This window comes from Oryctolagus cuniculus, chromosome X, assembly GCF_051225735.1.
Source record: "Oryctolagus cuniculus isolate XC-2025 breed Fujian yellow rabbit chromosome X, ASM5122573v1, whole genome shotgun sequence".
Lineage (NCBI taxonomy): Eukaryota > Metazoa > Chordata > Mammalia > Lagomorpha > Leporidae > Oryctolagus > Oryctolagus cuniculus.
The window spans coordinates 131962562-132027765 of NC_142888.1; the positions used below are offsets into that span (position 1 = coordinate 131962562).

Sequence of the window (65204 nt, forward strand, 5' to 3'; positions counted from 1 at the left end):
GGATGAGGGATTTCTGTCCGTCTCTGTCTCTCTTTCAGATGAGTGAAATAAATACGTTTCACCAATCAAAGCTTGTACTCAGGCGTTCAGAGTAGCCACAGCCTCTGAACAACGACCTAACAGCGGTCATGGTGCCTCCCCCATGCCACAGCTCAGCGCTCAATGGGAACAAAGTGCCGCGCATGGCACAGATAAACCTGCAAGGCGCCAAGGCAACCAGACGCCAAGTCCATCTCATTTATGTAAAACTCAAGAAAGGGCAAGTCTACAGTGATGGATCACTGGTTGCCAGGGCCAAGAGAGGTTGAGTGCAAAGAATCATGGGGGAACACTGTGGAACAATGCAAATGTCTGTTCTATATCATGATGTTGATGGGGGTTACACAACTGTAGACATTTGTGAAATCTTACCAAACTGCACAATTAAAATTAGTAAATTTTATTGTACGCTAGTCAGACCATAATAAAGCTGATTTTTATTTATTTCAAAGGTGGAGACAGAGACAGACAGACAGACAGAAATCTCCCATCTGCTAGAGCTAGGCCAGGCTGAAGCCAAGAGCCAGGAACTCAATGCAAGTCTCCCAAGCTAGCGGCAAGGAGCCAACTGCCTAAGCCTTCACCTGCTGTCTCTGCAGGTGCACCTTAGCAGAAAGCCGCAACCAGGAGGAGAACCAAGACTCGAACCTCGGTGCTCGGATCGGGGATGCAGAAGTCCCGATGCGACTGTAAGCCATGCACCTAAGACCCACCCCTACAATCACTGCCTATGTATGCCGCCGCCTGAGCTCAGGACCGAGGGAGGCAGCAGCAAGGACTAGAAGAGCTCCCGACAGGAACTGCCACCAGCTGTCCCTGTGCAGGGAAACGTCTCGCCAAAAGCACCCCTCCTCTCGGGCTGCCTGGCCCTCAAAGGATGACCTTGAGGCCATCTGGGGGCTCAGCCTTCAACTCTTCAACTGGCCCAAGGCAAAGACATTACTTAAAGAGAAACTTAGAGGGGCCAGTGTTGTAGCACAGCCGGTTAAAGCCCTGGCCTGCAGTGCCAGCATCCCCTAAGGGTGCCAGTTCAAGTCCTGGCTGCTCCACTTCCAATCCAGCTCTGGGAAAGCAGTGGAAGATGGTCCAAGTCCTTGGGCCCCTGCACCCGCATGAGAGACCCAGAGGAAGTTTGTGGCTCCTGGCTTCAGATCGGCCCAGCTCCAGCCGTTGCGGCCATCTGGGGAGTGAACCACCAGATGGAAGACCTTTCTGTCTGTAACTGTGCCTCTCAAATAAATAAAAATAAATCTTTAAAAAAAAACTTTAAAAAAAAAAGAACATTACAGATCCCGCGCTGTCATTTGGCGACTTCCTAGGCAGTATACCCTCCACTCATGTTAGCACCTGTTGGGGTGTGGCCTTGCCCCCTGCGCACCTGTCCCTCTTCTCCAAGCTTCTCCATCACTGCTTCTATGGAGTCCTTGGCTGGCTCCTCCCTCTCTCTTTCTCTCTCTCTCTCTCTGCCTCTCTCTCTCTCTCTCTCTCTCTCTCTCTCTCTCTAAGATTTATTTATTTATTTGAAAGGCAAAGTAGAGAGAGAGGAAGAGGAGATCATCCATCCGCTGGTTCACTCTCCAAATGGCTGCCAGGAGCCTGGAACTCCATCTGGGTCTCCCACGTGGGTGCAGGGGCCCAAGCACTTGGCCATCTCGCACTGCTTTCCCAGGCCACAGCAGGGAGCACTGAGATTCGAACCGGCGCCCATAAGGCATGCCGGCTTGGCAGGCAGCAGTCCAACCTGCTGTGCGATGGCACCGGCCCATCTTCTTTGTCCAGCACATGAAGGGAACACTTTTCAGGTATTGCCTGTGAACGCCCTAGGCAGCAGCAAGGCGAGGACTTGAGTCTTGCTTTGTCCTGCTCCCAGTCCAGGAGCCTTCTATGCCAACTAAGAGGTGTCATCGTGTGACAAGAAAATTGGTGTCCTTGATACCAGATCCCCAGAGGCCACACCAGGCCAGCACCCAAGGGAAGGAAGAAATGAAGTGCTAGGTAGGTGAGACATTTCCCCAGTGGCTTTTCCTGGAGCCCTGTGTCTGGGCTAGCTGCAGAGAGAACGCTGGGCTCCAGTGTGCAGGCTTGGGGTGCCAGCCTTCTGCAACCCACTCGCCAAGGGGGCTGCAGGAACCGTGCCCCGCGCACGCAGGTGCAGTGTGTGAGTGCGTTGTGTGGCACGTGCTTGCACCTCCAGCCTTGCAGCTCAACAGAGGACAAACAGGAAGGAAGGCGCCGGGTCTGGGCTTCAGGGGCTGAGGGGGAGGGGGGGTGGGAGGGGAGAAAGGGGGGAGGGTGGAAGGGCGGCCCCAAGGCCCTGGTCAGGAAACGTCCCTCTTGGTCCCGCCACACGGAACAGGCACAGGGAACACAGGGTGTGGGCATCCTAGCAGGAAGCGTTCATGTGCGCGCGTGCGCATGTGTGTGGGTGGATGGGTGTGCGCACGCCCGTAAGTGCACGTGTGTGTGAGAGAGAGAGAGCAAAGGAGTGCCCGAAGGTCGGAAGGCCTCTCCTCCTGGGGGAGATCCGGCCAGGGCAGCGCGCGGAGGAGGAAGAGGGTGTGGGTGTCTGGCATCATCCACACACCAGCCCCTGGGGAGGAAGCCGGCTTGCACAGGGGCGCTTTAAGCCTGGCCTGCCTCCCCCCACTCCCCCACCTCACTTCCTGCCCCTCATCTCCGCTGGGTCCTAATTGAGGAGGAGAAGGAGGGGCGTAGGAGGGGCTGTCCTCAGGGTGCTGGAACTGTCTGTCCTTTTACCCCTTCCTCACCGCCACCATAAGGGGGACCAAAGGCGCAGCTTCTCCAGGCCATGCCTGGCCTCAGTTTCCCCACTTATAAAGGAGAGATGTTCTAGGAAGGCAGGCCCCGAGGGCTGGGGGTGGCAGTCGCAGGGCACGAGGCCTGGATGCAGACCACAGAGGCCAGGGGCAGGAAGGCAGATGGAGGAGGCTGGGAACCTGCTGCCTGCGGAGAGAGGCCAGGGAGGGGTGTGGGGGAGGGGCAGGGGAGGAAGTCCTTGCCTGGGCAGGTCACTGGGAGGCTGGCTCGGGGCGGGGCGGCGATGGAGAGCAGATCGGAGCTGGAAGCACCTTCACGCCTCCGCCCAGCTGCCCGGGGAGCCCAAGAGCCCAGCCAGGTAAGGGGCTTCCAAGGGGCCTCGGGGGTCCGGCCAGCCCCTCCCGCCCAGTTCTCAGTCGTCAGAGCAGGGGTCTATGCGGCTGCCTCGGGTGCCTACCCCAAGTCTGGCTGGCTGGCCTGCTGGCCTGGGCACCTGTCTGTCTCACTGCCCCTCTACCCTCCCTGCGCACACGCCGGCCCAGCAAGCACTGCCCCGAGCCTCCCACCAGCTGCGGTCCAGAGCCCCGGCAGGCGGGGGGCTGGCCCCTGGGTGGAGGCTGAGCTGGCCCGTCTCCCGCAGGCACTCAGGACACCTGCCGCGGCCCATCGTGCTCATGGCGTCCACCGCTTCAGGTAGCGTTCCAGCCACTGGGCCCTGCTGACCCGGCTGTGCTGAGCCCGGTGGCTGAGTGGGTTTGATGGAGGGAAGCAGCCCTTGTTCTGAGACCTTCCTCACCCTCCTCCCCCCCGCCCCGGGGGGGCCTGGCAGACTCTACCCAGCACTCCCGGGCTGGGGCTGGGCTGAGGCTGCCCTGTCCTTCCCGGCCCCAGGAGCCTGGGGCACAGACGCGGCTTCCGTAGAGTAGGGGAGCGTGGGAAGGGGGAGGCACCGGGTGGGACCCTGCTTGGCCTTGAGTCCCAGTGCACAGCCGCTGCCTGATTCAGTGCTCCCCCCCCCAGCTGCACCCAGGCCCCTCTCTCCACCCAGCCCGCCCGGCAACGGCAGCCAGAAGGAGCCGGTGGGCGCCCGGAACCCGGTGCTAGTCCGCGCAGAACTGGCCCTGCTCTCCACCGTCTTCGTGGCCGTGGCCCTGAGCAACGGCCTGGTGCTGGGGGCCCTGGCACGGCGGGGCCGGCGGGGCCGCTGGGCGCCCATGCACGTCTTCATCGGCCACTTGTGCCTGGCTGACCTGGCCGTGGCACTGTTCCAAGTGCTGCCCCAGTTGGCCTGGGATGCTACCGACCGCTTCCACGGGCCCGATGCCTTATGTCGGGCCGTCAAGTACCTGCAGATGGTGGGCATGTATGCCTCCTCCTACATGATCCTGGCCATGACGCTGGACCGCCACCGTGCCATCTGCCGCCCCATGCTGGCATACCGCCATGGAGGGGGGGCACACTGGAACCGGCCAGTGCTGGTGGCCTGGGCCTTCTCCCTGCTCCTCAGCCTGCCCCAGCTCTTCATCTTCGCCCAGCGCGACGTGGGAGACGGCAGCGGGGTGTTTGACTGCTGGGCCCAGTTTGTGGAGCCCTGGGGCCTTCGTGCCTATGTTACCTGGATCGCCCTGATGGTGTTTGTGGCACCCGCCCTGGGTATCGCCGCCTGTCAGGTGCTCATCTTCCGAGAGATTCACGCCAGTCTGGTGCCAGGGCCATCCGAGAGGGCGGGGGGCCGCCGTGGAGGGCGCCGGACAGGTGGGCCCAGCGAGGGAGCCCGGGTGTCGGCAGCCGTGGCCAAGACCGTGAGGATGACGCTTGTGATTGTCATTGTCTACGTGTTGTGCTGGGCACCCTTCTTCCTTGTTCAGCTGTGGTCTGTGTGGGACCCGGAGGCGCCTCGGGAAGGTGGGTGCGGCTTTGGCCAGGGCCAAGGGGGGCGGTCCTCAGGCTTGGCGGCACACACACACACACACACACACACTCGCTCCTCCACTCCCTCCCCCAGCTGCGTGCTCACGCGGAGCGCCCCTCCCTCGCGGGCATTAGGAGCACAGCCCCGCCCGGCCACCCCGAGCCTCAGCCTGGCCTCCTGCACCCCGCAGGTCCCCCCTTCGTGCTGCTCATGTTGCTGGCCAGCCTCAACAGCTGCACCAACCCCTGGATCTACGCCTCCTTCAGCAGCAGTGTCTCGTCGGAGCTGCGCAGCTGGCTCTGCTGTGCTCGGAGGCACACTCTGCGCAGCCTGGGGCCCCAAGACGAGTCCTGCGCCACCGCCAACTCCTCGCTGGCCAGGGACACGGCGTCCTGAGCGCTCAGCCGCCCGCCTGCCCGGGCCGGCCCTGGGAACTGCTGGGGGAGAGGGGCCCGTGCAGCAGCGGCCAGAGCCTGCGGTTTGCTGTGCCACACCGTGAGGCCCTGGGCAAGCTCTGCCCCTCTGGGGCTCCCCGGCCCCCGTTGTCCAAGGACATCCTTGGGCTCCAAAACCGTGAGTGACCCCCGAGGCAGCTCCTCTGTGCCTGGCATGACGGGAGAGTGCAGTAGAGGGCCATGGTGTGTGTGTGGGGGGGGGCAGTAGGCAACCTTCCACCCGGGCAGGTGCTCCCCAGGGTGCTTCCTGTCTCTGCGTCTCTGACCTCTCCCTTCCCACTGGGTCGCCAGTAATAACTGCAGCTCATTTCCATGCAGCGAGGGTTCTCCTTGGAGAAGGAACTCTGTGGATGCGCAGGCATTGCACAGACCTCCACGGAGCTCCTCACGCCCACAGACACGTGCACGGCTCTGCAGCCCACGAGGCTGGCAGCCAAGCCTTTAAAGGCACAGGGGAGGGGCCCGTGTTGTGACACAGCGGGCTATGCCACCGCTTGCGATGCCGGCTTCCCATCAGGGCAGTGGCTCGAGTCCCGCTCCTCCGATGCTGAAGCAGCTCCCTGCCCATGCACCTGGGAAAGCAGCGGAGGATGCCCGGATGCGTGGCCCCTGCACCTGTGTCGGAAGCCTGGATGGACTTGCCGGCTCCTGGCCTCAGCCTGGCCCAGCCCTGGCTGTTGCAGCCATCTGGGGAGTGAACTTGCAGATGGAAGATTCCTCTCCCTCTCCCTCCCCCTCCTCTCCCTCTCGGTTTCAAATAAATATATTTAAAAAAAAACGTACAGGTTCCAATCAACGTAGCCCCTGGATAGACAGCTGCATGCTGGGGGATGCCCTCCAAGCCGCTGCAGGCATCCAACCTGCACCCGCCTGCCCAGCCCCCCGGGACAGAGCTGGCCCACACCAGGGAGTCCACGCACAGGTCTTTATGAATCACCGCCAATGTCCACCCGCAGCTGAGGGAGAGGCTGATGAGCGCCCCCACTCCACCCCCGGCAGAGCCACAGAGAGGCGGGCCCAGCCTCCTGGCTCAGCTGCCTCCCGCAGGCGCCTAAGCGAGGGCTGCCGGAAAGCCATGAGCCTGCGCAGGCTGGCCAGCTTCGCCAGTGGCCTTCTGGGACAGGGCGGGGCCTGTAAAGGAGCCTGGCCAGCAGCTCTGCCACAACAGCTCAGTGCGGCTTGAAGATGGAGTCCGGGCCCTGGGGATGGGACTCTGAGGAGGCCGTCGCAGCCCCGGGGCCACGGGAGAAGCCTTTGCTCCTGCCTAGGCGGCTGCAGGCCACTGGCTTTGGGCTGCGGGCGCCAGGGCCGGACAAGGTGGCCGCCGCCGTCTTTCCCAAGAGCTCCTGAAACACAGACTCCATGTGCTGTGCCACAGCCTGGTGGAGAAGAAAGATGGAGAGGGGCGTCCGGCCAGGGCCCCGCTGCGGCAGGCAGGAAGCCCCCACCCCCGTCCCTCCCCTGCGCACGCCTGCACCCAGGGCTTCCCGCCCTGAACCCCTGAACCCAAGTCCCTGCTGCCACAGCCTCCTGCAGGGACAGCAGTTCCCCTGAAGGAGGGGTCCCCAGGGCTGAGCCCCCAGCTCCTTCTCTCTCTCTCTCTCTCTCTCTCTCTCTCTCGCTGGCTCAGACTGCAAGTCTTCAACCTCTAGCTGTGGGAGCCGCCAGCACACTGGGAACTGCAAGGTCAGTGCCCCCTGGGGTTTCCCGGCTGCCCCCACCCCGCACACCTGGCCTCTGCCCCCGAATGTCCCCACCGTCTTCATGGCCTCCCTGTTCGGCGCGTCGTGTTCGCAGGACCCTCCGTGCAGGGCAGGGCGTGCGGCCTCGCCAGGCTGTGCCCCTTGCTGGGGCTGCCGGCAGCTCTGCTCCTGCGAGAGCTGCTGCCGCCCCACCCGGCTCCCCAGCCACCCCTTCCTGCCTCCTGCCTCCCTGCCATCTGTCCTCCTCCTCCTCCCTGGTGTGCCCAGCACCTGCCGCGTCACTGCCTGTCACCTAGCTCGGCTCTCGATGCCAGCCTTCAAGTCTGCCCAGAACCCGTTGTTCGCGACCGTCACGACAGCCTGGGCCCAACCCTGTGCCTCCCCCCGCCACAATGTGTGTGCCCCGCGTCCCAGCCAGGCCGAGGGCCTTGTGTTTCCTACCCCACCTCCACCACACGCGCGCGCGCACACACACACACACACACACACACACACACATACCCTGACCACCTCGCCCGCCTGCCCCCTTGTCTGGAGGACTACGAGGGTGGAGATGGGAACCTCAGAGGGGAGGAGTTAGGGTCACGAGGGGGAGCAGAGACCCTGACCCCGGGAGACGGCCTGCCACGTGCCACACAGCCTGTCCCAGCTCTCACCTTGTCCACCTCCACTGGCCGCTCCGGGGACGTGGGGAGCAAGCAGTGTCGTCTGCGCCCAGATGGGCCCACAGTCTCCGGTGGGGTGCCTGGTTCTGGCCTGCAGGGCACAGACAGTAAGCCTGGTGAGGGCCCAGGAAGTCCCCGAGCTAAACCAGCAGTGGCTTCTCCCATCCCGGGGTGGCCAAGGCAAAGAGGTGGGCCCCTGTGGGTTCCCCCACCCCCAGGCTCCTCTAGGGCCGCATTCGGCCCTGGCCCTTTTTCCATGTCCCTCATCTGAAAACGCCTCCCAGCCCCTTGCAGCTGATGCCTGAGCCCAGCCACTTCCGGCCTGGCTCTGTGGGGGCAGCCTTTGGCCCCCACGTCTGCTGCCTTTGGTGGTCAGAAATGGCGATTCTCGGGCTCTGCCTGGACCTCCAGAACCCCCGGCCAGGGGCACAGCTCACTCACCCCGCGGGCAGCGTGATGTACTTGTGTGGAATGAGGCCCCGCACGCCGCCCAGCTCACCCCGCCACCAGTCAGGCGAGGCCCGCGTGTGCAGCCGCAGCACGTCCCCGCGCTGGAACGTGAGCTCGTGTGCCGTGCGGCCCGTGTAGGCGAAGCAGGCCACAGCCTCCGTGACGGCCCCCGGGTCCGAGGGTGGCGCCAGGGAGGCCCCCGGGGCGGGGACGGAGGGGGGCGTGCCTGCCAGTCCCTCACCCTCCTCTGGCTCGTTCTCCCCTGCCAGGCCCTCCAGCTGCACGTCCCTAGGGTTGGGAGCAGAGGGAGGCAGGTGAGGCGGGCTCCCTGCCTCCGCTCCCCCACCCCCGCCACGGGCAGGGTCAAGGGCATACCCCAGGCAGCTGGCGGACGGCGGCGCCATGCACTTCTCGTACACGGGGCCCGGCAGCACGGTTGCGGGCGGGAACACCTTGGACGGCTGCACGATGAGGGTCTGCACCAGCTGGTTGAGGCGGCCCTGCAAGGCCACAGGGTCCTGGCCCGCAGGTACGGGCAGCAGCGTGGGCCCGAAGCACACGGCCAGGTTGTAGGGGTCCATCATGTTCTCGTCGCTGTACTGGGCCAGGCTGGGGCGGGGCGGGGGACACGTGGGTCACAGGCGAAGAGCTCCGGGCAGCGTCCCCTGCAGCCGCACCGGCAGCTCGCCTGGCCCCCAGGGACACTCACTGGTTGAGGAAGCTGAAGAGGTAGCGCAGCACCACGAGCACCGACGCCGGCAGCTTGGCCAGCAGGTGGCTCACGGACTCCACTCGCTCGGCCACGGCCTCCAGCTCTGCGAGCCAGGGACACACACACACCACCCCCGCCCCCCACCACCGAAGACAGCCACGTGAGTAGGGCCGCAGCCACTGGGGAGCAGCCCCCCACCCAGCCGGCCTCAGGCCCCGGCCTCACCTGCAGAAGCCAGAAGCTCGTGAAACAAGTCCAGAGGGAAGAGGGGGGGCTCCAGGCTCCGGAAGTAGAGCTTTAGCACCCCAGCCACGGAGTCCAGGTCGTGCATTGTGCAGCCTTCCACCAGCGGGTCCTCCCCTGCAGGCGGCCACTCTCGGCTGAGCCCAAGCACGCCTGCTCCGCCCCCGCCTCCACTCCCACCCAACCCGCCTGTCCCCACCTCTCTCGAAGGCATCACGGATCTCTGAGACCCGGGGCTGGGCACCCGACACCCGGAAGATGCCCTCGTGCTGCAGGCCTGCGGGAGGGGGAGGAGCTGGTGAGCGCCACCCAGTCCCCTCCCAACTGCCTCCAGGGTCGGCCCCGCCCCTGCACCAGGTGCCAGGTGTGAGGGGCAGGTGCCGGAGCAGCTGCTCTTACCGTTGAGGTTAATGAAGCGGATACAGCTCTCCACCACCAGGGGCACGGGCTGGCCTGAGCTCTGGGGACAGAGAGGGCATTGGCTTCACCACCGGCAAAGCGTGTCCAGCCCTGCAGTGTGTTAGAGCCCCTCCTAGGTGCCTGGTAGTGCTGATGCTATTTTGGGTAGTGACTTACAGTTTATTGGCAAATTGTTTGCTGCTGGAACACAAAATGCGATCAAACTCAGGGAAGGTTAGGAACACGGGATGCTGGACTCAGGCAGCCGCGCCCGCCACAGAGGTGGCCCAGGGCTGGAGAAAGAGCTGAAGGTGCAAGTCCCAGGCCAAGCCAGTACCTGGATAAACTTCTGCATGTCTCCCCCAAAGAGTCTGTGGTTATACTGGGAACTGGGGCGAGGCTGGCGGCTCTTCTGGAACTTTCTCTGCGTGTATTGGGTTCTGTAGTGGATGGAAGACGGACCGGAGGAGAGTGGGCACACAGAAGAGGATGCCCCACCTCCCAGCCCAGCCGAACAGCCCTGGACCTCTCTAGTGGTGTCCGAAGCCACTGGGCGAGTGGACACCTAGGCCGGGAGGAACAGGCAGCAGAGCCTGGGCCTCTGGAAGCACTCACCGAGACATCGCCTGCTCCTTGGCACCTGTGGGGAAGAGACAGCGGTCTGTAGAAGCCTGGGGCCTTAGGTGCACCCCAGAGAGACAGGCACGGCCTGAGGGCTTAGGGAAGAGCAGCGCCAAGGGCTGCAGAGGGGCCAGGAGGAGGGGGAGCAGGCGCACCTCGCTGGATGGCCTCCTGTAGCTTCTCATGCTTGGCCTGCAGCTTGGCGAGGACACTCCGCCCGCTCAGGTACTCCTGGAGTTTCTGGGAAGCCCGAGAAGTCACAGCTTTAGCCCCGCCCAGCACCTCGCGCACCGCCCCCGCCCCCACTCCGTCCTGCCCTCCCAGGCAGCCCCCCACCGCGATGTAGAAGCTCTCCGTCTCCTGCTGCTGGCCCCGCCTCCGGCCCAGCTGCCGAGCGCCGGGGTCGGAGCTGGTGGACTTGAGGGACTCGGTGGAGGGGCTGGCCTGGAAGGAGTCCAGCGTGTCCCCGTCATCTGACGCCACCACCTCCAGCAGTGCCTGCAGTGTCGCCTTCAACGTCTTGTTCACCTGGGGAGGCGACAGGAAGCCCGACTCAGCAGACGCGGGAAGAGGCGGCCCCGCAGCCGGCTGCCGCTCCCCGGCCCCTCCCTGAGCCAGGCCGCCGTACCTCCTCAGTCTCGACCGCCTGCCGGTCCAGGCGGTTCTGAATATTCTGGGCTCGGGGCAGAAGCTCGTCCCTCAGCTCCAGCTCCACCTGGATCTCAGCCACCTGCAGGGGGCAGTGTGCAGGGGGCTGAGGGCCGCGCCTGGGCTGGAGGGAACTGCCCTGCCCCATGGCTAGGTATCTCCCTAGGGAACTGAACACGCATGTCCGTACCAAGACTTGGCGGCAAACGTTCACGGCAGCGTTCCTCCTGACAGCCCACAGGTACGAACAAGCCACACAGCCCCCAACTGACGAATGCAGAAGCATGTGCAATGGGATCGCATTCGGCCATGCAAAGGAATGGGGCAGGGGCTGGCGATGTGGCGTGGCAGGTAAAGCTGCCACCTGAGGCGCCGGCAACCCATGTGGGCCCCAGTTCAAGTCCCGGCTGCTCCACTTCCGATCCAGCTCTCTGCTGTGGCCTGGGAAAGCAGTGGAAGATGGCCCAAGGCCTTGGGCCCCTGCACCCATGTGGGAGACCTGGAAGAAGCTCCTGGTACCTGGCTCCTGGCTTTGGATCGGCGCAGCTCTGGCCATTGCGGCCAACTGGGGAATGAACCAGGGGATGGAAGACCTCTCTCTCTCTCTCTTCCTCCCTCCCCCTCCTCTCCCTGTGTAACTCTGACTTTCAAATAAATTAATTAATCTTTAAAAAAAAAAAAAGAATGCAGCAGGCACGTGGCACACTAATGCTCAACCTGGGAACAGCAGGTGGTGGTTCAAGTGCTTGGGCCCCTGCCACACACTTGGGAGACCCTGATGCAGCTCCTGGCTCCTCGGCTCTGATCTGGCTCAGCTCTGGCTGTTGCAGGTATTTGGAGGGAACCACTAGATGGAAGATATTTATCTCTAGCGCTCCCTGTCTCTCTCTGCCTTTCAAGTACAGAGTGATTTATTATTTATAAGAGAGAGAGAGAGAGAGAGAGATCGCTCTTCCACTTCTGATCCAGCTCCCTGCTGATGCACCTGGGAGGCAGTAGGTGATGGCCCAAGTGCTTGGGTCCCTGCCACCCATGTGGGAGACCCGGATGGAATTTCAGCCTCTTGGCTTCAGTCTGGCTCACCCCAGCTATTGCAGCCATTTGGGGACTGAGCCAGCAGATAGAAGGGGTGTGTGTGTGTGTGTGTGTGTGTGTCCCTCTGTCTCTCCTTCTCTCCCTGTCACTGTGCCTTAAAAAAAAAAAATAAACCTTTTCAAAATAATAAAAGAATTTGCTGTAAAGGGAAGGCAGCACCGGTCCATGCGAAAACATGGACGGACCTTGAAAACATTATGCTCAGTGAACGGAGCCAGACACGAAAGGCCACACCGTGTACGCTGCCATTTACATGAGCAAACGTGCGGAGCAGACGCCGCAGAGGCGCGCACGCCAGGGGCCGGCGTGGGGGCGTGGCCGTGCTGGGATGCCGGCAGTGCCGCTGAATGCTCACGGCTGACCTGCCTGGCGTGGGAGCTCCATCTCAACAAAGCTGCTTCTGGAAAACAAAGACCGCTGAGGAGGGCTGGGCTGCGAGCCCCAGGAGCCCCAGGAGACCGCGCCCAGGCAGAGGAGAGGACACAGGGGACAGAGAGCAGCCTGCGCCTGGGCAGCGCTGACGGCGGGGAAGGCAGCGCTGCAGGCAGTGAGGAGCCCGCCGCTGCTGCCGCCGCCGCCGCCGCTGCTTTTTTCTGGTTTATAAAAACTATTAGTTAATTGATTGATTGATTTGAAGGCAGAGTGATGAGACATGAATCTTTCATCCACTGGTTCACTCCCCAGATGGCCACAACACCCAGGGCTGGGCCAGGCTGAAGCCAGGAGCCAGGAACTCCATGCGGGTCTCCCCCTGCGGGTGCAGGGGCCCAAGCACTGGGCCATCTTCTACTGCTTTCCCAGGTGCATTAGCCGGGAGCTGGATCAGAAGTGGAGCAGCCGGGACTCGAATGAGCATTCAGATATGGGCTAACGGCATCAGAAGCAGACAACCCACTGCAGCACAACGCCCACCGGGTCCGCTCTTTGAGACGTGTAAGTATCTACAACACTCAGACATTATAAAGCTGGCCCCCCATGGCGTGGCGGGTAAAGCCGCCGCCTGCAGCGCCAGCATCCCATATGGGCGCCAGTTCGAGCCATGGCTGCTCCACTTCCAATCCAGCTCTCGGCTATGGCCTGGGAAAGCAGGAGAAGATGGCCCAAGTCCTTGGGCCCCTGCACCCAAGTGGGAGACCCGGAAGAAGCCTTTGGCTACTGGCTTTGGATCGAGCCAGCTCTGGCTGTTGTGGCTATTTGGAGAGTGAACCAGCAAGTGGAAGACTGACCTCTCTCTCTCTCTCTGTCTCTCTCTCTCTCCCTGACTCTGCCTCTATGTAACTCTGCCTTTCAAAATGAACAAATAAATATTTTTGAAAATTAAACATAGGGGTCAGCATTATGGCATAGCAGCTTAAGCTGCCACCTGCAGTACCGGCATCCCATACGGGTGCCAGTTCAAATCCTTGCTGCTCCACTTCTGATCCATCTCACTGCTAATGCACTGAGAAGGCACAGGAAGATGACCCAAGGGCTTGGGCCCCTGCACCCACGTGGGAGATCCAGAAGAAGCTCCGGCTCCTGGCTTCAGATTGGCCCAGCTCTGGCCACTGCAGCCATTTGGGGAGTGAACCAGTGGATGGAAGATTCTCTCTCTCTCTCTCCCTCTCTCCTCTATCACTCTGCCTTTCAAATAAATCTTTTTAACAAATAAAATAGAATGACACCTAGGGAGTGAGGACTGTGTTACATGCAGGCGGCTCGGTGCTCCTGCTGCTCCGGGCTCCCCCAGTCCCACCCACTATGAAGGGATACAGCGAGCGGCAGCGGTGGGTAGTCATAGGGATAGGGAGGACATTCAGACCCGTGTGCCCATGGGGAGGACCCGTGAGCACAGGCTGCTCAGTGAGACTAGGCAGGCACAGCGGGACAAGTTGTGTCAGGGTCCACCTAGAGGAGTGGCGCTCACAGAGACACACAGCAGCAAGCCGGGGCCAGGGCCTGTGAGCTGGTGCTGTGCGCAGAGCCTCCTAAAATCTTTCCAACAAGGGACAAAAGCTCTGGGGAGAAAGATGTCACACGAGACGCCCAGACTACCTGTAACCTCCTACAGGGAAACGGATTGCAGCCCGAATTCTACGCCTGGCCCAAGTACCAGTCAGTGGCAGGCGGGGAGTAGGGACATCCCCAGATACACCAAGTCCAGACACCACTGGCGCAGGCGCCCACCGAGGCGAGGGGAAGAAAGCAGAAACAATGCAGACGTGGCACCCAGGAGAGAGAGGGCCCCACGAAGGGGGAGCCACAGGCAAGGGCAGCCGCAGAGCCCTAGGCCAAGGCGGGACAGGGCTCAGCCGTGACCAGGCTCTGCTGTCAGCATAGCGTCAACGCGGGATGTTCATTTGTCCCCAAAGTCGGAGGTGATTGCACGGCGAAAAAGAACGAGAGGGCGGTGTGAGGCTGCCTGTGGGGTCTGGGCCCGAAAGTCCACGGCAGCCCCATGTGAGCCCTCAGGAACACCGCCATCCGACTTCAGGGGAAAGTAACTCAAGCCCCAAGTCAGCCACTACGGCAGCCCACACATGCCGGGACCGAGCCGAAGGTGTCGCTTCCTCATACTGCTTATGTGGGCTTACTTCCTTCCAAATTTGCAAGTGGAAAAATTTCAAACACACAGGAGCTGATGGTGCCTTGGAGCTGGAGCAACCTCTCTAGGGAGCCACCCGGCCCGAGACCTTGGGAGCAGGGGGCTGCGCCCGGCGGTTTGCATTCCCCTGTGCAGCCCGCCCTGAGTCGGCTCCAGTGAAGACCAGACCCTGTCAAGCCCTCTGCCCTGTGCCTCACCTCATCGCCCTCATGGGGCTGGTAGTCAAAACGCAGCGGGGGGCAGAAGGCCGTCGCATGCACCTCAAGCACCTTGGCCTTGTCCCCTGGGGGATCCAGGGCCTCCAGGGCCTCTTCCAGGCTGCACAGGCCCTGCATGTGAGAGGCCTGGGTGCGGCTCTCAGCAGCCACGTAGCTCCGGAGCGCCTGCCCCAGGGCCAAGTGGAAGCCTGTGTCACAGCACTGCGGAGAGGCAAGGAGACACTCGGTGGCTGCGGCACGCCCTGTGGTCGCTGGCGCCCGGGCCGCTGTCCACCCACCCAGGACTCACGTCCATGAGGTCCAAGATGTCGCACAGGTAGTAGTTGCTGACAGCAGCGTTGACGCTGGCCAGGCTCAGCAGGTATTCATTCCGTGCCTTTGTGCACTGGAGTTTGTGCTCCAAGAACTTGGCGTGGCGCTGCTCGGGACAACGAAGTGCACAAGCATGGTGCGCTCAGCCTCCGCCCCGCCTCCGCCCCGCCTCCGCCCTCTCCAGCCAGCGGCCCTGGGCTCCCTGGGACGGGCCCCAGCAGCCCGCCACGTGCCTGGCCACGCGCCAGTCCTTGAGCAAGGGAAAGGCAGGCTCTGGGAGAAGGGAGAGGCGATGACAATGGCTGCCCTGGGCTCAAGGACTCTCCTCCCGCTCTGTGTCTCAGGCCTATTGGCACTGTCCTCCACTACTGTCCCTAGCTGGAAGAACCCTCTAGAGGCAGCAGCGCTGAGCAGGCCAAGGCCCGCCCCCTACTGGAGGTCTGTGGTTCTGCTCCCTTCCTGTGCACCCTGTAGGCGAGGGGGGGAGGGTGCGCTGAGGACAGGGACAAAGGGCCAGGAGCCCTGCAGGCCCACCTTTTCCACCAGCCGCCCACCCTTCTTCACGGAGCTCCTGCGGAGGGGCCCTGCCTCAGTGGCGGCGGCAGCGGGGGCAGCAGGGGCAGCAGGGGCACTGCGCCCTGCCCGCTTCTCCTCTTGTCGCTCAGCTTCTCGGAGCTTGGCCTCGGCGTTCACGCTCTCCACGTGATACGCGTGATAGGTCTTCTTGGCCTGCAAAGAGGCCAAGGCCAGGCAGCTCTGCTGAAGGCCAGGACCGCAGCCAGCCCTCGCCCCCTCCCCCAACTCCCGGCCCATGTGGCACTGGGACCTGGCACCCACACGACCCCACGCGAGAGCTTAGCGTAACAGCCGTGTGGCCACAGCAGGTCCCCTACACCATGGTCTCCCCCGGAGCCCAAGGTGGGGGAATGAGATGGTGCGGAGTGTTCTTGCCCTGCTCTGATTGGTGCTGCTCCACGGGGTCCTGGGGGCAGCCCTGCTCCCTGGCCAGTCCTCACCGTCTGCAGCTCTGACACCACCTCCAGGAGCTCCTCCTGCAGCTGCTGCACCAGGTCCTTACTCTAGAGGCAGACGGGAGTGTGAGCAGCACAGCGGCCGCCGCCTGGGGTGCCTGCCGACCTCCGCGCTGGGCCGTCTCGGGCCAGGCAGGTGCGCTCCACTCGACGCCTGCCTGGCCTCCCTCCCGTGCCCTCCGAGCTGCAGCGCCCACAGCCTGAGCCCCCATCAGCTGCCCTCACTAGATGCCAAGGCTTCCCAGCACTCCCACAGCCCAGGACAAGAGCCCTACCTTCCGCACGAGGCGTCCCACGTCCTCCGCGATGTGGCTCAGGCGCTGGGCCGAGGGCCCCGCTAATGCCTCGCTGAGGGCTGCGCTCTCCCGGCTCTGCTGCCGCGTGTGCTGCAGCAACACGGCCCAGCAATGCAAGGGTGACAAGAGGGAAGGCTCCTTCCTGGGAGCAGAGGGGCACTCAGGCCAGGCCACGGGAGCTTCGGGCCCCGGGGCCACGCACTGGGGCCCGCTGCGCTACCTACCGGAAGCTTTGGTGCTCCCGGCTGCTGCCCCCGAGGCGGCCCCCGCGGCTGGAGAAGCGCTCTGCCAACTTCTCCAGGCCCCGGGAGTACTCGAGCTCCACCTCGGCGCGGCGACGCATGAACTCGGCTAGCTCCTGCAGCAGCTCCCGCCGAAGCTCGCCCTGCAGCTCCAGGCAGCGCAGCTGCTCGCCCAGCTGCCCGCGCATCTCTGCGGAGGAGCACGGGCTCAGGCCTGCGCTGGCTCAGTGGCCCAGGCCAGCAACGCCAGCGCAGGGTGGGAGGGGCAGGGACGCGCGGACCCCTGCCTGCCCGCGCCCAGGCTCCCCGTGCCTGGCCCCAGCTAAGGGCTGGGGCGAGACAGGTCTGGGCTCAGAGAAGGCTCCTGGGGAAGTGTCCCTGGGGCTGGGGCTCAAGGACAATGGCCAGGCTGAAGGACAATGGCCAGACCCTCCTGGTCGAAGAGGCAGGGGAAGGCGGAGGGCAGAGCTGGGCAAAGGCCCCGCCCGGAGCTGTGCACGACCGGGGACCACAGGGCCGCCCCGGGCGCCTTGCAGCTTGGCTTCTTGGCCCTCCCTGGTTCCCCTGCCACTTCCTTCCCCCTGGGCTCCCAGGAGCCTGGCGCACAGCCCGCGCTGAACTCACGACCTCAGTGGCCAGGAGTGCTGCCCTTTAGCCCCAGGGAAAGGCAGCCCCGCGGTGAGAGCGGGGTGGGGGGGCCAGCAGGAGCTGATTGGCGCTGGTAGGTCAACGGATGGTGCGGGGCTGGCTGTGTCTCCGGTCCCCAGTTCCTGCTCCCGGTCGCCCACCCACCCCAAGGGGAGAGCCACACCCAGGGCCCCACACCACCATGGGCCTTCTGACACCTTATCGGTCGCACGATTTGGCAACGCGGCTTCCCCCCACCCACCCACACAGACCCAAAGCAAAGAAGTGCTTGAGCGAGCGACTTAAGCAACCCGCTGCAGGCACTGGGGCAGGCACATTTGAGACACAGGGTTGGAGAGGGCTGGCCCAGTGCCTGCCCTCCCAGAGCTGGGACCAAAATGGGAGGACAGATGGCATCTGGGCACGCATATACCAGAATGTCCAAGAGCACTGGGAGCTAAGACAGACACGCAAGGCATAGTGGGAGTGGGGTCGGTAGAGGGGAGTCCAAGAAGGGGCAGGACAGATGGCCTCACGCCCATGGTGCGGGGAGGCTTCCCAGTGACGGATTCCAAGTGACATGGGAGCCACAGAGGTGTGGTCATGTGAGCCGGCTTCATCTCCAGGGCTGCACGGAGCCCAGGTGGCAGCCACTGAACTAGTGCAGGCCAAACGCAGCAGAGACTGAGACTGAGGGAGCCACCGCGAACAGCTAAGCGCCACTGGATGGCTCTCCTGCCGATGACATCCCAGGAGCGCAGGCCCCGCAGTGCACTTCCCAGGGTCTCCCGGTGGAGGACGCCTCTATTCTCAGCACCCCAGCTTTCGGTGGGGTTGCCCTCTCGCGCTGACTCCAGGCCCCCGACACCTGGCTGAATGCATCACCCAGCCCTCGGCCCCTCCACCCGCAGTGGGCTAGCTCGGTGAGGGGCCCAGGCACCACGATCCTAAGCCTTTTCCTGGAATTCCTGAAGAGGAGCCATGTCTTTCCACGGAGGGGCCAGGCTGGGTAAATGCGAGTCTCGGCTGGGAGCGCCTCCCTATGGTGAAATGAACTCGGGCCAGGGCAGAGCCCAGGACACCTAGGGTAAGACACGGAAGGAGCCACATGTTCCACCCAAGGCTGGCCTCCAGGGACTGACCCCTAGGGCTGCGGGCCAGGTGGGGTGGGCCCGGACGCCAGGGATTTCACCTAGGAACGTCTTCGCGGAGTCAGAGGAGCATGTGGGGGCTTCGCCCTCTGGAGCCTGCCCGGCGCTCCTGGCACACGCATGTTCTAACCCTGGGGACGCATTACTAGGGACTGGAACTGAGTGGAGCGGCGGACCACGGCACTGTTTCTCCTTCACTGCCGCCTTGCCTCCAGCACTAAGGGACACCCTCGTCGCAGAGGGTCCGAGCACCCTTCCTTGACCCGCGTGAGTCATTTCAGGGCAGGGACTGGGTCCCCCTGGCTCCGCAGTGTGTTCCCAGGGCCTGGGTCACACACAACACATGCACACACACATGTGGCCAAAGGAAGCAGAGAAGCCCGTGTGCTTGACTTGCAGAGCTGGGCCTGAGGCCCCAGCACACTTCCTGTGAGCATGGCATTCGCTCTCACTTCTGCTGACAAGCGAAGCGAGCGAGAAGATGGCCTCCCAAAGCGCGACTGTGCTGACCTTTCAGAATTTAGGGAGTCGAGCCAGTCCCCCGTTTTCCTAGCGCAGTAGGGGGCGGGTGGGAAACAAGCTAAGAATGTCAGAGAGCCAGAGCAAGCGAGGAACGGACATCTGAAGACAGTCTTCCTCCAAACTCCAAAATTGCAGGGTCAACTATCTGATCCGTATTTGCTGATCCAAGAGTTGTCAAAGCGCTTCAGCTTCGTGGTGTTTGGAGAGCTGCAGCCACCTCAAGCGAGCTCTGGACAACGTAATCCGGAAAACGGAGCGAGTGACAGTGACAAAGGGGACAGGCGGCTGAAGGCACCAGGGCCCTCAGATGCTGCCTCTTTTCCTTTGCAAGAGTGCCCTGGCCCAGAATAAGACTGGCAGAAGCTCCCAGCGACGATTTGCGAAGCTCATTTGCATGTGATTTGCACAAGGGTGTTTACCAGAGCCAAAAGCCCTCTCATTTCAGAAGGCTGCAGCCAAGTCACCACCCTGTTCAGTCTCTCAAGCCAAGACTCAGACTCACTACACCGGCTTGACCCAGAGACGGTGGCTGTCCCTCCTGAGTCACCTCGGTGCCCCAGGGAGGGGACTACAGTGCTGCGAGGATGAGCAGCCCGCTCCCTCCACTCCCTGAATGTCTCTGCCACCCCCCAGCAAAGTCAAAGCGATCAAGCGAGGAAGAGGGAGACCCAAGGAGCGCAGAGACGGGGCAGGGAGGAAGGGGGACTCGCGGGCGCCAGGAAGCCAGCAGGGGCTTCGGGCTCCTTCCTCCACCCACCTCCACAGGTCGCTGGCAAAGAGCAGCGTCCGAAGGCTGAGCGGGCGAGCCGCTTCCGACTCCCCCACGACCTCTGGGGTCTCCGCAGAGAACCAGGTCAGGAGCACCCGGCGCCCTCTCACCTTTGATTTGCGTCTCATACTCGGCCTGCAGCCCCCGCTCCCGCCGCAGCTTTCCGTGTGCGGCCATGAGGGCCAGGCGGCAGTGCCGTCGAGCCCCGCTGCTCCCACGCGGCCACGAGCAGGCCGGGCGCTGGGACCTGGGGCGCTGCGACCAGCACCCTGCACGGCTCCGCCCCGCGCCGCCCCGCCCCCAGCGAGGCCCCCAACGGGACGGGGCGGGGCGGTCCGGGCCTGGTACTGCCCCTCTCAAACCCACTACTCCCGGCCTTATTGCCCCGCCCCCTGCGCCGGCACCTGGGCTGCCTGTGGCCCCAGCCCAGCCGCCAAGAGCTCAGGAACAGAGGGAGAGCCCCAGTTGGCCGCCCTGCTGGCGTCCCCCCATTACCTCCAGTGCACACCGGACACACCCCACCCCCAGCGCATTTTCCCAGCCTCCCAGGACACCAGATGGGGCCCTCTGTTCCCAGGCCACAGCCCTGAGAGTCCTAAGCAACCTGGAGAGCTGGAGTGGGAATGCCCCCCCTTCTTTCCCTCCAGGCCCTGGGGCGGGGGAGGGAGCGGGGTTCAGCTATGGTTCCCCTTCTGTTCTACCCTATAGGGAGGAACAAGCCTCATTTCCTCATAGGTGGTTACCACTTCCTGCTGCCGGAAGAGGCTCTTGGAGCTCCTTGCCCCTGCAGCTTGCACCTGCCCTGTCCTAGGCCTGGGTGGGGGGTAGTCCCCTCAGCGCCGTCTCAGCTAGCCTGGGGCAACTCCTAGGGCCGCCCTCATCCAGTGGGGTTGCCTTTCAACGCTGTCCGCCAACTGGAAGCCACAGGGCAACAGCTTTTCTCCAGTCAACTGGAGAGATGAAGGTAGGTGGTGGGTGACAAGCCACACTAGACAACCGTCTTCAGTCTGATGGAGGAAGCCCTGTAATTTCAGACGGTGCCCAGGGAGGCAGGCCCGCAGCACCAGATGCTGCTGAGCTCCAGGTGTGGGCATCAGGAAGGCTGTACAAGTACCTGCCGCCTTGCGCTGTCAGCCACTAATCCTCTTGCCTGAAGAAGACACACCCCCACGGCTGCCTGTCCTCCCAGCCCCAGTCCTGAGGCCCGTCTCTGCACCACTGCCATGTGTCCACAGAGCTTTGAGCTGCAAAGCCTGGGAGTCCTGCAGGCGTCCAGGACTTGGACTTCCAGCAACTGGTGTCAGATGTAGCAGTGTTGGGGCAGGCGTTCGGCTCAGCGGTTTAGATGCCTGCGCCCAGTAGCACAGTGCCTGGATCTCCCTGCTCATGTGCACCCTGGGAGGCAGCAGGTGATGGCTCGAGGAGATGAGTCCCTGCACCCATGGGAGAGACCCAGATGGAGCTCCAGGCTTCTGGCTTTGGCCAGGCCCAGTGCAGGCTGTTGTGGACACTTGCGGAGTGAACCAGCAGATGGAAGATACCTCTCTCTGTGCGTCTCTGCCTTTCAAACAAAATGAAAATAATTTCTTTTTTTTTTTTTTCTGACAGGCAGAGTGGACAGTGAGAGACAGAGAGAAAGGTCTTCCTTTGCCATTGGTTCACCCCCCAATGGCTGCTGCGGCTGGCGCACCACGCTGATCCGAAGGCAGGAGCCAGGTGCTTCTCCCGGTCTCCCATGGGGTGCAGGGCCCAAGCACTTGGGCCATCCTCCACTGCCTTCCCGGGCCACAGCAGAGAGCTGGACTGGAAGAGGAGCAACCTGGACAGAATCTGGCGCCCCAACCGGGACTAGAACCCGAGGTGCCGGCGCCGCAGGCAGAGGATTAGCCTAGTGAGCTACGGCGGCGCCAGTGAATAATTTATTTCTTAAAAAGAAGTGCTGGGGCTGGGACTGTGGCGTAGCGGGTCAAGCCGCCACTGGCAGTGCGGCATCCCATATGGGTGCCAGTTCTAGTCCCGGCTGCTCCACTTCTGATCCAGCTCTCTGCTATGGCCTGGGAAAGCAGTGGAAGATGGCCCAAGTGCTTGTGCCCCTGCACCCACGTGGGAGACCCGGAGGAAACTCCTGGCTCCTGGCTTCAGTTCGGGCCAGATCTGGCTGTTGAGGCCATCTGGAGAGTGAACCTGTAGATGGAAGACCTCTCTCTCTCTCTGCCTCTGTAACTCTGCCTTTCAAATAAATAAATAAATCTATTTTTATAAAGATTTATTTATTTGAAAGAATTACATAAAGAGAGAAGGAGAGGCAGAGAGAGAGAGAGAGAGAGAGAGAGGTCTTCTATCCACTGGTTCACTGCCCAATTGGCTGCAATGGCCGGAGCTGTGCTGATCCAGAGCCAAGAGCCAGGAGCTTCTTCCGGGTCTCCCACGTGGGTGCAGGGGCCCAAGGACTTGGGCCATCTTCCACAGCTTTCCCAGGCCATAGCAGAGAGCTGGATCGGAAGAGGAGCAGCCGAGACTCCAGCAGGCACTGCAGGCAGCAGCTTTACCCTCTACACCACAGTGCCAGCCCCATAAATCAATCTTAAAAGAAAAAGAAGTGCCAATGTTGGGGTCCTCCAGCAAGGCAGGCAAGCGTGCACGTTAGGCCGCAAACGTCCATGTGCACCCGCACGCAGGCCCGCTCCAGCATCAGGAGAGGCTCATATGTGCCACGGCCGCCTCAGCACGCTGTGCCTGACCCCTAACCTTCCATCGGAGCCTGCCCAGTGCACAAAAGACCCCTTGTCCATCCATCCGAGCCACAGGAAACGGCTGCTGAACTGGTCTGAGCTTCCAAACGGGCTCTTGAGTCCTTTTGAGTCCACAGACACCCTCACCCTGCCTCATGCAGCTGCTGCTTTAAACCCTTGGGGGCCTAGCCCTGCGCTTCACTCCTGTTCGGCAGATGGGCTTGAATGGAAACAGCCTCCTCGTCTTGCGATCATGCAACTAACCGAAAAGCCAGAGCCGCCGAGGTAGGGCCAGGGCTGCAGAACCCATGCAGCTGAGCAGTCATCCCAGGGCTGGCGTGGACCAGCGGAAGACGAGGCCAGCGGTGAGGCTGCTGGCACACGCACGTGGGAGACTACAGGAGAGCCTGTCAGGGAGAGGGTCCCAGACACCGACTGCGTGCGGCTGCTCCCGACCCTCCTACAAAGCACGTTTCCTGGAACTGGGGACTTCAGGGGTCACGGCTGCTTCAGTCTCTGGGACTCACACCACGCGCACGGAGAGGCGGTTCCGGAGCGGGGGGGGGGGGGGGGGGCGGAGCTCGTCTGCCCCCCTCAGCTCATCGGCCAGGAGGCGGGTGCTGCACAGGCAGCGAAGGCGGCGGGGCCCCAAGGCCGGTCAGGTCTGGCCGGCGGCTTGCCTTTTCCCCTGCCCCCCAGGGCCTCCGCAGCTCCCACCTCCTCCCGGGAAACCCAACCGCTTCGGGATGAAAGCGGAGACCGAGCCCCAACGGACAGCACGGGACGCAGGGCAGTGAAAGCACTGGGTGTGCGGAGCCCGTGAGAGCCCCGGCTTAGCACAGGGACCTCTGCAGGACGCCGTGGGAGCCTGCGCGAGCTCGCTTCCCTCAGCGCCGGGGCGCGGCCGACGCAGCGCGCATGCGCACCCGCCCCGCCGCCGCCGAACCAACCGGAGCCTGGGAACGCTGCCCGTCTCGGTCTGCGAACCGGAAGCGACTGACTCCGGACGCTGAGGGCGGGACCGGCTCCCGCCTCCGAACCATACAAAGGGAAGTCCGCGGCTTGAACCAATCAGAACAAAGCCTCCTCCAGCGGCGGCTTTGCGCAGGCGCAGCTGATCTGTCTGCCCCCGCCCTCGCGCTAGTTTCAGCTTTCTGCGCGGCCTGTTGTTGGTCACGTGTCAGGTACGGGCCAAAGAATCTAGCTATGGGATCGGGTGGCGAATTATTCAACCTAGCAGGGGGGCAGCGTGCCACCTGCTGTAGCTGGGGCGTGAGGTATAGTGACAGCTCCGGAGTGCCGGCTCCGCTGGGAGGCAGGCGGCCAGAGGAGCCCCTCCGGCAGCAAGGAGCAGCAAGTTTACATTGTGCGTGCAGCTCTAATGGCGAGTACGTGAGTGTATGCATTTGTCAAAGCCTATGGGACTCGTCAATCCAGGGGGAACCCGAATGTAAACCTGCACTTGGCAGGACCCAAAATGTGAATGAGGGGAAACGGAAGGGCTGGAGAGGCTAGTCTGTACTAAACATAGCCTGTGAGTTATTCTCAAATGAGGGCCCAGGTTCAGGAATAGCTTCAGAAGGCATCATGGGGACCTTAACCCTTAAGATGACGACCAAGCAGAGGCGGCGAAGCAAGCCAAGGTTTGACAGCGGCTACCCAGGCGAGTCCCTCCATTCTGGCCTGGGTTCCTAGCTCAGGCTGGAACATTAACGAGGTCTCTCCCAGAAGTCCAGGGCCCCCTTTCCCAGGCCCAAAGCTGCTGAAAGCCATCAGACTTAGCAGTCTCACCTCCGAAGGCCCGACAGCTCTTCCATTCTACTTGGTAGGCTGCTGCACACCCAAAGGCACTCAAGGAGGCATGTGCCCCCGAACATGCTCAAGCACTCTCCTTCTCGCTCAGGTTCTTTCTCTCCCTCTCTCCCACACACACACACACACACACACACACAGATTCCCCAGGACCACGGGGTGAAGTTTATTTGGAGAGCTCCGGGCAGGACGGCGGGCCAGGGCAGGCTCTAGGAAGCCGAGTCAGAGGCCTCCGAGCTGTCCTTGACGTCGGTGCTCTCGGTGGTCTCACTGACCTCGCTGAGGTCCTTGCTGTCCCCACCGCTGTCTTCAGCCGCCAGGCCCTTCTCCTCGCGACAGGCCTCTCCCGAGCTCGGAAGCGAACCGCCTTTGTTCTCCACCTTGTTCTCGATGGCGCCCAGCACCACGTGCCGGCCCTTGTCCTTCAGCTCCAGGTGCCGCCTCAGCTGCCGCCGTGAGCCGGGGGACATGGAGGAGAGAGACCCTAAGCCTCCAGGACTGGGTGGGGCCCGGCCCGGCCTCTCTCAGTAAGAGCAGGCTGATCATGCCGTGGAAAGTCCCCCTGAGGAGCCACAGTTAGGACCCCGAGTTTACGCAGAGGCCACAGCGGGCCCCAGGCACAGCCATCCCTGGGTGGTCCTACTTCCATCCCAGACAGCACCTCCCCACTTGACAGGGTAGGAAGCCAAGGGCACAGGGACCAGGACTCCCAGGCGCGCAGCTGGTGGTCCGTCCCCGCGCCGGGGGCTGCCTGCTGTCCCGCCCCCGCGGCCGGACTCACCTCCTCGGCCATGTGAGTCAGGTCCCGCTTCATCGCGTACGCGTCTTCCCCGTCTGCGTAGTACTTGGGCTCTACTTCACTGATCCTGGGGGCAGAGGAAGACCCGATGGTGGGGCAAGTCCTCCTCCTTCCCAGAGTCCTCCTCCCCAGAAGGCCAGCCCACAAGAAGCCTTTGCGGGAGGCCCTGTTGCCAACACAGCTTTCCCTCGCCTCTCTCCAGCCTGGCAGGAAGCAGCACCCGAGGCCTTCCCGGCCCTGGGGGCCTGCCGCGCGCTGCCCTCGCCTGGCCACCAAGGATGTTTCTGTGCTGTCTTTGTTAGCAGAAGTCCTGAGCTGGCTTCCTCTCCCTGCTCCTGGGCACTCACTGGCGCTGAGAGGTGGCCCGGCCCCGGGCAGGGCAGCGGACTTGATGGCCTGGACGTGGGAGCTGCTGACTCAGCCGCGATGCAGTTCCAACTAGGGGCCTTCTCCGGGCCGAAGGTCCCTGCCTGCAGCTGGGTGCTGAAGAGTGTCTCCTCTCCACCCCCGCCCCCAGACGGGAAGCTGAGTGTGCCCAGCTCCCTGTCTCCTACGCTGGGCACAGGGCGACTCCGAAACCCACTACATAGCCTCCTGCCTGCGAGTCTCACTGCCTGCGCCGGCCTCCCCCACCCCAGCACGCGTAGGGAGCTGGCTGCCGCAGGCAAGTGCCCTCTGCACACCAGCCTCTCTGCCAGCAACCGCGAAGGCGCCGCAGGCAGCCAGGGTAATGGGCGTACTTACTGAAAGTTGAGGGTGTTGGAATAGAGGTGCAGGGCGGCCCGGTTACTGCAGGGGAACAAGGCACTGCTGAGCTGCACAGACTCGGCCGGGTCGGGACAGCATGTCCACGTCCCACCCCTCTCCCGGGTCCCTCCTTCCCGCTCAGCGCGCTTCCCCAGTCTTCTCCAAAAGCCAAGGCTCCCCGGGACCCCCTTGCCGGCGCGCTCGCTCCCCCACCCCGCATCCACCTCTTCCTGACATGCAGAGAGACGTATTTGGCGTTGAAGTTCTCGATCATGGCCCGAGAGGCCTGGTCCATCAGCTTCTGAGCCAGGCCGAGGCGCCGGTGGGAACGTTTCACCGCCTGGTGAGAGGAGGAGGACAGGGGCTGGGACCTTGGGGGCTGCTCCCACTAAGCCCTGCCCCCCCAAGCCTGGGGCGGGGCTACGCACCAGTGAGGTGATATGTCCGTGTGGCACATCATCTGGGTCCTCTTCCCTACAGGAGAAAAGAGAGCCGCTAGAAAGGGGCTGCTGCACACACAGCTGCCCCGAATCCATTTATAGTGGGTGTGAGGGTGGCCCCCCAGCGTCCCCAGACCTGTGATGGGGGAGAGCTGGAACCTCCCCCGAGCCCCCACTGCTTCAAAGCCCCCCAGCGCCCACCAGATACACACAGTGCCAACAGGATGAAAAGCCAGTCTCAGACTGTTACATAGTTGGGCACGGTGTACAGCCTTGTGAGGCACCACTCGGCAGAGAGCACCTGCTGAGGGTTGGGGGGAGGAGGATTCTGTGTGATACTGTAACAGCCAACACCCAGCCCTTGTGGGAATCAGAGACTGAAAACCTGTGCAGTTAGCAATGTTGTATCAGTGTTAGGTGATCATGTGTTAACAAAGTACCCTACAGGGGCCGGCATCCAAATGGGCGCCGCTTTGAGTCCCAGCTGCTCCAGGTCTCTGCTATGTTCGACCCAGCTCTCTGCTGTGGCCTGGGAAAGCAGTAGAAGCTGGCCCAAGTCCTTGCGCCCCTGCACCTGCGTGGGAGACCCGGAAGCTCCTGGCTCCTGGCTTGGGATCAGCGCAGCTCCTGCTGTTAGGCCAACTGGGGAGTGAACCAGAGGACAGAAGACCTACCTACCTACCTCTCCCCCCCCCCCTTTCTCTCTCTCCAACTCTGATTTCAAATAAATAAATAAATCTTTTTTAAAAAAATTACCCTACAGAAGACATGTTAATAGTACAGGACTCTGGTGGGGCGGGGAGCAGCGGGGAGTTGCCTTGGGCTCAGTCTGTCGGTGAACTTTAACTGCACTAGAAGAGAAAGCCTAGTAGCTAACACTTCAGGAACCCCCAGCAGCATCTGCGGCCAGATGTGCTGTTGACTGCCAAGCCGTCCAGGGCACAGCCCCAGCCCATGTCTCTCTCTTCCTGCTTGGTGACTCACATTTTGGCCAAGACGTATCCCACAATCTTCCCATTCTCATCCTCAGCGATGTAGGAGAGCTGGCGACAGAGAAAAAGGAAGTCAGACAGCAAGGCCGGCCCCGCTGCCTTCGGGAGGCAGAGGGCGGCCGAGGGCGGCCACGCCGGGAGCGCTCTGACAGCTCGGGTCCTCCCCGCAGCCCCGTTTCCCCTCTGCCGGCTGGGGATCCCACTCCTACCTCCGGCTCCCTTCAGGCGCCTCCTCTCCTTCGGCCCTGCTGCCCTCACCTGCCCGTGCAGCCTCCCTGGCCTCCCAGAGCTCCCACTCGGGCTGTGTTGCCCTCCACCTCGACTCCCCGGCTCCCGAACTCAACCGCTGCCCACCTGGGGCCAAGAGAGGCCATGGTAGAAGTAGTATTTCATCTGGTAGTTCTCGGGCAGGCAGAGGAGGTTACAGTGCTGCATGTTCATCAGGTCCTCGGGCTGCAGGGGAACAGGGCAGCGGAGTGCGCTCAGTCCCGGGTTGCAGCGACTAAGTAGGCCTCACCACGCTGCTTCCCGGCTGCCGACTCCACCTCCATCCCTCTGGGCTAGGCAGGCGCTGGAAACATCTGACTTTGCACAAGGCCCGGCACACGGCCGCTGTGCAAAACTGTTTCACCAGTGAGCGCCCCGACATCTTCGAACAGGGGGATCCGCGCCCTCCGGCTCCCCCGCACTATTCCTCGGGCTGCCGCACTTTCACAGGCACAGTGGCCGCAGGCGCGCAGGGCCACCGGCTGGGCTCAACTGGACCCCTCGGGAGCATGCGCACGCGGCCACCCAGCCCGGCGCCCACGCGGCGCAGACAGCCTCCCGTCCCGGCCCCTCACCCTCGCATTGCGGATGTTCATAACGGCGGAGAAGCTGTCGAGTCCCAGGGGATCGAGAACGCGCAGTCAGCTGCCACTGCGCTCCGAAGCGACGCTTGGCCTGCCGGAACCGACCTGCGATCGGCGCTGCGACTGGGAGTGGAGCCGGGATCGCGGGGGTGGCGGCGGAAAAGGCGATGTGAAGCGGCCCTGCCACCGGCCGGAAGTGCGCAGCCGCCGGACCCTCCCTCCTGGCCGCTCGGCCAATGCGCAAGGTAGCCCAGCGCATGGGGCGGGCCTGCCCGCGGGGCGGCCCAGCGCGCACCAGGAGCCAATGGGCCGAGCTGGTCAGCGCGCGGGGCGGGCCTGGGGCGGACCTGGGCGGTCCCCGGGCGAGGCGGGTGCCAGCGCTGCAGCCCGACTCGGCCCAGCGGCCGCCGCCCCCCACCCACCCACCCACCCTCGAGCCCACAGAGGCGCGCACACGAGCGAGTGGAGCAGGCTCAGTTTTATTCCGCGCCTTGGCGGGTGGGGACAGCAGTCGGGGGAAGGGTATCGGGGGCGGGGCGGCTCAGCAGGGCATCCAGCATCTCTTCGCACATGGCTAGGCACCGTGGCACGTGGAAGCAGCCTGCGTGGAAAGGAAGGTGGGTACGTTGGTAGGGCAGAAGGTGAAGTGGGTGCCACGAGCCCCTGCAGACCCGCCACTGTCCCCCACTCACCTTTGAAAGGACCCCCTTTGATGGTAAGGGCGACCTTTCCATCTTGGTTCAGGTAGCCAAACCATTCTCCGTACTCCGGATCGCGAAACTGGAATAGAGATGCTGACAGCTAGCGCCTGCTGGATCCGCCCACATGCCAACGCCATCACACCACTCCAGACCTGCACTCTGAACCTCGACACCGCGTCCAGGACAAAGATGCAAGCTGGGCTGGGGGAGGCAGCAAGCCATGCAACGAGACGCCGTGAGATGGGATAGAAAGAATCGTCCTGGGAACGATAAGTGAGGTCTACATCCTCACCGTGGCGTTGGTTACCCAGGTGTATACATTGTCACAACTCGTTGAACGGAAATCATCTTAGTGTATTTAAATGACTTTGTTGCAATTAAATATTGCTGGAGGGTTTCCCTGCCTTGACACTTTTTTTTTTTTAACAGGCAGAGTGGACAGTGACAGTGAGAGAGACAGAGAGAAAGGTCTTCCTTTGCCGTTGGTTCACCCTCCAATGGCCGCCGCGGCCAGCGCGCTGCGGCCAGCGCACCGTGATGATCCGATGGCAGGAGCCAGGTGCTTCTCCTGGTCTCCCATGGGGTGCAGGGCCCAAGCACTTGGGCCATCCTCCACTGCACTCCCTGGCCACAGCAGAGAGCTGGCATGCAAGAGGGGCAACCGGGACAGAATCCGGTGCCCCGACCGGGACTAGAACCCAGTGTGCTGGCGCCACAAGGCAGAGGATTAGCCTAGTGAGCCGCGGCGGCCCTTGACACTTTTTAAGGAATGACTTCCCTGGAGTTACTGTGTCTGGCACATCCCGCACATTAGACCCCTTGTCCTTGCTCTCCACGGGTTCCAAATACATCTCACCCTCCTTCTGCCCCTGCCGATGTCCAGCAACTCGTTGGCCCATTCCACACTTCCTTTCTCCCGTGACCACCTGCTAATACACTTAGGAAGGTAGCTGAAGGTGGCCCAAGTACTTGGGCTCCTATCACACATATGGGAGCCCAGGATGGAGTTCTGGGCTCCTGGCCTTAGCCTGGGCCAGATCTGGCCGGAGAGTGAACCAGTAACTGGAGGATCGATCAGTCTCTCTCCCTCTCTCTCTGGGTTTCAAATAAATGAATAAATCTTTTGAAAAATGTATTCCTTCCATTTCATTTCGTAAAAACTGGTGGCTTCTAATACGGCTCTTGTTGTTGGGAAGTACTGCCAAGCGTGTGTGGTGCTTGGAGATGCCTCTGTCCCAAAGCCATGTGATGCAGATACCTCACTAACAGTCACAATGGAAGCAATGCTCCTTGGGTCCCAAGACGTACTCCTTACTCCCTCCGATCCAGATCGATCGTCATGGCCGGAGAAATGCCCCAGATCTGCGAGGGGGTCCTGCCTGGGCTCAGCACTCTGAGGCGGCCCCAGGACAGCCGTTGGTGCAGCTCAGCAGTCTGCTGCAGACATGGGGGCCTCTGGGGGCCCCCGGCTCACTTTCCTTCCTCTTGTCGCCTTTGCTGCCTCCCCATTCCCTAAACATCTGTGTGTCCAGCCCAGATGGCTCCCTCTGAACTACAGAAACCGACATCCACCTGCTGCCCGACCCGCTTCTGCCCCTTCTACTGCCCATGGTTGCCACCCTGGCCAGATCTGGCTGGCTGTGGTGACGGCCATGGTCTCGTCTGCTCCCCTTGCCCCTGGAAAGCCCAGGCCGCTCTCCTAAGCACAGACCCTCCGGGCCTCTCTGCTTTTTTCCCCTCCCACTCAGTTTTGCTCCCAAGGTTGCCAGGTGTCCTTGCTGCACTGCAGGAGGTTGGACATGCTCCTGACCTGGGCCCTGCAGCCCCTTCTCCCGGGAACCGCCGTCTGCCACCTCCTTTGTCCATTGGCTCAGTGTCTCTGGCCCCTGCCCCCTTCTCCCGCCGTGGTATTTCCCACGGTCCCATTGCCATCTGTGTTTGCTCACAGTCTCCCCTCCCCATGGGGCTTTTTTGTTAACTAAACAGAGACCACTGCCCCCCCACCCAGGGACTCTCAGACCAGTGAGGGGGAGGAGGCCCCACCCCCACACCCAGGGCTCTGCCTGCCACCTCTTCCCACTGGCCCAGGCAAGCCTGGCCCTGCCTGCCTGCTTCTCCTCCACACCCCAGTTGGGACGAGCAGGCAGCACTGACCTGACGGAAGGTGTACTCAGCCACCTGGTAGAAGAGCTGCAGCAGGGCAGGGTCCCCGCTGTCGCTGTAGCCCATGAGGAAGGCGATCATGGCTTCACTGTGTGGCCACCAGAGCTTCATGGCCCATTCCAGCTGAGAGCAGAGCAGGCGCAGGGGCCTGAGAACCCTGCCTGCTCAGCCCTCTCGGCAGCACCCCCCCCACCGGCCTCTGGCCCCGATTCGGTCCCTGGGTGCTCTCCCACCTGCGTGGGGCAGAGGTTGTCAGCGTCCTGGAAGTAGAAGAGGCCGCCGTGCTCAGGGTCCCATCCAGAACGGAAGGGCAACAAAAGGAACTTGTCAACAACGTGCGCTCGCAGTTCGGGGTCGCCTTTCCGGGCAGCATGCCGGAGCAGGAACCAGCCAGCTTCCAGCGCGTGGCCTGGTGGCGCCAGGGGTAAGAAGGAACCAGCTCAAGGCCCCAACACCGCCTCCTCCCTCCTGAACAGTGGGAGCTGCTCGGAGCCCCTCGCTCGCACCCCTGCTCCCCAGCTCTGGGAGCCTCACCCCTCTTTCTCGGCACAGGGTGGAAGTGGCGAAGGCAGAAGCCAAATGCCGAGGCCACTCTGCTTCCTCACCTGGGTTCTGGTGTCTTCCCAGGCAGCCAGGAAGTTCCTCGCCATCCTCTGACACGTTCTCCAGCACGGCTTGTCCATCCCTCTGCAGGGAACCAGGCGCCAACTGGCAACCACCACCCTCCAGCCCACGGCCCCGCCCACCAGCTCTGGGAGCCTGGGGCCTGCTGGGGCTGCCGGGCTGTCCAGCTGCCCTGGGGGCCGAGCCTCCCCGACTGCAGGGCAGGCGCGGGCACTGGAGGCAGCCCTGTGCATGGGGTTCAGCCCTCTGCCCCCGCCCAGGTCCCCTGGCACCGCCCACCTGGATGTGCTGCAGAATCCTGCGGGCGCACCAGTCCCCCAGCTGCGCGTATCTCCCCGCCAGCTCCTCGTCGGCCTCCCCGAACTGCTCGACCAGGTTGAGCAGCATCATGGGCACTGCCATGGGCTCCGCCGCTGGGGACCCTGGGAGCTGGGGCCGGCCCAGCCCCGATGGGTCCTCCCGCACCCAGCGGATGATCTGATCCATCATCTCCAGGGCCTCACTCTGGGTGGGGCAAGGAGAGGCCCAGCTGAGGCTGCTGTCCCACCTGTCCCGTCCCCAGGTACCTGGTGGGGTCCCGAGGACTCGGCCCTGGGCGGGAAGCCCGTGGTCTCTTGTGCACTCCAAGGACACTTCACCAAGGGGCCTGCTGTGGGTCTGGCTCCTGGGCCGGGTTGGCCCCAGCCTGCTCTGGGGGCTCCCCGTCTGGGGGTGCAGGCAACTCCCAGGCAGTGGCGTCGGGGTCTTATAGCACAGGGAAGAGGGAGAGGTTCCCTGCCAAGTGGGAGCGGGGCACAGCTCTCGGGGCGGGAGTGGGACCTGCATATCCGAGCAGAGTCCCGAGGTGCACCTGGTAATGCACTTCCCCTGTCACCCTCCACAGCTCGTTCATGGCCATCGTGTAGAAACACTCGCTGAAGATGGTCCGCTGCACCTTGACCGGGCGGCCGTCCCGGGTCAGCACAAAGGCACACTTCTTGCCAGGCGGCGCCACTCTGGCATAACGCAGCAAAAATTCGCCACCTGGCAGTTGAGAAGGTGGGGTGCTGGGACTCAGGTGAGGCCCAGAACCTGCTCCCCCACCAGGCACACACGGCTTTTCCCGCCTTCCCAGAGGCCTCTAGGAAGATGGGCAAGGAATGTTGCACCTGCTTTTGCAGAGTCCAGAAGCGCAGAGTGGCGGAAGCGCTGAAACTTGCGGTAGAGGCGACAATACATCCATACCTGCAGGGCAACCAGAGAGCGCGCTCAGGTCTGCGGAGTGTGGCTGAGGTGAGAAGGAGCCCCCGTGGCCCTACTGTGCGTGCTGAGGCAAGAGAGGCGCAAGTGCGTCAGGGAACGCCCCTTACCTGCCTCCCCTGCAGCCAAACATATTTGAGGTCGTCGTACACCCGCCCATCACGGCCGAGGCACGTGAAGAAGCCCCTGTGGGATGCACAGGGGTAGCAAAAGACTGAAGGGGCACCGAGCCCCCCGCTGCTGCCCCCGGAGCCCCTGGAGGGTGAGGCAGAGCGAAGAGGCAGCGCACCCATAGTCCTGGTCGTGGGAATGCTCCATCCAGAAAGCCACCACGCGGTCCAGCTCCTGCCCCACACGCTCCTTCCACGCCTGCACGGTGGCCCGCTCCTTCTCCATGGCCTGCCGGAAACTTGGGGCTTGGAGGTGCAGCTCGCCCACGGCAACTTCCCCATAACCCCGGAGCTTCGGGATCCCACCCCTCTGGGGTTTCCCAACACCCCCAGCCCCACCCCCACCTCTCTGCGAGGCTTCGGACCCCACCAGCCCTCGGGTCCCTCCAGGACAGCACCCCCCGCCACGGGCCCCACCACTGGCCTGTCGCGCTTGGAGACCCCTGCTCATCCCTCCCTCTCCTCCAGGAAGCCAGACTGAACTGGCCTCAGTCCCGTGACTGTCACTCAGCTGACCGAGTTGCGCCCCACCCACCCCCTCCTCCTGAGAGTTCCGCAGGGCTCGGGGGCGGGGCTTGGAGGCCCTGTCCCCGAGCACGGGCCCCGCCAAGACCCTTCAGCAGGCCAAGTTCTGCATACGCGCATGCGCATGATGGTGTCAGCCGGACACCGTCAACTCCAGATTCTCTGCTTGGTGAGCAGGCAGGACGGCCTGGGACCCAGGGAGGGGCGCGGGGGGAGCTGGGCAGGGCAGCTGACTCAGGGGTGCAGCAGCACAGGGGTCCACTGTAAAGACCTGAATCGGCCGGCCCTGCTGAACTATGACCTCCAAGGGCAGGCAGGTGCTCTCTGTTGAGTCCGTTGTCCGTTTCTCACCAACACTTGGGAGGCCAGGTGGGAACTGTACAGGTAAGAGCAAGTGTCGCCCCCCCCCCCAACCCCCCACTCCAGCCCTCCAGACCCCTCTCCTAGGGGCCCAGCCCTGTTTTTCCGTGCTCTGCCTGAACAAATGCTCCCAGGCAGGCAGGCTAAAGTCTCCCACCCTCCCTGCCAACTGGACAGCTGGACTTCTCAGAGAAATGATGTGGAGGGCGGTGGTTCTAGGAGCCACAATGCCTGAGGTCTCTGGACTCCCAGCATGGCTTGCGAGAAGCTTGGACTTCTAGAAGGCTAGATTGCAGCTCAGGAGCTTAACTAGATCTTGCACCGCAGCCCTGGGCTCTGGCTGCTGCTGGAAGGTTGCAGCCCCCAGGCATAGCACTGGATGGGGGCTCCTGCTGCTGTGTGCTAGTCTTTGATGTCACAATGGCTGTCTCCTCGCAGGCCACAGCCGCTTGCTTGGTAGCCAGTATTCCTGCTTCAGGCCAGTCCTGCCAACCTCAAACAATTCCACTTTCGGATGCTTGGGAAGTAGGTTGGTCTCTGTCCAGCAGGCAGGGTCCGCTCTGTTTGCACCCCTCCTCCCCTGTGGCTCATGCCTAGGAGAGCCTGACTTGTTGCCCACGCGCCTCCCGAAAAGGGCCTACCATGGCCAGCACCAGACACACTGGCGTGGCCCTTTGCCTTCTGCGGTGGCCTACATGCAGGGAAGGTGGAAAGCGGGTGACTGGCAGAGGGCAGCTACTGGAGCAGGGTGGCAAGAACCCTTGCGCCCTTCCCAGATCAAGCACCCACAAAGCCATTGGTCAAGTCTGGCAAAGTGCACAGGGGCTCCCTGCACTTTCTGGGCCAGCCCCACAGGTGCCCTTGACTGCAGCCCTGGGCCCCTGCGCTGTGAGGTCCCTCTCCTCAACCCTAGGACGCCATGCTGGGCTCCAAGGCAGGTCAGATGCGCTGGGGGTGTGGGAGGGCTCAGGGGAAGAAAGCCATGGCTGCTGCTGTCAAGGCCAGCAGGCTCCTGTGTTTTTAAGATTATGTTTGAAAAAGGTGGAGAGAGAGATCTTCCATCTGCTGGTTGACTGTCCATCCAGGTCGTTAACTGCATTACTCCGTAACTGGATAGAAAGCAGAGTAGCCAGGACACTATCCAGTGCCCATATGGGATGCCAGCATTCCACGTGGTGCTGGTCTGAGTTTTTCTTTTTTGAACACTTGTGGCAGTGGACCCAGAGAGCACAAAGCTATAGGGAAAGAGCTCACTGCGAAGAGGTTTCCAGGAGAGGCGGGAATGCCCCGGGCCTCTGATCTGCCCGCACACAGCAAGGGCACACATGCAGAACAAGGCGGGGGCGGGTCTGGTACCACCAAGTGTCTGGTACCCAGAACTGGGCTGGGGGAGCTCAGCAACAGAGGTGTTAAGGAGACAAATGGGATGTTGAACATGTGTCCCGCTGCACCCCTCCTTGTGGCATGAGCACTGAGAACCCAGGCCACCAGCTCGGGGTCCCACACCAGGCTCGCGGCCCTTGGGTTGGTTAGCAGTAAGCTCTTGGCACCTAATAGGAAGCGTACCCTCAACTCCATTGGCACTGTGCTTCAACACTTGTCTTGCTTCTTCCCTTTGGAGCCCTAGCTCACGAGGGAACGGGATGTCACTTCCACTGCACCCACTGTGCACCCACCTCATGCCAGACAGAGCTGTCCTGGTGGGGACACCCTGGGGGCCCTGTGCTTGCAGTGTAGGCGCACGGAAGCTGCTGGCGACCTGCCAGGCCACTGCCCTGCTGCGGTCCTCCAGCGGGGTAGGGAAATGCACGTGGTTTGACTCGCGAAGTAGAGGCACACACCTGGCCTTCACCCAGGCCAGCAGCCAGGAGCCTGGAGCCACAAGCCAGGGGTATGGGCCTCACCCCTGTGCGCCTCCATACTTTGGAAGTGCCAGTAATGAGCTCTGGGCAGACCCCAGCTTCCCCCTCCAGGCGCTTGTCACAGAGTCCCCAACACAATCAGATGCCAGATGGTTATTTCAAAAAAAGTCTTTTAATTGTTCAAAATAGCACAAAACGACATCGCACTATGGTAATATTGAGTCACAAGGGGTTACTCTACAATAGATGAACGGGCATACTGTTCTCAGAAACAAGAGAAATCAAAGGGCGCTCGGGAGGAGGGATGGGGTAAAACAATGGGACCAGGCGAGTGGGCTCCAAGGTGACTAAACGTGACGTCTTCCACACGAAATGTACTATAATACAACAAACCAGAGGCCCGGAGGACGCAGGGCGTAGGCGGAGGGCACCCCCCCGCCCCGTCTCCGGGCAGAGCTGCGGGGACTGAACACACTGGCTGCTCCTTTAAGTCTTTCCGCGATCCGCCTGCAAGCCTTGCTTGTTGCCTGAAGCGCAGGTGTTGGGCAGAAAACTCCAGGGCCCCGAATTTCTGGGTGTGACCCTAGACAGGACAGGTCTGGCCTGGGGACAAAGCTACAAATTCATTGAGCTGGTGGTTGGTGCCGTTAGCCCACTCAATTGCCCCAGCCTCTCTGGGCTGCCTCCACGAAGGCCCGGCTCCCCTCTAACCACCCCTTTCCTGGCTGCAGCAGCAGTCCTTCAGGGTATCGCTAAGCCTGGCTGAGGGGCAGGGAAAGAGCTGTGAAGCCAAGACAAGCAGGCTCCAGCCCACCAAGCTTGGCCCTCTAAGTGTGGAGCGCTCGCCCTAGAGGGCTGAGGTGTGATGGCTCACTCCCTCCTCTGTCCCAGAGGCCTGGGACGGACAAAAGAAGAGGGCAGGACTAACAACAGGAAATCAAAGTGGGCAGTGACAGCAGACCCCACGTGGGAGATTCCACACCTTTCCTGCCCCAGCTGCCCCCTGCGTTTTCCTCCAAAAAGATCCCTGCCAAGAATTAGCCGAGAGGAAAAAAAAAAAAAAAGATACACATTCTGTACACAACTAACAACAAAAAAGGGACAAACCCCACACGCTAAGGCTAAAATTACAATAAAAATGTTAACTTCATTGATTTCAACTTAAAAAATACAACAAATGCAGCAGTTGGTGATGCAGCCCCCAGCTTGAGAGCCAGGAAGGGCCCAAGCCAGGCTTGGTGGGAGCTACTCCACACCCCGTAGGGACGTTCTCACAGCCGCTGCTCCGCCGCCCCGCCCCGCCCCCACCTGCTCCTCTCCTGTCTTTCCTCTCCTTTCTTGTCTTGCCGTAATGGGGAAGGGGAGAGGAGGTGGGAGCAAAGGCCTCTGAGGAAATGTGTTAAGCTTCCGGGGGGGCACGGGCACAGAGGGGCTGGCTAAGCCTGAGGAAGGGGTGATGCAATGAGTGGAACCAGACACCTGGCCAGGGCACCGCGGAAAGCCTCTTTGAGACCTCTTTCCTTGGCTCCTACGCTTGTTCCCCGCACAGCCCCTGGCTTCCCCCTCCGGCCATGGGAGAAAAGCCACAAAACAGGTGTGGGCTTTGAAGGGCTGGCATTTCTGTCTCCTTTAAGTTTCCCTTTCTCTCCCTCCGCGGTCTCCGAGTTCTCCAGTCTCGCACAGCGGGGAGGGCCGGCCCCCACTGAGGAGGAAGCAGGCATACTACTCTCGCTTACTGTTCTTTCCAACTGGCCTTCTGCTTCCTCCCAACAGCCACGGTAAAATGTGCTTTCTTTATTTTAAAAACAGAGAGAGAGAGAGAGAGAGAGAGAGAGAGAGAGAGAGAACGAACACAGGCCAGTGGCTCGTGAGGGTGGAGTACGGACACGGTGGGACGGAGGGAAGGGTGTGCCCGGGGGGGTGGTTCCTGAAGCAGAGGGGGGTCTGGAGAAGAATCCAGGTGCTGGTCAGCTTCCTCTCACTGACCATCTGCCTTAGATTTCTTTGGAGCGGATTTCCTTGGAAGATGGAAAAGGGAGAGTTAGTGCAGGTCCTCACGGCACCGCATTCGCCATCAATGGGGAGAAGGGGTGCAGGGGGAGACGCATGGCGTGGGTGCAGCTAAGCTCCCCCAAGGCACTCCCACCCGCAGCCTCAGCAGGCTCCTGCAAGGGGCGTTCCTCCTTACATTTCTGGAGAAGACATGGGCCGCTTGCTGGCCGGCTTGCTGCCAGAGCCGTCTTTACTGGTTTCTAAGAGGCAGAGAGGGGGGGAGTATCAGTGAGAAGGCGGAATCCGATGTCTCCCCAGCCAGCAGGGCCGCCCAGCCCGGCCCCCGACACACACCACACTGCCCTTCGGGGCCCCGATCACGGCACCTCTCGCCTGGCTGTCCCTGGACCCTGCTAGAAACCCTCTGGGCTCAGCTCCGCAGGGGGCTGCAGCCCTTACTCGGCCACAGCAAGGGTTCCTCCCACCCCCAACTGGACTCTAACCTCTTGCCTCTTCCTCCAGGGTCTCTGGACATGCTCTTCTCACACCCCTCCCCGCTTCCTCTCACCTCGACCCCGCCCCTTGAGAAAGCATGTCCGCCGCCCCAGAGCGGGCGAAGCACCCGTGAGACACCCTCATAGCGGCCCCAGATCGTAAAGATCCCAGGTCAAGTCTGTCTCAGAACTGATGTCCCTGGCCCCAACACAACAAGGACAAATGACCAGTGACTGTAGGGCAGGACAGTCAGGAGAAAGCAGCGGCAACTGCCATGTGGGAACAGGTCTCAAACGAACAGTTAGTCAGTCAGCTACCAACGCCCAGGTGGGCTGAATGCCCGGTCCCTTCCCTAGAAGCCGCCCAAGGAGTCCGAGGAGCAGACTCACCTTGCAACCACCTCACTTGGGTGGCGGGGCCATAGCCCTTCTCGTTGCGTGCTGCGATGCGGAAGATGATGGCAGGCTTGGTGGTGTAGTCGATGTGGGCATTGGAGAGGCTGGAGGACTGCACGAGGCAGGAGGGGCTGGGCCCGCAGTACACCCGCATGAAGGCCAGCTGGGCCGGGGCCGAGCTCTTGGGCTCACTGCCAGCCTGTGAGCTCTGGATGGCCAGGTACACGGAGTACTCTATGATCTTGCCGGAGGTCACAGAGGGCGGCTCCCAGGTAAGGTGAGCACCATCTGGACTCTAGAACCAAGGGAGCACAAGGTCAGGCCTTGCCCTCTTCAGCTGCTGTGGCCAGGGCCCAACCTGCCCATCCCCAGAACAGAGGGGGCTAGGAGCTTCCGGAAGAGACTGCTCATCCGTCACACAAGCCATTATTTTTCGTAACACCATAGATAGAGCTTTAAAGAGATCTGCCCGTAAGTGGAAGAAATAAAATGAACTGGCGCAGCCTTGGGGTGAGCATTTGGTCTAGCAGTTAAGCTACCAGTTGGAACTCCCACAGCCCGCACTGGACTGCCTGAGGACTAAGGGTCCTAGCTCTGGCTCTGACTCCTGACTGCAGCTGGCTTCTAACACACCAGTAGTCGGGCTCTTGCCACCCATGGGGGAGACCCGGATGGAGTTCTTGTCTTCTCCCCTTTGGCCTGGCTCAAGCCCGGCTGCTGCGGGCATCTTGGACAATAAAACAGCAAATGGAAGCTCTAACTTGGCCAGCCTCTCAAAAAAAAGGAAACAATAAACCCACATCCTTCCTATACCCACTCTGCCGCTCTGCTAGGTGTGACTTAGCCTCTCGATGCCTCAGTTTCCACATCTGAAAAACGGAACAGATCTCCTCGAGATGTTCTCAAGATTGGATGAAATGAGGCTGGGGATGGAAAGGGATGGGCTTGTGACGTTACCCACAATAGCAGTGTCTGTCCACTGAAGATGGGCCCTGCTGCCTAGGCCCACATCCTTGGGGCTCCCCTGAGTCACCCCTGCCTGGCTGGCACTGTTCCCGTGACCTGCCCTAGCACAGACAGGGAGTGCTGAGTGCGTGCACTCTGTTGCAAGCTGCAGGCAGAGGACCAACCAGAGGCAGAAGGGTACATGCAGCAAGACTCACTTTGCTGATTTTAATGGCACAAGGGGCCCCTGGGAAACCAGGCAGACACGTCTTAAAGGCTGAGATCTCGCTGAACGGCCCCCGGCCACAGGCGTTGATCCCAGCCACACGAAACTTATAGGCTGTGCCCGGCTGCAGCTCCTGCTTCTTCAGTTGGTTATAGTCAGGGACAGTGCCCGAGTCATCCTGGGAATAGAGGACGGAACAGAAGAGGGAACAAAGAGACACAAAGCCCATTGTCAAGAAGGCAGCTCAGAGGCGGGCGTCTGGCGCAGGTTAAGATGCTGCTTGGGCTGCCCACCATCCATCCCGTGCTGGAGTGCCTGGCTCACATTGCGGCACCTCTGCTTGCGATCCAGCTCCCTGCTAATGCGTACCCTGGCAGGCAGAGGTGAAGCCCTGAACGGCTTGGCCCCGACGCCCGTGTGGGAGACCCAGGTTGCCTTCCTCACTCCAGGCTCCAGCCTAGCCCAGCCCTGGCTGTTACAAGCATTTGGGGAATACACCAGTGAATGGAAGATACCGCTCTGCCTTTCGAATAAAGTGGGGAAGAAAAAAAAAAGTGGTAGCTCTGGGACCAGCAGAGGAGCCGTTTTTCATCCTGGGACTGGCAAGGCCAGGAGGACTACAAGAGCAGAGGAGGTCAGTGGTGGCTGTCCCTCCGTGGCAAGAAGGGCAGCACGGTAAAGCTGACCTGGGCCAGGTACTGCCTTCAAGTACCAACAGCTGTTGCTTCTTTTCCACTGCCTCGGAAGAGCAGTCTCCACCTCTCTGACTCGGGTTTCCTGGCTGCTCACGTGGACCCAAAGACGGGGCAGCCTCCTCGGGGCCCCTGCTGCGGGTGGCAGCCCCAAGCTCGTCTCTACCGACACTTGCTTCACGGAAGGACCCACCCACCAAAGGGGTCCGCTCCTGGGGATACTCACATCTGACGGGACAGCGTCATCTGGCGGCAGGAAATAGTGTGTCACCATTACATTGGTGCCCTTGATGACCCCCACGTCAAACCACTGATTCTCCTTCTTCACGGGAGCTTTGCTGGGTGGGGGCGGCAGATCCGGCTTCTGGAAAACCAACAGGCCCTCAGCATTGAGGACCTGGAACAGCCCCTCGCTCCTCCGGGTCCCATTCTACTCGACTCACCACACCGAGGGACTCGATGCCATTGGCTACTTCAGTCAGAGTAGCTGCAGCCTGCAGCTTGGCTGGGCTGGCTACCACGACCGGCTGGGGGGCCACAAACGTGTTGGATGGGGCCAGGCCTGGAGGGAGAGACAGTGTCAATGGGGAAGATTCCACCCAGGGCCGACCTACCGGCACCCTTGTCCTGCTCTTGCAGGCCCCTGCCCACCCCCTACCCACTGAATCACCAGTTCATTCCCAGGTCTCAAGAGACCTCTCTTCAATCCACTGAGCTCCCTAGGGCAAGCACTGAAGCTCAAGTTCACTCACTCTCGGTGGCTGTGGAGGGCAGCAGCGCCACAGTGCTAGGCACGGCCCCGGCCAGCTCACTGAGACAGTTGCTCTCGATGGTCGGGTCGTTGAGGCTGTCCGCAGGAGCCAGGGCCTCGGTGGGGAGGTGCTGCTGCTGGGCCTGGGCCTGGGCCTCCTGCAGCTGCTGCTGCTGCTGCACCAGTGCAGCCAGCTCCTGCTGCGTCAGCACGATCGGGATGGTGGTGGCCTGGCCCTCCTGCCCCTCGGCTGACAGGTGACCCAGCTCTGCCTGTGTCACAGCCGCCGCCGCCTCAGACGTGTCCATGGGCTCCCCAGTGCCTGCTCCAGGATCAAGCGAAACACTACTTAACAGGAACACTGGTGCGCATGCCCAGCGCACAGACTATGCCCCCGACGGAGGTGCTCAGAGCTGATCCCAGAGACCCTGCTTCCCAGACCACCTTTATCTCAGCCTCTTCCCACTACAAGGGGGACCCGGCCAAGGGGCCCTGCCTCCTCCCTTTCCACTAATGCCCACCTGCCTGGGCCCACGAGGCGATGCTCTCCATCACGTGACTCATGCCACCTTCAGGGTTCAGTGGGCCTTTTCCTCCCAGGATGTCCCCACAGCCTTTCATCTAGAGCTGTCACCCCTCAAAGACGGTCCTATCTTCCCTCTGGGCTCCCGGGTGACACCTACCCATGACGGCCTGCTGTGCAGCCTGGAGTACCGCCTGGATGGCCAAGGCCTGGGCTTCCTCGGTGGCTGCAGCCTGGGCAGCTGCTTCGGCGGCAGCAGTCACTGCCAGCTCCTCAGGGGTGAGCCCTGTTACCATGAGGGTCGTGGTGCCCGCCTGGGCCTCGGCCATCAGCTCTTGGGGAAGTGACAACTGGTCTACTTCGGACTGGGTGGGCGGGGGTGGCTGCACCACCACAGTGGCCACTACCGCTGAGCTGGTAGGCTCCTGGCCTGAAGATGGGTCCCCTGTGCTGCTCAGATCCACGGCGGCCTGGAGCTCAGGGGTCTGGGAGGCTGACAGGACCTCGGTGGACTCCCCCATCAGGGGTGTGGAGGCAGACTGCAGGAGTTGCCGTGGCGGCAGCTGCTGGCGAGGCCCTGGTGACACCTGGAGTTCCTCTGGGGGCTGCAGGATGTCAACAGCAGAGAAGGGCATGTCAGAAGTTTCTGTGTTGGCTATGGTCACCGTTATCGTGGCTGGGATGGGGACTTCAGTAGTCAGAGCCCCTGGGGTAGTCTCAGTCACTGATGAGATCTTCTAGAAAGGGAGAGAAGCCCCCGTCAGAGGGGAGGAGAGGGAGGCCAGAACCAGGCAGTGGGGCTGAGGAGCGACACAGCTGCCATGTTTCCCTGCCGGCCTCCAGGTTTCATTCTTGATGGGCTACTTCAACGCCATGTTATCAGGGGTGCGGGACAGCAGTTCACAGAATGGCATGAGACATGTTGCGAGAGGACAGAGCCATGAGACACCCTAGTCGCAATAAGCCTGTTCTCAGAGAGGACGCCTGGCCTAGACAAGGGGGTACTGCCACCTCCTCCCCACCCCCTACCTCACCCCACTGTCTTCCCTTTACAGGCTACAGGAAAAGGATTAGGAGATTACAAGCGCCCCACAGCCACTGAGGTCCTGGGATTCCTGCCTGCTGCCTCCCTTCCTGGCAGACCCCAAGGCTGTCCTTATATGGTCTGCAGAAGGGCCCCAGAGCGCCACCATGTCTGGTACAAGAGTGACATCTGCTGTCCGATTCGGGAACATGTTCCCACGGACCAGAGGCACAGAGGGCAGGAAAATGCTGAGGGAGTCCTGGACTCTTACCGGCACAGAGGGGCCTGGGACAGGTGTGGACTGTGTCACAGTAGTCACAGCTCGCGGCAGAGTGGCGGACACAGTTGTCGTGATGGCACCAGCGCTGGTTATGCTCACGTCACCCTGGCTGCTCTCCACCTCTCCCTGATCACTGGCAGCTGGTGGGGGGTCTGTGGGGTAACAGAGAAAAGGCTGCTCAGCAGGCGCTCCAAGGCCTCCGTCTGGCTTCAGCTAGCCGTGAGCGAGCAGAGAGCAGCACACAGCGGCCTACCTGGGGATCCTCTCGTCTGTGTTGCACACACCAGACCACCTCTACCCCACCCCGCTGGCAAAACAGATGCGAGAAAACGTTGGGACTCTAGACAGGCTTCCCTACCACTTTCTTTGTCTTGAGCCCTGGGACACACACACGTGCTAGGTCCACTGCCTCACTCACCTTGGTTTGAGCTCATGTTGGAGGTGACAGTGGTGGCTGTGTGTGTGGTGCCCGTCTCGTGGGTCTCACACGGGGGATTGGAGCACACCCTTTGCGTTGGGAACGGAGCAAGCAACGTGGCACTAGCCTGCTGGGTGACAGTGGGCGGTGCTGTCACCTCCAAGCTGGACTCCAGGGTCCTGTGGGAGGCGGTGGCATCAGGGAGCAGGGCACCCACGCTGACCGACATGGTGGTGCCAGTGGAAGTGGTCTGGTGCGTCTCGCAGGGGCGACTCGTGGGAGGCTGCTGCCCACCCTCAGGCTGGCCTGCACCCCCATTGGAGGTGGCAGTGGTGGCCGTATGCGTGGTGCCTGTCTCGTGGGTCTCACAAGGCGGGTTGGAGCACACCCGCTGGGCGCTGCCTGCATTGGAGGTAGTGGCGGTATTGGTGGTGCCCGTCTCATGGGTCTCACACGGCGGGTTGGAGCAGACTTGGGTCACGGTGGCTGAGGGGCACAACAGCGCCTCCAGAGCCGTCACAGTCACGGTGGTGCTGGGCGAGCTGGACTGGAGGCTGTCGTACACAGGTGTGAGTGGCCCCCGCACCACAGCGGGGCTGTTGCTTGTGTGGATGTGAAGGGTCTCCAGCTGGCGCCCCAAGGGCACGTTCTTGCTGCCAGCTCCACCTGGACCGACTCTGCTGCTCAGAGGTGCCAACTGCACAAAGGTAGTGCCGTGGCCCCCGGCCTCCAGTGCCATGCTCGGCCCCAGGAGTGGCCCGGCAGAGTAAGGGACCCCAGTTGCCATCACAGTCATGGTGGTACTGGTTGCACTGGTCTGGCGGGTTTGGCATTGGGGCTTCACAGAACCCTGGGCTCCCTCTGACCCCCCAGCAGCCACCCCGATCCGGACCACAGCGGGTGTGCTGGTGGCACAGGCACGGCGGGCATCACGCTGCTGGCTGGCACCAATGCTGGACACGGCGGTGGTGGCGGTGCTGGTGGTGCCGGTCTCGTGGGTCTCACAGGGCGGGTTCGAGCAGCCGTGCTGCCCGGCCATGTTGGAGGTGGCGGTGGTGGCGGTGTTGGTGGTGCCAGTCTCGTGGGTCTCGCAGGGCGGGTTGGAGCAGACGCGGACCACGCTGCCATTTTGCTGTGCCACCGCTGAGGTCACAAGAGTAGCAGCTGCCTCCTGCCTGTCACAGACAAACTGCACTTGGGTGGGCTGGGGGTGTCCCCCAAGGTTAGCCACCACAGTGGTGGTGGCTGTGTTGGTGGTGCCAGTCTCGTGAGTCTCACAGGGTGGGTTGGAGCACACTAGTGTCACAGTGCCAGGCTGCACGTCACCCTGGCCCGAGTCAGCAATGGTGACGGTGGCTGTGGGCTGTTCTGTGGTGGGTGAGGCCAGAATGGACACAGGGAGGTCGTGCACAGGCTGGGCCTCAACTCCACTGGGCGCTGTAATCAGAGTCACCTGGGTGGGCTGGGAGACAGGCTGTGGAACACACAAGACCAGAAAAGTTAGTGCTACAGCTGTTCCTCCTGTTGTCCTGCATTGTCACCTGTGCCAATCAAGACCACCAACTCCTAAACAGTCCTTGCAAATTCAAGATCCAATTGTCTTCTGATCCCAAGACACTGGCTCAGTCACCGGGGAGGAGTTGCCACTCAACCACCAAGGGCAACTGCACAGAGAAGGGGCTGTGAGGCAAGGCCCAGGCAGGGGAGGGTCCTGTGCCAGAGGTAAGCACCCTGCCAGGGAATGGGCCCCCCCTACCCCGCCACCATGACACACAAAGGCAGCAAGCCACACTTCTCCACATTCCAGGAATTCAGCTTAAGAACAGTATGAAGAGCAGAAACACTACGTATACATCCAAAAAACACTGATATCCTCTGTAACGTTACAAGAGGAAGAACCTGATGCCCAACACCCACACGTGGCTGAAGCACAGGGCCTCCCTGACGAGCGGACAATGCCAGGGACTGGGTGCCAACAGGGAGAACGTCTCAAGTAAGGGAAGCCTGGTCACCGCTGCACCCAGCAGCACAATGCCCTGGAGACAGCACATGTCCCTGGGCCCAGTCCTACCTGCATGGTGATGGTGGGGGTGCTGAGCCCACCAGCTGCCGTCAGCGTGGTCTGTGCAGCCGACACTGTGATGGCAGTGGGGTTGATCACTTGGCTCGACAGGGTGGCAATGGTGCCCAAAGTGGTGATGGGCGTGGCCAGAGAGGCGCTGGTACTGTGGCCCCCAGCTCCAGCGAGGCTGGTAGAGACAGTGCCTGTCACCGTGCCTAAAGTTGTGACACCTACAGGGAGGGAGGGTGGGAGGGAGAGGCCGAATGAGGCCTGTCGCTGCTACCACCTGTGCAGCAGCTTTTCTCTCTGGAGGAGGCTGGGCTGCCAGAAACCCTGAAGGGCAGCCATGGGAGACAGAAGGCTCTGGAGAGAACACCTGCTACCCTCCCCAGCCGGCCCGCAGGGAGGCAGTCACAAGAGGAGGGATGGAACCCGGCCACTGCTCAGGCCCTGACCCGTGGGCTACACACCTGTGGTGCCCTTCACAACCAACGTGGTGACAGCCGGCTTGACAGCAGAGACAGTGACGGGGGTAACCAGGCGAACACCCCCCATGGGCACGGTGCGGAGGATGGTGCCTGGCTGTCCAGGGGCCCCCTTTAGCACCACCTGGAATAGCAAAGGAAAGTGCCACCAACGTCACTCCTAAGCTGGCTGGACTGGACTGGAGACTGCACTGAGCAAAGGGCCGGGGCACGCCTCACCTGGGTCACTCCCTGCTGTCCATGGCCAGTGGCAATCTTGGGGACAGCAGTGATGATCTTGGCAGGCGCGCCAGTTCCTGAAGTCATAACCTTGGTGGTGATAATGGTGATGGGGGACTTGATTCCAGGACTGCTCGTCACACCTGGACAGAGAGACGGGCCCAGGAATTCAGCCTTGGGAGGGTCCCTGGGCCCCGTGTCTCCCCTGCTGCCTCTAGAGCAGAAGGAAGAACTGTGAACTGCAGCCACGACCCTGCCATCTCCCTCCAGACCGTCACAGAAATGCAAGCAGAGGATCAAAAAGGGGAGCCAGAGCAAACCCAAAGAGCACAGAGTCACCGGCTTCCATTCCCCTTCCCGGTGTGACTTCACCTCCTCGCCAGCAAGAAGCTACGCAATTCCCAGTGGGGCAGGCTCCTACCTGTGGCGCCCGCCTGGGTGATGATGGCTGACATGGGGATGGTCTTGATGATGGTGGTCGTGCCGGGTTTGGTAGTACTGGGGGAGACGCTGCTGATGCCCAGGATGGTGGGCTTGGTTCCCGCCCCACTGGCCTGCGTGGTAGTGATGATGGTGGTAGGCTTGCCATCTGCTGAGGTCACCAGCTTCAGGATTGTCCCCGCTGGCAGCGGCCCTTTGGTCTGAAAGGGTCAGCAGGTAGATGAGCTGGCCACCCTGTGACGGCAGCCTAAGGAGCTCAGGGGGTATTCTAGGTGCTGTGGACGATGGGACTGGGCTGTAGGACTTCCTGAACTACACTTCTTGGGGGATCCTCCGTGGGCAGGGATTCAAGTCTGGGCTGTGGCCTGGCACCCACTCTTGCTCACGAGGCAGAGGAAGGGGACCATTGGTGGCACGGACCAAGAGCTCACCTGGATGATCTGAGTCACGGGGCCCGTAGATGCCTGACCTGTAACCGCTGAAGTCTGAACTGGTTTGGTCTGGACTACTGACATCACTTTGCCCAGATTGGAAATCTAGAAAGGAAAGAAAGCAGTAGGGAGTGACCCGGAAACCAAACAAGGGCATGGTCTGGGCTGGGGCTCTCCTGGAGCTGGCCCAGAGCAGCAAGTCACCACTGGCAGTCATCGTGGCCTGGCAGCTGTCACATGCCGCCAGGTGGTGCCTGTCACTCACCAGAGCACTGCCTCCTGGGACAGAGATGGGGCTCTTCACGAGGGTGATGGTCTTGGTGACCCCACCCACCACTGTGGTCACCACCTGGGCTTGCTGGGCCACTGTCACAGTCCCCGACTTGTGCACCGTGATGATAGGGCGGGTAGATGTGTTGGCAGCAGAGGAGACAGATGTCCCCACCTGGGCAGCTGCAGTCTTCAGCATGCGGGTGGCCGGGTTGCTCACCTAGAGGGGACAGAGATACATGATGGGCGGTGCCACCACCCAGAATGCCCACGGAAGGCTTGGAGCTCCAGCCTCATCTCCCCACCCCCTCCCCTATCCCAGGCCAAAGAACAACACATTTTGAAGGACACAAGCAAGCTGAAAGATTACAGGTCTAGCCTAAGGCTGTCACACCCCAACCTAAGGGTGACAGCTTCTTCCACAGCCCATGCACGCACCAATTGTGGACCAATAACCTGAGGGTTGGTCCAAAGCCCAGAAGGAGTGACCACTGTCGTCAGATGAGTGACCAGAAGCCCCAGTCCTGAGGCTGCCGGCTCAGAAACAGGACCAGAAAACCTAATGCTCACCATGACTGGCGAGGAGGCCACCTTCACAGTAGCCGGGAGGGTGGTAGTGCCGGGTGTCACGGCCACGGTTTTGACAATGGTGGTGCCTGCTGGGACACTCAGCACTGTGGGCGCCGAGGAAGGAGGGATCTTCTGGGTGGCAGCGGCAGCAGCTGCCAGCGCAGCCATCCCGCTCATCTGGGGGTTACTGCCGATGACCTGCGGTGGGCACGGGGAGCGTGAGCCTACAGGGCGCCGCCTGCCTCCCTGCTCTGCAGGCCTCAGCGGAAGGGCTCAGCCCTGCCCAGGGAACCTGCATCCTGCCAGCAGCATCTCTTGGCTCTCCCTGCAGCCGGCCCCGAACACGAGCAGGCGCAGCAATCCCAGCAGCAGTTCTTTCGCAAAGACCAGAGTCAGACACAGTTCCATTTCTCACAGGCCTGGGTCAAACCCAGCTGGCTAGTCTCCCCTCAGGCTCCAGGACAAGAAAGCCCACATTCGAAATGCCCTCAGGATCAGATGGAAGGCGAACGTGTTTTTGCGACAAGAACTTATTAACTCTTGCCACATCTTCCAGAGCTATCACCATCAACACTTTACAAATGTTGGAAAAGCAGGTTATGCGGTACAGGTGCAGGCTGGGACTGGGCCTCTGTCAGAGTGCTTCCTATTGATTCTACTGGGTCCCCGCAAAATCCCACCCCTGCCCTCTAAGCCCAGCCTAGCAACCATTCCTCACCGTCCCTTGGGCACTCTGCGTTGGCACAACCATTCGCACGCCAGCGGGAAGGGAGGTCACAGTGACAGGGGCTTTCCCAGGTTGGCTGGCAGGTCGCATAGTGACCAATGGGGTTCCTGTTGTAGCCTGAGGTCCAGTCACTTTGAGAACAGCAGGAACACCTGCAAGAAGGGGCCAACCCTCAGCAAGTCACCTGCACATCCCATCCCAGCTCCTCCGCTAAGTTCAGCACACACACTTGCCCTGACCTGCCTGCCTGCGCTGTGTCTGGCTGGCCCCTGCCCTCGGAGGCCTGGCTGTCCCAGGCAGCTGGGCCTTCTCACCCTGCCCCACCCGCAGGAAGATGCCCGAGGAAGTTGCCAGCCGCTGTGTTGCTGACTTAGTTTGGCTGCCAATGAACCACAGCAGCAGCCCCTACTCAGGCACTGAATGCCCCCAGGACCTTACCTTGGGTCCTGGCTGCAGTGGGCACAGATATGGAGCTGCCTGGCACCGTCGGCAAGACCTGGATGGTGGTGGTGGTTGGGGGCGCAGCAGCAGCCTGGGGCAGGAGCGTGATGCCTACTTGGGTTAGCGGCTGCACAGCAGGCGCAGCTGCTGCTGGGGCAGGGCTCTTGGGAGGGTTGGCGGGCACAGACGGGACTGGATTGGGTGTGGGGGAGGTGGCAGTAGCAGCCGTGGCAGGAATGTCATATTTCTGGAGCTGTAGAAGGTAACTGTCGGCTGTTGCCACTGCCCCCCAGCTCACCTCCAGGGAGTTGGTGTTGGCTCGTACCAGTTGCACCCGGGCTGGGGGAGGTGGCTTTTCTGTAAAGAACACCACTGGTAAGGGGGGTGGGTGTGTTAGCTTTCGGGATGGTAGCAGTGGGCGCCCAGTCGGACGGCATCTTACCTGTCTCCAGGTACCACAGGTCCTTACAGCATACTTGGTTGTTCCAGGCCTTGCGGTAGCCATCGCGCCCACTCCAAATGTACAAGCGGGTGTTGATGGCAACAGCACAGTGGCCGGCTCGAGCCCGGGGAATGTTATCCTCCAATGTATCCATCAAGATGGTCTCCCAGGCCATGGTATCTAATGGAAAGAGGGGGGTGGTCAACAGAAGAAACCACCCCCCACCAAATGGCCCTTCACCCTTCTGCTGTCAGGGATGGGGAATACCAGAAGTTGTCAAAGACTAAGTTAAAAGCAAGCAAAGCAAGCAAAAAAAAAAAAGAAAGAAAGAAAGAAAGAAAAAGAAAAAAGAAAAAAGAAAAAAAAAAGCCTACAAGGCAAAAGAACAGCATAAAACAGAACTACAGGGGGTGCGCGTGAGCGCTATGCGGCAGCAGGTTAAAGCCGCGGCTTGGGACGTCTGCATCCCGTATCAGAGTGCTGGTTTGAGCCCTAGCTATTCCACCTCGAATGCAGCTTCCCGCTAATGCACCCTGGGAGGCGGTGGATGATGGCTCAAGTATTTGGGTCCCAGCCACCCGTGTGCAAAACCGGGATGGAGTTACAGGCTCCTGGCTCTGGTCTGGCCCAGTCATCCTGACTGTTGTGGGTATTTGTGAACCAGGGGATGGAATGTATTTTTCTCTCTCTGGCTTTCAAGTAGATCAAAATAAACAAACATCTGAAAAATATAAACTTAAAAGCCACAATCAAAAAACTGGGAAACTATTCGAAATGCAGTTTTACCGAACTTATCACATAGTGAAACCATGCACAGAAAAGACTGGTAAAGGGGAACACAGTTTGCAGAAAAACCAATGGAAAGATTCCATGAGGAAATACACACCCTCAGTCAAAATGAGAGAAATGCAAATAGAATCATCAGGTGTCTGGCAGTTCTGTGATCGCTGCACATGGGGCTCGACATGCACCTGGGCCGGGGCGGCCCACAGGGCGCTTCAGTCACCTATCAGGCTTGGCCGAAGTGGTCTGTTGTGGCACCCCCAGCGCAGTCTACTTTGCCACAGCCTCTGTGCAGGGTGGTGTGCCAACATGTGATGGCAACTCTACTCTTAAGTGTTTACCCTCTGCACACGCATTCAAGTGGGTGGGGACAGCACAAGGATACTCACAGAGCAGCATCTGTACAAGTTATGGCACCTCGATAGTAACTCAACAGAATGAGGCTGCTCGCTGTGCAGGGATGGGGCATACTCTCCAAGACGTAGGAAATGAAAAAGGCCAGGTGTGGCCTGCCATTTGTTTGCTTTAAAAGCTGCAGCTAACGCTTGCGTGTGTAGAAGTCTCTGCAGGGTGGACAAGACACCACCCACGCGGCTGACTCTGAGGAGGGAACTGGGAGGAGGGGAAGCTCTGCAGCACGTGTGCTTTTGTGCTTTCAGATGCTGGACTGTGTACATGAAGAGCCTATTCGAAAACGAGAAAGGGGAGCATCGCTTCAGAGCACTCTGCGCACTGCATACTTCTGGTGGAGTCTAGGAGCCACGGGCCCAGCTTTGCCCCCTGCACATCCCCCACACAGCCGTCAGGGCCGAGGAGGGTCAGCCTCCTGCAGGCCACTCGGAGCCCGAGGAGGCCATACCCAGGTTGAGACAAGCCAGCGTGTTGGTACACTTCCACTCCTTCTCGTGTGTGGCCACTTTGACGTCATCCATGACAAGAGGCACCCAGCCACCAAACACGTACATTCTGAGAGGGGGAGGGAAGAGTAGGAAAGGGTTGTAGAGGAGGCACCAAGCTAGAGGCCACCTCTTCAACCCACAAAGTTCTGAACACCTTCAGTGCTCCAGCTCTCCCCAGGAGTCTCCCAGGGTGCACGAGGCCTTCTGCCACGGTCCTCTCCTACCTGCTGGCTCCGCCCTCGTAAGAGCTCTGCCTCTCCCTCTGCATTTAGAGACCCGGCTGCTTAACAGAACCATCTACCACAGTCTGCACCCCTAATGGAGGGGAGCCTCACAGGCCCAGAAGGGTCTCCAGGCCGGGCTTGTGTGCAGCCCCCTCCACTCTCATCTGTCTTCTCTCAGGGCCCAGTGGACAGAGGCAGCCTCGGGTCTGAGGAACTGTCCAAACCAAACTGACCGAGAACCTTTTGGGAGGGAGGGCAGTGCCGGGCCAGGAAAGAGCAAAGCGGGTGAGTGGCTACTCACTTGTTTCCTATTGTAGTTGCCGAGTGGAGACTGCGAGGAAGAGGCGCCACCCCACTGAGACTGGGCTTATTCCATGTCAGGGTTTCTGTGTAGGAAGAGGAAGGGTTATCCACCCTGGATCAGACAGAGATCTTCCCTGGACTCAGGGAAGGCTCAGAAAGGCAGGCTCTGACCCAGTGCAAGAATTCCACCCCTGACCTCCCTACAGCCCTAGCAGGCCCTCTCACCATCACCCCAGTGGCCTGAACTTGGCATGTACCGAGCCGTTTCGACCATCCCAGCAAGTGTTTCCTCCACTGTGTGCTGAGCCCTGCTCCGATCAGCACTGTTGTAGGGCTTGAGGGAGCTGCGGAGCTCAGCTTTCAGCTGTGCCAGCCTGCTTGCCTCCTCTCCACAAAATGCACTCACCCTGCGCTGCCTGCCAGTTTGGGAAACATTGGGCTGAAAATTATTCTCACTACAGTTTCTTTTGAGTGCCGACTCTGATCTATCGGACATCGTAACCAGCGTTCATCTGCTCTGTCAGCCAGCCCCCTCGTGGTTAACCACCTGCTCTTAACCCCCCACCTGGTTACCAGCCCAAAGAGCCCCCAGAGACCTACCGGTCTACTGACGTCCAATCTTACTACAACACTTAGACCAAGGCGTGCCACTGCATATCCAGACTGAGCGCGGACCGGTCAACCGGGAGAATTCCAGCATGCAAAGGCACTCATTTCTCCCCTCGTCCTCCCACAAGCTAGCCAACAACTCAGCCAAGTGAACCTTGTTCTTTTAAAACATGACCCCACCAGCACAGGGCAGTTCTAGCTGCCTCAGCCCCACCCCACCATGACGAGAGCAAAGAGCTCCGCGGGACACTTGTTCTCCATGAGCCCCACTCAGTACACAACGGTGGTCACCCGTGCAGCTAGCTGAGCAGCAGGCCTGCTGGACTACCGGAGGACCACCCAGCTTCTTACCAATATCCAGGGTCCAGAGGTCGCCCAGCCTGCAGCCACTCATCCCTCCATAAATCACCAGCTTGGATTTCTTGTTATCCCTTTCAGTGTAGACCACAGCAGTATGCGACTCCCGGGGTGGGGGCAGCACCCCATAAGTGATGGGGATGTCCCAGGCTACCACTCCAGAGCCTGGGCGTAATTCCAGGATATACAAGTCATTGAGGTACCTGACGAAGAAAAATGAGTTGTGGCAAGTCTCGAATCCATGTGTCAGAGGCCTCATTTGATGTCCTTTTATCAGTGAACAGTGGATGCCCTGGAACATAGTGGGGCTAAAGCCATGTGAACTCCAAGCTGTTCCACCCTCACCCCTGAAGGAGGAGGTCCCAGAGGCTAGAGGGGGAATTCAACTGGAGCAGCACGGCAGGCTGTATCAGGCTGCGTGGCAGTCTTGAATCCAGACCCAGCAGCAAGTCCTTCTGGACTGCTATGCACACAAAGCTGGGCATTATTCAAGGGCCTCCTTAGAGCAAGAAGGGGTGTCGGCTTGGGACTACCTCCAAACAGAAAGGCCCTTGGCCACGGGCCTTGGAAAATCCCCATCAGGAAACCTGTAGGCAGTAGAGGCTAAGAAGGAAAGCAACCAGCTCCAAGTGGGTTGGAGGAGCAGGGCCCAGTCCAAAGCAAAACAGGCTTCCACCTCCTGGCCCACCCCTCCTCCCACAGGGCCTGCACAGGATTGGACTTCCAAGCTGGAAGGCTTTCTCAGAGCGCATCTAATGCCACTCTCACGTCACAGCCCCCGGCACGAAAGGGGACTTGGCCGCAGTGGGGTGAGCTGGTGCGTCTGCTTGCAGACTCCAGTGAGCCCTGCACACAGGCAACCACACCTGCCCTGGGAGCTATTACAGAGAACAGGACTGTGCCTCACCTCGGAATGTTGTTTTTGGGGTCCTCACTATCGTTGGCCAGACCCCCAAACAGGTAGCATTTGTTGCCCACAAGGGAGAAGCTGTGGCCAAGTCGAGGACACGGAGGGGGCCCATTTTTGGGCGTCTTTGCTTTGAGTCTCTTCCACTCCCATCGGCTTGCCTGCAAAATCAAGACTTGGAGATGGACTCTTGGAGAAAAGACAGGTTGCGGTATAGGGAGAAGACGCTCTGGGGCGAGGGGAGTCGCCCGGGACGGAGGAGGGGACAGCACCAGGGAGCTTTACACTCTGTTACCTGGAGCTCGTAGAGATCGTTGCTGTATTTCCCATATTCCACCATCCCACCAAACACCAGCAGGCGAGTACCGTCACACACGAAGCCATAGGCGGCACATCCAGGGGGGATGTCCCCTCTCACAGCCGGAATGAACCACTGGTTAGTTGCTGGGGAACAAAAGGAAGCAGAAGTCAGAACCCTCGGAACCTTCAAGACCCAGAGCCCCATTCCTCTTATTCCCCAAGTCTACAGGCTTCACGTGTGGTCAGAAAGGCGGGACTGACAACTGCCGCATCCCTAAGGAGCTCTGTCAACTGGACCACTGGCACCTGGCTCCAGTCACTCTAACAGGTAGGAAATCAAGATAACGTGTCAGCTTCAGGGAACCTGGCCACCAACCTCCTTCGCCTACTGCTCAGTGGCTCATCACAAACCAACTTCTATACCCCGAATGCACTCACCGTGGCCCCAGGCACCTCTTCCCGGGAGCCTTCGTTTCCTTCCCTGAACCACATGGTTGGGACAGCCAGAGCCTAGAGCTGTTGCACCTTTGGGTGACCTATGTAGAACCCGCTGTGGGCCAGTGTCCATCTTCTCGCAGGAAGCCAGGAGGCAGGCAAGGGATAGAGGTCAGCCAGAGCTGGCCCACCTTGCAGGCTTGCAAACCATCCCTGCTCCAACCTCCTGCTTCTGTGTCTCCTAGGTGACGGTCCTCAGACTCAGCGGTAATGCCTGTGCCCCTCCAGAATATTCTCTAGCCAGAGATGACAAGGCAACTGTGCAGTGCTTCTGTCACAGAAGCCTCTCAAACACCCATTTCTAACTGGGGGCGGGGAATCCATCAGAGAGGGCAAATCAGACCCCAGGCTCTGCCTGGCTTCCCCAAAACAGCAGTCAGCTTTCAGCAGGGATCATGCCCCTCCCTGGCTCGCACACCTGCTGTGCTAGGGCTTCTGGAAGAAGTGACAGGGGGCAATGTCCTCCTCCCATTACACAGTATTTAAAGGGCTCTCGGAGGATATGCCACTCTCCTCCAAAACCCAAACCAGGGGCTAGAAGCAGAGGTGATTCCACCCCTAACTGGGTTTTCATGACATCTGAGATCTGAGTAAGTGGATTACAGGAAGGAGCTGAGAACGTGGCTCCAGCAGCTGGGCACACACAGCTGAGAAGGGGACTCAACACTGCTGCCCTTGGGATATGACTGGCGGGGAGGTTCCTGCGGACCAGTCCCAGCTGCTTACTGCTCTCAGCCTAACTTTCCATATAGGATGCTGTGGTATTATGATATAATAAGAGAAATAACATTTGGTTTGCTGACCAAAAAAAGTGTCATGAGAGTAGGTATGGAAAAGGAAAATCAGTTTTTCACTTACTCACATGCATTTAGGGGAAAGGGGTTGGCCATGACCGCTATTATAGCCCCCACCGCACTGTGGGTCATGGGCCCTACACTGTCACGCCTGAAGCTGTGCAGGCAACGTGGCCAAGGGCTGGTGCTCCCCTAAGACAGTCAGGCCTTGCCCTAGAGAAAAGTGCCTCCCCAGCTCTCCACTACCCAACTCCACAGGTGGCTCTGAAGCAGGCTGCTGTCCCCTTAGCTGTTTTTAGCTGAGTCACTGGGACTCCAGGCTGCCCAGCACAGCCTCTCTGCCATATTCCTACAGGAGACGTACGACACGTGTACCCACTGTGCACACGCGCACTCACCTACCCAGAGCCCTGCTCTCTGGCCCTATCTCATGGTCCCAATGCAAAGACAAACCAAGAAAACAGGCAGCTTCTGATGGGGAAGCCAATCAACCTTCCACAGAGCGGCAGAGACAGCTTTGAACGCTCACAGGAGCGTCATCCATGTCAGCAGGAGCAAAGCCGAGAGACACCTGCGGGACCACCACAGTCAAGTTCCCGGTCAACAAAGGGAGAGTCCCACAGGGGAAGTGACTTACCTGAGCTCACAGAAAATAGGGACAGACAACATCCTTGTCACTTACTGACTCAAAGTGATGGATACATGTCTGCCTAAGAGCACCACATACAGGCTGCCACTAGCTATCCTGGCTGGGGAAGCGAACAGCTATGTACTCATAGGTCATGGCTGGGGACAAAGCCACAGGGCAGATGAGCTCAGCCCATGGCCTTCCCATCATACTGTGATCACTGACCCAGCAGGCCAGGCTCAAAGTGACCTGTGATGTCCCCAGGGCTCCTGAGCACCAGGAGCCTTCTATGAGACACAAGATGTGCTCATCATATTCTAGAACAGTCCAGGCAGGGCAGGGGCCGTCCTCACTCCCCATCAAGGCTGGGCTGCCAGGAAGTACAGTTCATGGTATGAAGGCCAACTCTGTTGTCTTTCTGCATTTCACTCCCAAGTCCTGGTTCCGCCTCCAAGAGCACAAGGCAGGAAGCAACCACCCTCTTTTCCCTTCTGTCTGTCTCTTGAAGTCACTCAGTCGCCCCTTAGGAGTAAGTGGGGGATAACATGTAGCCCAATTCCTGGAGCCCTGGTTCTGGGTACCTTCTGGCTCGTCACTGCTCTGCAGGCTGGCTCTCAACACTGAGGGGAACCTGAAGAGGGGAGGCCATCACCTGCAGGATCCTGCACCAGACCGACACCACTCAGCCCCTCCCTCTACTCAGCAAGACTGAAGCCCTCGCTTCTGTGTTTTATCAGTACCCTACCCCTGTTCACGGTTTGCTGTCCCACCACCATCCACACAGCAGGGCGGAGGCAGACCACCAAGTTCAAGAAACTATTTTCCTTCTGTCAATCTGCAAGGTTCTGGTTGATCCATGACACTTCCAGTGGCCCCGACCCAGGCGCCAAGCTGGATGCTGGATGCTGGGAGGCCGACACCTTCCCCTCCCACTCCCAGTGGGCAGGAAGGCTGCATACCCCTGAGAGCAATGACAGGAGCGCACCGACAGAGCTGTGAGCCAAGCTCGACCCTTGGAAGCACAGAGCAAGGGTAACACGGAAGACAGGAACGGTAAGGGCTTCTCAGAGACGTGACATTTGACCTGGGCCCTGAAGGGTGAACAGGATTTCCCAACAAATTTAACAAGCAGGGCCAATCAGGAAGTGCCTGCCAAGAGCCCCCTGAGAAACGAGGTCAGCCTGGTATGCAGGGAGTGCAAATGTGATCCCGGCTTGATTTAATGGCCAATTAGATACAGGGACACACGAAAACGGAAGCGTTTCCAAGGAAGTGGCTCATGGCCTGTTAATGGAAGCGCGAGGCAGACCGTGGCAGTCTTTGCAAAGGTCTGCAATCCCACTCAAGTCCGCCACCAGCTACTGGGGTGATCCTGGACCTGTCACCAGACCCCGATTTCTCCATCGCTAGAAATAAGGAAGTCCCACTAGGTGTTTCCCCAGGCTCTTTTCAACTCTGAGTCTAGGACAGCGTGGATGCTGCGGTGCAGTGGGTTCAGCCGACACTTGGGATGCCCACGTCCCACATCAGAGGGTGGGTTCAAGAGCCAGCCGCTCTGCTTCTGACCCAGCTCCCTGCTAATGCATCCCGTGGGAGACCTGGGTGGAATGTGGCGTTCCTAGCTTTGGCCTGGCCCAGCCCCGGCTGTTGGGAGCGTATGGAGAGTGACCCAACAGATGGAAGATCTCTCTCTGCCTTTCAAAGAAATAGAAGCAAATAAACATTAAAAAGAGCCTATGACATTAGAAAGCCACTGAGGCAAAAACAGCCTTGGGCAAGCACCCCCGCAGGGGGACATCCTATCCCGTCCCTGCAGGGCAAGGAACCCTTTAGCTCAGAACCTCTGGGCAATCTGCTTTGCCCTGCTGAATAAAATCCGAGGACAAGGACAGTAGCTACTCTAAGACCTCATAAAGACCCGTCAAGTGTCCCACAGCCACTGAGGTGACCTTGGTGAAGAGGAAGAACCTCTTTCTCTCCCACACGCACCCTTCCAGGACACACACACTTCCCCAGGCCCTTCCTTCGTCACCCCCAGACTGCAGAGCTGGCCAAGACAGGGAGGCCCACACACTGGCCCTGGCGCTTTCTCATCTAAGTGACAGGAATGCTTCCAGATCGGGTTTCTCTCCACAGGGGCAAGTCTTTGGGAGGACTGATCCTGCAAAAGGCAAAGGAGAGGAGGCAGAGGCGGAAGGAGAACAAGCTCTGCCCTCATTTAAAATGAAACAAAGGAGCAGGCGAGGCAGCTGCTGGGGGCAGCTAGGATGACTGGCAACACCAAGGCCGCCAGGACTCCCCAGGACTCCCCAGGACTCCGCAGGAACAAGATGCTGACTACTGAGGCCCAATGCTCACCACGCTCCCATTTCGCCAAAATAAGGGTGAAACGCGGGGTGAGGAAGCCGGAGCGGGGCTCCTAGACACTCTCTGAGAAGTCGCCTAAGGAACTGATCGGGGCACTTTGCAAAGTGCTCCCCTGGAGGATTCCCAGCCCTCTGGGAGGCTGGCTATCCTCTAACACACAACCCATCTTTGGAGACTGCTAATGAATTAACACGAAAGTGGTCAATTCATTTTAATAAACTAATGAATATGCAGAGGCCCCAGGAAGCCAAGGCAGCGGGCAGTGGACTTTGGAGCTGATTGTAATTAGGCCCCTGCCCTACTTTCTAAAATTGCATTTCCCTGCCAGGGAGCCTGCTCCAGGCCTTATGAGAAGAGTCGGTCCAAGAAGTTGAAAAGGTGCTGTTCATGGCGACAGCATCTCCACCAACAGCCCCACCACTGCGGAAGTTGTAGTCCTCCCCTTGGCGTTAGCTCACTGGGCTAATTCTTGCCACCACAGTTGCCTGGCTTGCAGGTACACCCACAACCCCCACCTAGTTACTACAGCACCCCCCCCCCCAGGAAAGGTCCCATTCCCTGGAGGCAACAGGTACCAAGAGACAAGGGACAGAAAGGGTCACCAGCAGTCCACCAGCCTTTCAAATTCAACTTGGTAGGGGGCAAGAGAAACCTGGCCCTCTCCCTTGGGGTGGGGTGAGCCCAGCCCCAATCCTTTTACTGCTCAAACTGACTTTCTCCCTTGGGGCTTCCTGCTGCTCACTCCCCACCTCAAGAGCAAGGAGTTGACAGGCCAGTCAAGTTAAAGACAGTTGGGGCCGGCACTATGGCACAGTAGATTACGCATCTGCCTGCAGTACTGGCATCCCACATGGGTGCCAGTTCGAGTCCCGGCTGCTCCACTTCTGATACAGCTCCCTGCTAATATGCCTGGGAAAGCAGTAGAAGATGGCCCAAGTCCTTGCGCCCCTGCACCTGCATGGGAGACCCGGAAGAAGCTCCTGGCTCCTGGCTTTGGATCAGCACAGCTCCAGCTGTTGTGGTCATCTAGGGAGTGAACCAATGGACCTAAGACATCTCTCTGCCTCTCCCTCTCAAGTAAATAAATAAGTCTTTAAATAAAACAAAGAAACAGTTGTAGCCTTTTGGCATCCGGGATGTGATGCCCATGCAGGCTTGGTCTCCAGGGTGGGAGGTGCCCTAGAGGTACTCCGCTAGTCCAGGGAGAACAGCCACAGGGCAAGGCGGAAACGCTGCAAGCCAGCCTCACCGCCGGTCACGGTCATGGGGCGGGGACCTTCTTCACGCCACCTGCAGTCTTCCAGGCTCTCACTGAGGAGAGCGGACACAGACCCAGTCTGGGTCCCGTGGGCCAGGGAGCAGTCCACGGGCATCTCAGGGGCTAACCTCTGTGCTAGCTGTCCCAAACAGGCCAACTGGGGGTGCGGGAGACACAGCTGCCGGCGCTGTGTCCCCGAGTCCCAGCCAGGCTGCCCAGCAAGGGACCCAGCATGCGGCTCCCAGGAGGCAGAGGGGCAGAGGGCCACCTGGTGCATCAGCCATGCCTGGGGATGGAGAGACTCCCCGCAACCGCTGTGGCTTGGGTTTGGGGAAGAGGCAGGACAAGCTGAAAGCCCCTTCACCACACGGAGCAGGTGAGGTGTGGGTCAACCAGCCCACTGCAGGGACGCCGGAAGGCACCGCACGGAAGACAGGCAACTTGCAAAGCCACGAGCACACCGCGCGAGTAAACGCCGAAAGCAGCGGGGCGGCCTCGCGTCCCGTCCTATGGGTCCCCCAGGCCGGCGGGCCCGGTGCTCCGGTCCCCCCGTAGGAGCGCCTGCCTCTTCCACGGGCGGAGACAGCGCTGTAACGGAGAGTGGGCACTGGCGATAAGGCGGCTCGGGGCCGGCGCGGGGTGCGGGGGAGGCTCCCCGCTCCGCCAAGGGGACACATCCGCCCGCCGCCCCAGCCGGCGGCTAACGGTGTCGGCGAGAAGTCGCCAGCGCGGTGGCACCCCTCCCCCTCGCCAGTCCCACTAGAGGGCTTCTCCCAAGTAACGAGGAGCCACCCTCAAACACAGGAGAGTCCGGGGGTGGAAGAACGGGGGGCGGACCGGGGAAAAGAGAGGCACCAGGCACAGCCAGGGGGAGGAGAGAGCAGATCAGCGGCGGGGGGGCTGAGGAGGAAGGGGGGAGGGATGGCAGGAGGGGGGAGAGGGGGAGAGGGAGGGCGGAGGGAGGAGGGCGGGGGGAGGAGAGGGCAGAGGAGGGAGCGGGAGGAGATGGAGCGAGGGAAAGCTCGGAGGAGCCAGCGGGCTTCGCACTCACCCGTGTTGTACACGTGCAGTTCGTCCACGATCCCCTCATTGCCGCCGCCGAACACCACGATGAGCTCCTTGATGGCCACGGCACGGTGGCCGTGGCGGGGTCGGGGCACCGGACCCGACCAGCCCACCACTCGCTTCCAGCGGGGCTGCAGGAGCACCGCTGGCGAGTTGGCGGGCGACACGGCCGAAGCCATAGTCCCGGGAAGAGGTGCGATGGGAAGAAGTCACCAGCGGGAAGGGAGCCCCTCAATTCCTCTCTCACACACCCCCTTTCGTCTAAGGCAGCTCTCACTGAAGAGCGGTTCTTCACACAGCGGTGGACGACTCCATGGAGGCCGCCATCTTAGCTACACTCCTTCCCTCTGCCTCTTCCCTTTCTTCTCACTCGCCCCGTCTCCTCAAGAGCCTCCTGAAACTGTTGAGCGCCTCGCCCGGAGAAGCTGGAAGCCGCCGAGTCCTGCCGCTCTGACCATTCGCCCGGGCGCTCCCGCTTAGAAGCTCGGGTGGCAAGACCTGGGAGCCGCCATCTTGAGCCGCCTCTCTCTCCTCCCTTCCTCAGTCGTAGCCCTCCCCCGCCGGAAATGGCGGAGCCCCGGCCCGGTTCCCACACCCCCAAGTCCCCAGCACTGGCCGGCTTCCGGGGCGGGTGGAAAACAGCCACAAGCGCCGCGGTCGTTCCAGCCCCACCGGCGCTCAGACCACAATTGTGGGAGCCGCCATCTTGAACCCGTCCCGCTTCCCCGCCCAGCGTTCAGTGCAGCCGCCGCTCGCCAAACCACCTCGACACTCCTGAGGAATGGAGGCGCGCCGAAAGCCGATGGAACCAGTTCGAACTCCCAGGAGTTGCTCGGGGCCTCGCGCCGTACGGCTCGTGAGGTCTCGCACCTCTCTTGAGTCCGCCTCTGCTCCTCAGGCTGCGCCTGCCGCCCTGGGAGCCGCCATCTTGAGACTAGCTCCCCCTTCCCCCCTATTCTCTTCCTTCTGGGTCAATTCTTGCACTCCAAACCAAATGCAAGGCAGCGTCCAATCCTCGCTTCCCTCCTCAAAACTCCTTCCCACAGAAGCCGCTCCAAAGAGCCAGAGTTAGGCCGCGGAGTGGCAACTGTACGGCAGGAGGAGCGGTAACGGCAGGGAACTCATGCCTCCTCCCTGGGAGCCGCCATCTTGTGTGAAGAAGTAACAACTAAACATGGCGGCGGCTGTCGGGCGAGGGGGCGGAGCCGGGCAACGTCACTGTTCCCCACCCCCCGCCCTCGCACCGCTTCGCCTCTGGGCGCAAGCCTTTTAAAGGGTCCTGGCGCTGCCTCACGGCGGGGAGGCTGGCGCCACTTTGCGCTCGGCTAAAGCTCGAGCGGTGCTTGGGTCAGAAGCGGACGCGCCCCGCCCCACAGCGCCCCCCGAGCGCGCCTCCACGCCTCCGCCCTGGGAGCCGCCATCTTGCCACTTCCCTTCGCCAGGCCGTCCGCGGGCGTCAATAGCGACTTTCAGCACAAAACAAAGATGGCGGCGGCGGCATCTGGGGAATGCCCGGATGGAAATGCCAGCCCCCTAAGACGCGCTCGGCTCCGCCCCCCTGGGAACTGCCTCCCGGGTCGCAGAAGGGGCGCCCGCTCAAGGAGTTGCTTTTTTATTAGCAGTGGGCACAGGGGCACAGTTTGCTAAGAGTGGCAGGGAGGAGAGAGACATCAGACAGCCAGCCGTTCGCCGGCTCCGCACACCCGGGCAGCCGCAGGAGGCGGCTGGAGACCCGTCGCAGGGAGAGCCGGAGGCGGGGTAAGAGTGGGAGGTGACGCGACCGAGCGCTCGGGGCCCAGGGGCGGAGCCGCCGCCCGCTCCCAGGCCCGCCGGCCCCGCCTCCGGGCGTCAGCGCCTTCGCCCGCGCCTCCGCTGAGAGAGCCGGACCGGGGCAAGCGGCCGCCGCGCCGCCCTCCCCCTCGCCGCGCCGGCTTGCAGGGCGGGCAGCCAGGCTGACGGCGCCCGGGGCCGAGCGGGAGAGCGGGCGCGGGAGCGGCCTGCGTCACTCGCGTCACCCCGCGTCACCCCGTCCCGCCTGCTTCCCAGGCCCCGCGCCCCGCCCTACGCGCAGGCGCAAGGCTGCTCTTCGGGTCCGCCCTTTTTCGAGATTTGAATTTCCCCTAGCAAAGCGAGAGAGGAAAAATACCCGGATGGTGATCGCTGGCCTTTTCGCGCCAATACTGTAAGTTCTCACAGCAACCTTGAGAGATGGGTACTGGCATCGCCCCCGGGCCCCAGGGCCCCTGGGCCGCCCGGGCGCTGCAGCGTCATTCTCACGGCCACACGCAGGCTGTAGCGCAGGGATCCGAGGCCGGGGTCCGCGAGCGCGGAGTATGGCCCGAGGACAAATAACGATTTCTCCGCTTGAGTTCGCCTTTATTTCCACTAAGCTCAAGTCGAAATTTGGCGTTTCCCGCAATGACAGCAGAGCACAGAGCATCAGCCATAACTGTGGCTTTCGCACCAGTGCAAATGGACCGATCATTTTAGCTCCTGCAGCTTTCGTGGAGTTAGCGGAACTAAACTGCACTAGCTGCTTTAGAGTAACAAGAAGCCCCTTCAGTGAGTGTGGTTGTTTAAGTTGCTAGTAGATCCCGAAACAATGTGTTAGGAAAGAAGCGAGTGTATTAGCGTTCTACACATTTGCAAACATTGTAATACCTACCGGCCCCCATGTGAAATTTATTTCCTATATTTGTTTCCTTTTATGCAGTTAGAAGCACTCATTTGAAATTGGCCGAACAGACCTGTGGCCTGGCCACCAAGGGGAGCTGGCTTCCGGCTGTGCAGCAGCTGCGCTGTGTGGCCTGGCCCAGTTAGACCTCACTTCCCTGGCGAGCCAAGCCCCTCTCCGCTAAAATCAGGAAGCCGAGCTGGTGGTTTCCAGGAGACCCGCATGAATTCAGCGTCGCTCTCCCGCCTCAGGGCCGTGGGAGCACAGCAAGTGGTTGTCACGCGGGCTACAGGACAAAGCCGCCACTTTGGCTTTGCCCAGAGGTACCCGAGGCTCCTGGTGGAACTGCAGCCCCAGGAAGCAGCGGCAGCAAGGAACACGTGTTCAACCTAGAAAACACCAGGCACAGGCACTTCCCTCAAAGACCCCTAGCCAGGGGCCCCTGCTGTTGCCCTGGGAGGAGCCGTGCAGGCGTGGCAGCGCAGGGGCTAAGGGAGCGAAGCCATAAAGGTGGCAGCCTGCTCTCCATGGGGAGTCGGGCGGTTGGTTTGATCACAGGTCATTGTCAGCAGCGTGGACTCTGTCCCACAGCAGGGACGAAGAGAGAAGAGACGCTGGCTGTAGTCGGGCGCTGCGTGGCGAAGTGCAGCCAGGTGGGAGGCGTCGGCAGGCCAGAAGCAGTGGGCAGAAGGGTCTGCGGCCGGCTGGGAGGCAGAGCTGGCCCGCAGAGCCCCAGGGCGCTTCCAGTGCAGCCAAGGGGTAGGGATGTGATGGGGAGCAGCAGGACCCGGCTCCCTGAAGGCATGCGGCTACACAGGAAGGGGGCTCCTGTGTGCACGAGGCCTCTGGCAGGGGCTGCCCCAGGCCCGGAGGCGAGGCGCCCCTCTAGACTGAGATGCAGAATCTGGCTGAGGGGTGGGTCGCTGGAGGGAAAGCTGGCCTGGGGCAGCCTGCTGGCCTCCTGTGCCTCCTTGTCGCCTGCCCCCAAAGCCAGAAAGCTCAGGGCAGCGCCCCACAGCCTCTCCCTCCCTGCACAGAGGAGGTGGAGTGGGGGGTGTGGGAGAGGCAGAAGTGAAGGGGCTCCACCACCCCCGAGGTGAAAGTGACCAGGGCTTCCCTGCCCACCGAGCCCACCCCACCCTGTGGGAGCCTCAGCTTCCAGGAACCTGTGAGGCCCCAGGACTGCACGCGCAGCCTGGCGCATTCCCGTTTTAGAGGCGAGCCTGCCAAGGCCACGCAGGCCATGGCAGAGCCGGGACATGCACACACGGCGGGGCAGTGCCCACAGCCTTGGAGACTGCCCCTGCTGTGTCCCCTGTGCCTGCCTGTTCACCTTGGCCTTGAACTCGTATCCCCACTCTAGTAATACACTTCTTTTCTTTTCTTTAAGATTTATTTATTCGAAAGGCCAAGCTACACAGAGGAGAGAGTGAACTTCCATGTACTGGTTCACTCTCCAGATGGCTGCAGCGGCCAGGGCTGGCTCAGGCTGAAGCCCGGAGCTTATTTGGGACCTCCTACGTGGGTGCAGGGGCCCAGACACTTGGGCCATCCTCTGCTGCTTTTCCCAGGTGCGTTTGGAGCCCCAGACCTGCTGAGGGTCAGTGGGAATTCAATTCTCTCTCTCATTGCTGCTGTGGCCCGAGGAATAGTGACTTGGGGCTTAGCACTTGGACAGAGGGCAGGAGGGCAAACCAGGGAAGCTGGCCTGGGGGACTCGGGCTGGGATCCCTGTGCCTCTCGACCTGGCCTCGAGTTCCAGAAGTCAGACTGCAAACCTGTTGTTGCTACTTCAAGCAGGTACATAATGCAAAGGGCTTTGGGGCTGGCAGCGTGCACATTTTTAAACTTCTGCACGTGGGAGGACCCATTCGGAGTTGCAGGCAGGGCTAGGAGAGGTGCGAGTGTCTGCAGGCAGTGGCTTTGAGGGAACCCAGACACGGAGGAGGGACTTTATAGAAGCTTCTGGAAGCTTCGGGTCACTGTCTTGGTTTTTCTGACAAAAACTCTTGATGGATCCTGAGACGGAGAGCGAGGAGGATGGAGGCTCTTTGGATTTTTTTTCTAACCACACTCTTTTTGTAACCACAAAGGAAAAAGGCAGAGCGTTCCTCCGCTCGTGCCAGCCAATCAGCGGGACGGCTGCCTTCCTCCGCTGCCGCTGCCACTCTGGGGCAAGGGCGCAGCATCTGCATCGGAAACCGCGGGACTCCTTCGCGCTGG

The 65204-nt window shown here is 61.0% G+C and overlaps 5 protein-coding genes across 26 annotated transcripts; 1 reads left to right on the plus strand and 4 right to left on the minus strand.

Annotated features, from left to right (window-relative positions):
* Window positions 1-2738: 2738 nt before the first annotated feature.
* On the plus strand, window positions 2739-5962 carry AVPR2 (arginine vasopressin receptor 2). The gene is made up of 4 exons (XM_008250316.5): window positions 2739-3175; window positions 3458-3510; window positions 3838-4722; window positions 4920-5962. Exons 1-4 carry the CDS (start codon window positions 2979-2981, stop codon window positions 5123-5125), a joined length of 1341 nt encoding a protein of 446 aa, XP_008248538.4. The 5' UTR covers window positions 2739-2978; the 3' UTR covers window positions 5126-5962.
* Window positions 5963-6094: 132 nt separating this feature from the next.
* ARHGAP4 (Rho GTPase activating protein 4) lies at window positions 6095-19844 on the minus strand. Of its 3 annotated transcripts, XR_016227669.1 has the most exons (21): window positions 19583-19763; window positions 16386-16593; window positions 16141-16303; window positions 15851-15913; window positions 15369-15563; window positions 14812-14940; window positions 14502-14723; window positions 10606-10707; window positions 10314-10505; window positions 10133-10217; window positions 9972-9996; window positions 9694-9796; window positions 9534-9557; window positions 9357-9417; window positions 9157-9234; window positions 8940-9074; window positions 8712-8817; window positions 8378-8611; window positions 7994-8290; window positions 7544-7643; window positions 6095-6563 (listed from the first exon to the last, which is right to left on the minus strand). XR_016227669.1 is itself a non-coding variant. In XM_008250312.5 (20 exons), exons 1-20 carry the CDS (start codon window positions 19647-19649, stop codon window positions 6354-6356), a joined length of 2775 nt encoding a protein of 924 aa, XP_008248534.3. In that variant the 5' UTR covers window positions 19650-19844; the 3' UTR covers window positions 6095-6353. The 3 variants fall into 3 exon arrangements, 2 of the variants coding, with proteins under 2 accessions (XP_008248534.3, XP_089179908.1); XM_008250312.5 differs by lacking the exon at window positions 9534-9557 and having other exon boundaries at window positions 19583-19844; XM_089323782.1 differs by lacking the exons at window positions 9534-9557; window positions 14502-14723 and having other exon boundaries at window positions 19583-19761.
* A 4314-nt stretch (window positions 19845-24158) lies between these two features.
* On the minus strand, window positions 24159-28192 carry NAA10 (N-alpha-acetyltransferase 10, NatA catalytic subunit). Of its 2 annotated transcripts, XM_008250281.5 has the most exons (8): window positions 27837-28192; window positions 27349-27447; window positions 26987-27045; window positions 25991-26036; window positions 25787-25902; window positions 25560-25604; window positions 24798-24882; window positions 24159-24462 (listed from the first exon to the last, which is right to left on the minus strand). In XM_008250281.5, the coding sequence occupies exons 1-8, from the start codon at window positions 27855-27857 to the stop codon at window positions 24226-24228; spliced, it is 708 nt and encodes a 235-aa protein (XP_008248503.1). In that variant the 5' UTR covers window positions 27858-28192; the 3' UTR covers window positions 24159-24225. The 2 variants fall into 2 exon arrangements, with proteins under 2 accessions (XP_008248503.1, NP_001164838.1); NM_001171367.1 differs by lacking the exon at window positions 27837-28192 and having other exon boundaries at window positions 24226-24462; window positions 27349-27435.
* A 116-nt stretch (window positions 28193-28308) lies between these two features.
* On the minus strand, window positions 28309-33226 carry RENBP (renin binding protein). 3 transcript variants are annotated; one of them, XM_008250309.5, is made up of 11 exons: window positions 33167-33226; window positions 32862-32971; window positions 32683-32758; window positions 32482-32557; window positions 32184-32356; window positions 31613-31837; window positions 31315-31396; window positions 30943-31118; window positions 30701-30832; window positions 28538-28625; window positions 28309-28446 (listed from the first exon to the last, which is right to left on the minus strand). In XM_008250309.5, exons 1-11 carry the CDS (start codon window positions 33191-33193, stop codon window positions 28325-28327), a joined length of 1287 nt encoding a protein of 428 aa, XP_008248531.3. In that variant the 5' UTR covers window positions 33194-33226; the 3' UTR covers window positions 28309-28324. The 3 variants fall into 3 exon arrangements, with proteins under 3 accessions (XP_008248531.3, XP_051693416.3, XP_051693418.3); XM_051837456.3 differs by having other exon boundaries at window positions 33160-33226; XM_051837458.3 differs by lacking the exon at window positions 32683-32758 and having other exon boundaries at window positions 32482-32639.
* A 2416-nt stretch (window positions 33227-35642) lies between these two features.
* Window positions 35643-61476, minus strand: HCFC1 (host cell factor C1). 17 transcript variants are annotated; one of them, XM_089323791.1, is made up of 27 exons: window positions 60294-61466; window positions 53696-53844; window positions 53401-53561; window positions 52488-52696; window positions 51526-51610; window positions 50961-51067; window positions 49319-49498; window positions 49175-49233; window positions 48874-48967; window positions 48427-48587; window positions 47709-47906; window positions 47134-47358; window positions 46869-46973; window positions 46418-46637; window positions 45997-46139; window positions 45763-45901; window positions 45302-45522; window positions 43231-44704; window positions 42804-42964; window positions 41669-42245; window positions 40987-41310; window positions 40678-40796; window positions 40461-40598; window positions 39535-39720; window positions 38366-38666; window positions 37678-37741; window positions 35643-37507 (listed from the first exon to the last, which is right to left on the minus strand). In XM_089323791.1, exons 1-27 carry the CDS (start codon window positions 60484-60486, stop codon window positions 37468-37470), a joined length of 6033 nt encoding a protein of 2010 aa, XP_089179917.1. In that variant the 5' UTR covers window positions 60487-61466; the 3' UTR covers window positions 35643-37467. The 17 variants fall into 17 exon arrangements, with proteins under 17 accessions (XP_089179917.1, XP_089179914.1, XP_002722674.1 ...); XM_089323788.1 differs by having other exon boundaries at window positions 49175-49248; window positions 60294-61463; XM_002722628.6 differs by having other exon boundaries at window positions 40987-41307; window positions 41669-42113; window positions 48874-49233; window positions 60294-61476.
* Between the last annotated feature and the right edge of the window lie 3728 nt (window positions 61477-65204).

Bases quoted from the DNA above. Each gene is read 5' to 3' on its own strand.
- AVPR2 (XM_008250316.5), top strand. From the start codon at position 2,979: ATGGAGGAGGCTGGGAACCTGCTGCCTGCGGAGAGAGGCCAGGGAGGG. The intron at 3,511-3,837 runs GTAGCGTTCCAG...TCCCCCCCCCAG, and splicing joins CATGGCGTCCACCGCTTCAG to CTGCACCCAGGCCCCTCTCT. The intron at 4,723-4,919 runs GTGGGTGCGGCT...TGCACCCCGCAG, and splicing joins CCCGGAGGCGCCTCGGGAAG to GTCCCCCCTTCGTGCTGCTC.
- ARHGAP4 (XM_008250312.5), bottom strand. From the start codon at position 19,649: ATGGCCGCACACGGAAAGCTGCGGCGGGAGCGGGGGCTGCAGGCCGAG. The intron at 16,594-19,582 runs GTGAGAGGGCGC...GCTCCTCCGCAG, and splicing joins GTATGAGACGCAAATCAAAG to AGATGCGCGGGCAGCTGGGC. The intron at 15,914-16,140 runs GTAGGGCTCTTG...GTCTGCCTCTAG, and splicing joins TGGGACGCCTCGTGCGGAAG to AGTAAGGACCTGGTGCAGCA.
- NAA10 (XM_008250281.5), bottom strand. From the start codon at position 27,857: ATGAACATCCGCAATGCGAGG. The intron at 25,903-25,990 runs GTGCGTAGCCCC...TCCTCTCACCAG, and splicing joins ACGGACATATCACCTCACTG to GCGGTGAAACGTTCCCACCG. The intron at 24,883-25,559 runs GTAAGTACGCCC...CTCTGCCCCCAG, and splicing joins TCCAACACCCTCAACTTTCA to GATCAGTGAAGTAGAGCCCA.
- RENBP (XM_008250309.5), bottom strand. From the start codon at position 33,193: ATGAGCAGGGGTCTCCAAGCGCGACAG. The intron at 32,972-33,166 runs GCCAGTGGTGGG...AGTTTCCGGCAG, and splicing joins GGGGTCTCCAAGCGCGACAG to GCCATGGAGAAGGAGCGGGC. The intron at 32,558-32,682 runs GTAAGGGGCGTT...GTTGCCCTGCAG, and splicing joins TTTGGCTGCAGGGGAGGCAG to GTATGGATGTATTGTCGCCT.
- HCFC1 (XM_008250301.5), bottom strand. From the start codon at position 60,486: ATGGCTTCGGCCGTGTCGCCCGCCAACTCGCCAGCGGTGCTCCTGCAG. The intron at 52,697-53,400 runs GTGAGGCACAGT...TTTCTTCGTCAG, and splicing joins CCCAAAAACAACATTCCGAG to GTACCTCAATGACTTGTATA. The intron at 47,359-47,708 runs GTGAGCATTAGG...TGTCCCCTCTAG, and splicing joins TGGCCTCCTCGCCAGTCATG to GTGAGCAACCCGGCCACCCG.